This window comes from Eretmochelys imbricata, chromosome 7, assembly GCF_965152235.1.
Source record: "Eretmochelys imbricata isolate rEreImb1 chromosome 7, rEreImb1.hap1, whole genome shotgun sequence".
Lineage (NCBI taxonomy): Eukaryota > Metazoa > Chordata > Testudines > Cheloniidae > Eretmochelys > Eretmochelys imbricata.
The window spans coordinates 57,094,197-57,166,285 of NC_135578.1; the positions used below are offsets into that span (position 1 = coordinate 57,094,197).

Below are 72,089 nucleotides of genomic sequence, written 5' to 3' on the forward strand. Positions count from 1 at the left end.
TGATTGTTTAATAAGGTGTTCCAGTATCTTTCCAGGTATGGAAGTGAGGCTAGCTAGTATGTAAGTCCCAGGGTTCTCTTTGTTCCCCTTTTAAAGATAGGTCCTGTCTTGTTAATGGATGGGAAGGTGTTCTTTTTCGGGAATCTCAGACGAGAACTGGGGCACAGCACCTGGTTTCTTAAGGCCACAAAATGGAGGCAGGAACCTCTTCTCTCCTCCTGGCAAAGAACCCCAGGTACCTAAAAGAGTGGGACTCACATCCCTCAATGGGTTTTAAAAAAGACAATGGTTAAAATTTGGCCCCGACCATTTCTTGTTTCTGCAGACTAGACATTTTAGCAAAGTTTAGAATTCCTTCATGCTCAACACAGTGAAACTCCCCTTTCTCCTTCACAAAGGGCTTTAACACCCCTTATCTTACCCAGGCTCGCAACTGCCCAGAGTTTGAGAATTGTCCCTGTTCCCATTGGACAGATGGGGAGCCTGAGGTAGAGAACGGAAATGACCTACCCAAGGGCCTACACAGCAAGGCGGTGGCCGAGCCAGAAAGAGAAGCCACCGGTCCTGACTCCTGTTCTAACAGACAACAAACCCCCACAAAGGCAGGGATAGAGCCCAGGGATCGAGATGGTGGGGAAATTTCATTGAAACCGTTTCTGTCAGAAAATCCCATTCAGACTAAACCAGTTGGTTTCTTGAAATCATAACAAGTGGGATGAAAATTCTTTGCAAAAATATTTTGTTGCAAAACAAAAGCATCTTCTGTTTGTCACAGTGCGTTAAATTGTCTCATCACACACAAAGAGGAGACACTTAGATCTCAAAAATTATATAAGATGCTTCAGTCTGAGCTAAGTAGTTGCTGCTCTTAACAATTTCAAAATAATAAAATACAAATCAAATAGAATATTTCAGCTGTTCTATTATGTCATAATCTGATCTGAATAATCGTGATAGGACACCTCATATTATGCACTGCTCCTAGTGACACTCTCCAATGGATCCCCATCCTCCACCCACCGTGAGGTAGGTAGGAGCAGATTGTTATCCCTACTTGAAAGAGGAAGAAGCTAAGGCTGAGAAAGGAGAATTGACTTGTCTTAAGTCACACAGCCAGTAGGTGGCAGACTTGGAAATAGGACCCAAGAGCCCCGACTTTCAAACTAACCATAGGATCTTGAATTTCATACATAGAATGACCTGAATAAAGTACTCTCAAATGAGCTCCAGACCAACAGCAGTTCATAGTAATTATTCAGCAAGTATTTTAGGAGAACTGGAATGTTAGCGAGAACCATGAACTGCTCAGAGATAATTAATGCAGAGAAGCAGCAAAATTCATCAAACATATGACTGGTTATGACTTATTTACTTGGTCTTAAAAGAGAAAAACAAGGACCTGAGTCTCCTCCCTGTCAATAACCCCCTGCTCAGCCAATCAGAGTAGAGCCTGAGAGGAGAGAGGCTGAGGGTTCTCACCAGAGAGCCCAAAGGATGGCCCAGGTCATCAGTGGGGATCACTGTCTGAACACTATATCATCCCCACATTTTTGGGTGGACCTTCCACAATGGGAGCTGCAGAGCCCCCCACCCCCCCATGACACACACACCTCCTGGTGGTGGGAGGGGAACAGGGGAAAGGAGAAAAGAAGTAAGAGATGAAGAGAAAGGAGGGAAAGATGGAGGAAAAGGTGAAACAAAAAGGACAAACCCTAATGTCCCCAGTGATCCTAAGGGACAAAATCCTAGGCGGGGAATAAAATTCTGCCACTTTAAGCTAATATTTTCCATGCCTAGAATTCAGCTGGCACCAGATGGATCAGACCGGACAGGTTCCAAACCTCTCGGAGGCTCTTACCTTCCAAACAGGGATGTCTGTTTTCTAGTAAAATCAGTCAAAGGAAAGGAGAAAACTCGAAAGAGGTTCCTCCTCGTGCACACATATGTGAACACAAATACTCTCTCAGTCCTCAAAGAGAGACCTCGAGAAGGAGGCTTGCTGAAGCAAAAGCCACAGGGGTCTCCAAGGTTTCCCTGGCTTTGCGTCCCTGTCCTGCCCGGCTGAGGTCAGCATCTCTCTGTGAGGTCACTACCTCCCCACCACCTTTGACCAATAGGCTGAGGTCCTGCAAAAAGCCTTTGTGATGTCACTGCCACACCCACCCCTCCCCTGCAGTGCTAATGTCCTGCCGCTGGCCAGACACTTTGGAGGTTTGAGCTACTTCCTTTGAAGACGGCGCAATGGAGACTTTGCTCAGAGTGCAGCTGTGGTTTAGAAAGCAAAGAGGGAGCTAGGCATTTAGAGTCCAAGTGTACCACTGACAGACCCTGGTCGTCGGTGGGCGGGATTGAACCTGGGACCTCTGGAGCTAAATGCATGGGCCTCTACTGCATAAGTAAAAGGTGGTTGTAGAGCAAACTCATTAATCTCTCTCTCTAAGTGGTCTTCGTGCCACTAGATTGGGACAGAACACCACACCAAGGAGGTGTGTAGGTTACTCAAGCTCTTTGGAGGAGCCATGTCTTGAAGCCCTCTGTATACTTACGTACCAACACTGATCCAGTTTCAGGGCACTTTGATTTCAGCTCCTTGGGGCAGGGCTGGTTTTGGTGCTGTGTTTGTGCAGCTCATGGGGCCTTGGTCCTTGACTCGGGGCTCTGAGGCTGCATGATAATACAGGTTATTATAATAATATGAAGAAGAGCTCTGTGTAAGCTCAAAAGCTTGTCCAGGAAAAGATATTACCTCACCCACCTTGTCTCTCTAATAATAATAATGTCGGGAGATGGCACTAAGCTGGAAGAGGGAGAGGCCCCACTCTGCCCTCCTCTGCACGATCTGTGATGAGTGTGATGGATTTGTACCCACCAAGCCCTCGTCAGAGCCAATGACACTGGCCCGTCCATAGGGTTATGAGGAAAGATACCGGTCTCTCCACCATGCTGTTATGGGCAGATTTCTGCTGAGCCTTCGGAGGGAGTGGTCACTGCAAGCACATCCCTGCTATGCTCTTCGCTCCTCTGGCTGGTGCATTCCTCCAATGGGAAGTGTCACAGGCTGACAAGGCAGCAGCCTGCCTTGGGTGGCACTGAACTGGTCTTACAGCCCAGCTGAGGTGGCCAAGGGATCCGTTATCTAAGGCCCAGTTCAGTGCCATTACAATCGGGCAGCAAAAGCACTGTGGCTAAAGCAGAGATGAGCTTACTAACAGCTAAATGTCCTTAGTGCTCTAAAATCCACTCGCTGACACAGATTATCTAGAAAATTGCTGTGGCTCATCTCAGTTCAAGGCAGAGTTAATGGTGCAACATTGGGGTTATTTGGTCAAGGGATTCCAAAGAAGAGGACCGGAGCAAAGTTTCCAAGTTCTTATGACGTTATTTGGCACACTCCTGAGGCTCAAACTGTTGTACTGGTCCAGCCCAAACTGAAATCACCAGATTGCGTTTGAGCTCCACGAGTGTCCAGCACCCACTAACACTTCACAATATTTTACAGGCTACTTGGAATTAAGGTTAGCTCTACAAAGCGACTTAAGCTGGGGCAATATGCTACAGCCAGTGATCTGGGCATGCACTGCGGGGCTGCTGTTCTGTGAGGAGCTGGAGTGGGTACAGGGACCCGTGATGTTAGAGCTGCTGCATAGGTAGATGCAGTGTGTTGGGGTAAGTCCTTCACCTCCTCCTCAGCCCCCAGCTGCTGGAAGCCAGATAGGGCAAGAGAGAGGTTGTCCACTCAGCCCATGCACAGGAGGCTCCATTGCAACTCAAGTCCTCCTGCTTCCCACAGCCCAGAGGAATACAGGACACCCAGAATGGACTCTGTGACTGCATTAGTCACCAACAGGTGAGTGTGGCAGGAGAGAACATGTGACATGTCTGCAAACAGCTTCTTCTGGACTGCTGAGGTGAGGGGAGAGAGGCCAGATTCCATCTGGCTCCTTAGGACTCTGGGATCTACAGAGAGGACTCTGGATCCTTACGATGTGCAGGCTTGGAGATGTGTGTCTCCTGTCTAGTGCACAGTACCCTGCCGTGCTCCCCCACAAGAGTCGCATTAACAGGCAACTCTGCAAGTGACCCCTATGCCTCTGTATTTCCTTGGCCACATATATTGTACATGTATGTATTTCTGGTGGCTAGTCCAGAAAAAGAGGACCAGAGCTCACTACTGCTACCACCTCAGGGATTTGTTGGGTTGAGATCAGCTGGTAGAAGCATGCAATAGCAAAAGAATCTCAGATTTCAAGCTCCTAGAGTGACCTCTTACCTTTATAGACCTGCCCTTTCATCATACACAGCTATTTTAAAGTTTAGTATGACCGTAAAGAGACCCATTTTAAACCTGTTGGGGACACTGGGGCATGGCCACTAGGTAACTCGAGGGGATGGAAGACCATGAGTGTCGATGAAGCCCCCTCGCACTAGGCCCAGGTGTCCTTGGCCCCCCCTCCCGCCTGGAGGCACTCGCAGCAGCTCTGCGTACTAGGCCCAAGTGTCCTTGGCCCCCCTGCCTGGAGGCACCACACAGCAGTTATGCTGAGGATCTGCAACAATATGCTGCAGAGTCAGACTGCCTGAAACTAAGCAAGGCCAAACAGGGCAGATATGGAAGAACAATGTTGAATAAAGCAGCTTTATGTATAGTTTAACAAATGATACAGAGAATCAGGGAACTAGCTGGGAACTGGATTGGCTGGCTATATGGATACTTGGGGCAGCTTGCTATTGGATAAGTATGCTGGGAAAAAGGATGTATAAAAGCCTGTGTAACTTCCTGCTCTGGGTACAGGATTTGAGATTCAAATCTCCCTGTACCTTTTTGAAGCTTCAAATAAACTTTTCTGCTTCTCCACCCCGTTGTGATTATTGGGTGTAGCACACCGGGTAACGAACCAACTCAAGCTGTTGTTCAGCCTCTCGGCACTGGGTGCCGGCAACAGCTTTTGGCGTCCCTGGGTGGGCGACGAGGCTGCAATTTAGCCTTGCCCGGACCGCTCCTGGAGGTCGAGGATTGCGGCGAGAACCGACGCCCAGCGCGCACTGGTGAGTTCATCGGGGGCCTCGGAGGAGACGCGATTTGATCGACCCCAGAGGGCACAACGGTGCAACGCACTCATATAGTGGAGAAGCTGTTGTGGACGGTGGTGAAGAACCGGTCCTTTAGACATGGGGGAGGAGCATCTGCAGGCCACGGTGAAGAACCGGTCCCTTGGATAAGGTAGGAACCTTTTAAAATCGGATTATATGCTCTGTTGGAACCTGGGGACTCCCAGAGTTACCCTGTAGGTATGGGACAGGGACAGAGCTCAGAGGTTAGGGCACGGTGTACGCCCCTAGAGTGCATTCTAGCAAACTGGAAGGTATTTGGTGCAGATCCAATGACTAAGAGCAAATTAAAATGATTCTGTACAGTTGACTGGCCTCAATATCAACTAGAGGACCAGAAGTGGTGGCCACCAGGAGGGTCAATTAATTACAACACAATCCTTCAGTTACTCCTGTTCTGTCAGAGAACAAGGAAATGGAATGAACATATGTATGCGCATTTGTTTCTGACTTTATGTACTCGACCAGATATTTTACAGCACTGTAATCTGACTCCGACTGGTTCGGTAGCAGCTAATGTTAGTCCCCAGACCCCCAACCCCCACTGTAATGGCAGAGCCGGTGTCCCCTTCGGCCCCCACACTCCCACCATATAAGGGTAGGATGCCTCGGGTTACAGAGATTGCCCCCTCGGTGGGACTCTATCCTTTGCTTACCGAGACTGTTGTGGCTTGCCCAGGGGCAGACGGACGTCAGGCTACCACTATGCAAGTTTACACCCATGTGCCATTCAATCCAATAGACTTAGCAGCTTTTAAAACACAGGCTGGGGAATTCTCAACGAACGCAAGCAGGTTTATTTCAATCTTTGAGGGGTGCCTCAGTAGTCACAAGCCGATTGAGATAACTGTAATATCCTCCTGAGAACCCTGTTGTCTGAGGTGAAAAGGGATCAGGTTACAGCTAAGGCAAGGGGAGCGTCAGCGTTCAAGCGAAAAAAAAAAAAGGAATCTATCTGTCAAGTTCCTCTCCAAATAATTGTAAGCGGCTCAGGGCATTTCTGGGTATGGCAGGCTTTTGCAGGATATGGATCCCAGAGTTTGGACTGTGGGCTAAACCCCTGTACAACTGTGTAAAAGGAGCGAATCATGACCCCTTCTATTGGACTCCAGAGGCTGACAGGGCATTTAAAATCCTAAAAAAAAAATTAATGAACGCCCCGGCTCTGGGCCTGCCAAATCTCTCTAAGCCGTTTCAGTTGTATGTACATGAACAAAGGGGGGTGGCCCTAGGAGTGCTTACACAGCTGTTAGGAGCATGGAGACGTCCCGTGTCTTATTTTTCTAAGCAATTGGATCAGGTTGCAAAGGGTTGGCCGGCATGTTTACGGGCGGTCGCAGCTACTGCCCTATTGCTTAAGGAAGCAAAGAAGCTAACATTGGGAGGGGTTATGCAAATCTATACTCCCCATATGGTCCGAGCCTTATTGGATGCAAAGGGAGGGCTTTGGCTCACCCAGGCTCGGATTGCTCAGTACCAGGCTAAGCTGTTAGAGAACTCTGAAGTCACCCTACAGCCTTGCCCCTCCCTTAACCCAGCCACCCTCTTGCCAAAAACAGAAAAACAGAAACGTGACTGTTTAAAAATCATAGATGTCCAGTACTCCAGCTGTCCGGATTTAAAGAATATACCCCTCCCAAATGCAGATTATAAGTGGTACACTGATGGTAGCAGTACTGTAATAAATGGGCAAAGGAGGGCGGGTTATGCTGTTGTGACCCTCCATAACACTGTAAAAGCTAAAGGTTTGCCTGCTGGGACCTCTGCCCAGCTTGCCGAAGTAATAGCCCTGACCCGTGCACTTAAACTGTCAAAAGGAAAGCGGGTCAATATTTTTACTGATTCAAAGTATGCTTTTGTGCTGCATGCTGCATGCTCATGCTGGCCTATGGAAGCAAAGGGAAATGTTGACAGCCCAGGGCTCCCCAGTCAAGTACGGGCCCCAAATCCTCCGGCTCCTAAAAGCCATACAACTTCCCTCGGAAGTGGCGGTGGTACACTGTAAAGCCCATCAAAGGAAAGATCAAGATGTGGCCAGAGGTAACGCCCGGGCAGATAGAGAGACTAAGCATGCTGCCACCCTGCCATCCCCTCAGGCTAAAAACGCCCTTATGCATGCCCTTATCCCATCAGTAAGGGAAACTTCCAACCCCTCAGTACTCTGGGAAGGAGAGACAGCTAACTAACAAACTCGGTCTCCGGAAAAAGGAAAAATGGCTCCATTCCCCAAAAGGGAAGGTCCTCTTACCAAAGGGCCTAATCCGGCCAGTGCTGCAAAAACTACATCAAACCACTCATGCTGGCAAGGAAGCACTTATCCAACTAATGGAAAAATACTTTATCACTTCCGGACTCTAACCCCTGGCTGCCCAGGTACAAGCGGACTGCTTAATCTGCCAAAAGAATAACCCCTGACCGGGACATCCTGTACCACCAGCTGCCCTAAAACCCACTCCGGGCCCCGGACAAGTCTGGCAAATAGACTTTACTGAGTTTCCCCGGACCTAAGGGTTCAAATATCTCCTTGTTATAGTGGATCGGTTCAGCGGATGGCCAGACGCCTTCCCATGCCATAACTGCACTGCCAGAACAGCGGCCCTCAAGTTTGTTAAGAAGATCATTCCTTGCTTTGAACTCCCCCTGTGGATGAAATTTAACAACGGGACACACTTCACATCAAAAATCATTCAAAGCATCTCACATGCCTTACAGGTCCCCTGGAAACTCCATACGCCCTGGAAACCGCAAGCCAGTGGTGTAGTGGAGCGTACCAATCAGACCCTTAAACGGCATCTCTCAAAAGTGTGCCAAGAAGCCTCACTGCGGTGGCCTGATGCTTTGCCCCTCGTCCTACTCCGTATCCGCGTTCTCCCAAAGGGTAGATTAGGGCTCAGTCCCTTTAAAATTATGTTTGAAAGGGCATGGCCCATGAATGGCACCCCGGTTCTGTCAGGGGAATGAAAGTTGGGTAATGGTTTTTTGTCACAGTATATGTGTTCCCTGTCTGCTGTTCTCTTGTCTCTTCACAGGTATACCAAGGATTCCCAGCCTCTCCCCTTGGACTCTCCTGTCCACTCCTTACAGCTCGGTGACTCTGTGCTTGTTCGCACCTGAAAAGACGAGCCTCTCCCGGAAAAGTGGAAAGGACCCTATACTGTCCTGCTGATCTCCCATACAGCGGCAAAAATCGAGGGACACAAAAACTGGATCCATCACTCTCGTCTGAAGGCAGTAACCGCCCTCTCGTCAGCAGGACAGTGGACCGTCCAACCTGCTGACTCCTCATCTAGTGAGATCTCGGGCTAAAGCTACTGTTTAAAAGACACAAATAGCGGGCACCTTAATGCTAAAATGGGCCCACCCAGGTACTAAAGACCCTGGGTTGGGAAAACTCTGGTAATAATTAATTGGGTAACATTGTTATTCTCTGTATTGGTATTTCCAAACTGTGCATATCGGAAGCATAACTCCTTTGTTTTGCTTGCGCACCATGTTGCTAATTTAACAAACCAGACTAATTGCTGGGTATGTACTCCAACTCCACTATCCCCCAAAACGGGAATGCTCCTTGACATGCTGCTCTTGACCCTAGCAGAATTAGCCACCACCAAAAAGCAGAAAAGAACGAACTCACCGTTCTGAAATAAGACCTCTTTACAGCAGGCCACCTATCAGGACCAGAAGTATTCAGTTGCCGTACGCACTGAGAAAGTATTATGTTTTACCCAAAACCAATCTAATCACTATGGGCATCCTGTGAAAAAGAGCTCCTGTGTTATTACACAGTGGGCTAATTGGTATTAAATAAAGACCAACAGGGAAGGCCAACAGTGTGGGTGTAATGGTTCCTCCCCTTTTAGGAAAACACTTACAAATAATCTTACCACAAAAAAAGGGGTTTGAAAATGTAACTTGCTGTCCAGTTAATATCTCCAATGTAGCAAGCCCAAGTGAGAAAACTCAGAGCCAAGGCTGTTGAGTGTTCTCAAAGGGGGGAGTTGTTGGGGACACTGGGGCATGGCCACTAGGTAACTCGAGGGGATGGAAGACCACGAGTGTTGATGAAGCCCCCTCGCACTAGGCCCAGGTGTCCTTGGCCCCCCCTCCCGCCTGGAGGCACTCGCAGCAGCTCTGCGTACGAGGCCCAAGTGTCCTTGGCCCCCCCGCCTGGAGGCACACACAGCAGTTATGCTGAGGATCTGCAACAATATGCTGCAGAGTCAGACTGCCTGAAACTAAGCAAGGCCAAACAGGGCAGATATGAAAGAACAATGTTGAATAAAGCAGCTTTATGTATAGTTTAACAAATGATACAGAGAATCAGGGAACTAGCTGGGAACTGGATTGGCTGGCTATATGGATACTTGGGGCAGCTTGCTATTGGATAAGTATGCTGGGAAAAAGGATGTATAAAAGCCTGTGTAACTTCCTGCTCTGGGTACAGGATTTGAGATTCAAATCTCCCTGTACCTTTTTGAAGCTTCAAATAAACTTTTCTGCTTCTCCACCCCGTTGTGATTATTGGGTGTAGCACACCGGGTAACGAACTAACTCAAGCTGTTGTTCAGCCTCTCGGCACTGGGTGTCGGCAACAAACCCTTCACCACACTCACACGACAAAGCCTGCAGTATTCATCATTTAATATTTATTTCTACTTCCCTGGCTCCCAAACTGCTTTTCCTCCCTACTGCCACCAGCCATCTTTGAATTCTCCCTCTTCTCTCCCCAGCTCTGCTCACTTGATTGCAGCAGTTCAGCAGATGGTCCAACTTTGCTCTTTCACTTCCATTCTTCACTTCTTTGGATGGCTGCATTTGCCATTAAGCAGCCTGACAGAAATACCCGAGTCCTCTGTCTAGGCACGCAGACCCAGCAGCTAGAGCCAAAGCCCCCTGAGAACAGTAGGAGATTAGCTTGGACTGTCAGGAGTGGAGGCTTGGCCCTTGGGGACACCAGGCACTGCAGCTGCTGCCACCTACATGGTGAATCCTCCAACCCATCACCAAACAGCTCTTCCACATTCTGTAAACTCACCTCACTGGCTGACTATCTAGGAGAACAGAAACCCTTTGTTAGAGCAGGAGAGTCTCTTCAATGCTGCACTCTTTGCACGGCTCCCAGAGGGTCACAGTGAAATATGTAGGAACCTTTAGGAGTCTCTCAAGGAGTTCCCTGCTCAGTCACTTGGCACAAACTAGCAATGGTCTACACACAAATGCCCGGAGAACTTGGAATGAAAGGAAGAACTGGAAGTGTTAGTACAAAAACAAAGTAATGGCTTAACTGGCATCACTGAGACTTGATGGCATAAATCTCATGACAGGAACATTGATGCAGAGGGGTGTGGCTTGTCCAGGAAGGACAGGCATGGAACAAAGGAGGAGGGGTTGCATTACACATCCAGAACACACACACTTGTTCTGAGGTCCTGCAGGAGGTGAGAGGCAGCAGAAAATGCCAATTCATAGAAAGTAAAGCGTTTCACAGGAACATGTTGATTTCCATATATCTGCCTGGTGACCTTCCAGGAAACAGACTTCCGGGGATCTAGGTGTGAGGATCCCTGGGTCTGTAACCCAGATCTGCTGACTGCTGAGTGGCTTCTGTGTCCACACCGCCACCCACATCAGCCTGAAAGTCCTACGGGCTCAATCAACACTGGATGTTCTGCCCACAGAGACTCTTACTGCTGGTGCCTACCACAATCCCTGACTGTTATTTAAGGCCTACTCAACATGAGGAAGCCTATAAGAATCTGGCCCAGAGTAAACTGCATGAGTTACCCCTTTTTATATTGGATGTTCCCTGCTCCAAATACCACCCAGTGTCTCATCCATTCAAAGTGAAGCACTTCACAGGAACATGTTGATTTCAATGTATCTGCCTGGGGATCTGCTGCGGCTTCCTGGACTCCCAGATTCCTCTGTAGCCTGGGCCCCCAGTATCGCTGGCTCCTCAGCACCCCACCTGGCAGAAAGTTGGGCTGCTAGCTCATCAGCAATAATTCTGGCAGGCTGTTGCACAGTCGGAGTTCCCAGGGCTTCCAGACTCTTCTTTTGCTTTGGAAACAACCAAACATGCCTAATGCAGGAATGTTGTGGTGTTTCCGGAACAAAATATTGTGTCATTTCACTTCCAGCAACATTGCTGAGCTTTTGGCTTTTTGTCTTAATTCATGATGAAAAAGTTTCCCAAAACCTTGAACTTTTTCCAGGAAGTGAAATTCACTTTCCTGGCCAGCTCTAGCGACAGTGAATTTAATGCTGTGGTTCCACTATACCATAAACAAAGTTAATAATGCTACAGCAATGGATCTACAGCTCTCCTCTAATAAAATAAGCTTCATTACAGAGTTGTAGATATTAGAATGTTTATAACATTCAGCCAAGAACAGTCTCTTATTGTGGAAAAATGAAAGAACAAGAGCAATTAAGATTGTATTACAATCATACAATGCCACATGCCAATAGTCAATGAGGCTTGGCGACCCCTGCTTTCTTTTTTAAACTTCCTACTTATGTGTACACATGCACCCATGTGGGTGCACAACCCTATCCTTCTGGGAACCAGCAACCCCCTGGAGGAAATAAGAACACCCCAGACTCTCACTGACAGCAGGAATTAGCCAGAGTAGGGGAATGGGCAGACTCAGATTTTAAGGGAAGAAGGATCCTGGAAGTCCCACCTCCTAACTGTTGCTCCCACTGTCTGGGGGACCTTGTGTCATCAGTGTGACGTGTCACACAAGCAGCTGCACTAACCTTGGAGGAGGGGGAGGGGGATCATTGCTGACCCAAAGCAGAGAGGAGGGTTGGGTTTCAAGGTGGGATTTGCTGGAGCAGAGAGGGCACTTGGTGAATGAAGACAGTCCCTCCAGGCACAGGGGCAGCAGAGTGGCTGGCATGATGCCAAGAGATGGGAAGAGGAGAGGAAAAGAGGAGGTGGGCAGAGGACAAGGAAGCACATAGGAGGGGATGTTCTAACCTATCTCCTAAAGGTGATGTATATACCAGGCTCCTTGGTGTAAGGGTCACTAAGCACAGGGTAACTTAACAGGCTGATGATACATGATCAGACATTTTAGCTTGCTTTTTCAAAGACTCATAGACTCAAAGGTCAAAATGGACCATCATGATCACCTAGTCAGACTTCCTGCACATTGCAGGCCACAGAACTTCACCCACCCACTCCTGTAATAGACCCCCTAACCACTGGCTGAGTTACTGAAGTCCTCAAATCATGATCTAAAGACTTCGAATAACAGCAAATCTTCCATCTATACCAGTTTAAACCTGCAAGTGATCCATGTCACATGCTGCAGAGGAAAGCAAAAAAACCCCATGGTCTTTCCCAATCTGACCGGGGGGGGCGGGGATTTCTTCCCGAATCCAAATATGGCGATCAGTTAGACCCTGAGCATATGGGCAAGACCCAGCAGCCAGACACATGGGAAAGAATTCTCTGTAGTAACTCAGAGCCCTCCACATCACTATCTGTTGGAGATATTTGCTACTAGCAGTCACAAATTGGCTACGTGCCACTGTAGCAGTCCCATGGGACCATCCCCTCCAATAAATTTAGCAAGTTTGGTCTTGAAGCCAGTTAGATTTTTTGCCCCCACGGCTCCCCTTGGAAGACTTTTCCAGAACTTCACTCCTCTGAGGGTTAGAAACCTTTGTCTACTTTCAAGCCTAAATTTGGTGATGGCCAGTTTATAGCCATTTTTTCCAGTGTCCACACTGGTGCTTAACTTAAGTAACTCCTCTCCCTCCCTGGTATCTATGACTGTCAGGTATTTATAGAGAGTAATCATATCTCCCCTCAGCCTTCTTTTAGTTAGGCTAAACAAGTCAAGCTCTTTGAGTCTCCTCTCATAAAGTAGGTTTTCCATTCCTCTGATTGTCCTAGTAGCCCTTCTCTGCACCTGTTCCAGTTTGAATTCATCTTTCTTAAACATGGGAGACCAGAACTGCACACAGTATTCCAGAAGAGGTCCCACCAGTGCTTTGTATAATGGTACTAACACTTCCCTCCCTCTACTGGAAATACCTTGCCTGATGCATCCTAGGACTGCTTTCACTTTTTTCATGGCCACATCACACTGGAGGTTCATAGTCATCCTGCGATCAACCAATACACCCAGGTCCTTCTCCTCCTCTGTCACTTCCAACTGATAAATCCCCAGCTTATAGCAAAAACTCTTGTTGTTAGTCACTGAACTCATGACCTAGCACATTGCACCATTAAATTTCATCCCATTTTTTTACTTCAGTTTCCAAGTCATCCAGATCTTCTTGTATGGTATTTCGGTCCTCCTCTGTACTGGCAATACCTCCCAACTTTGTGTCATCTGCGGATTTTATTAGCACACTCCCATTTTTTGTGCCAAGGTCATTAATAAAAATGTTAACCAAGATTTGCCCCAAGATCGATCCCTGAGGAACTCCACTAGTAAGCTCCCTCCAGTCTAGGGTGACCAGATGTCCCGATTTTATAGGGATAATCCTGTTATTCAGGGATTTGTCAGCCCTTGATCATCTCATCCCTTGATCATCCTACTCCAGCCTGACATTTCATCTTTTGGTATGACCCATTGTCGTCTCCCTTTTAACCAGTTCCTTATCCACGTTCATGTCTCATATTAATCCCCATCTTTTCCAATTTAACTAAAAATTTCCCATGTGGAACTGTAGCAAATGCCTTACTGAAATCCAGGTTGATTAGATCTACAGTATTTCCTTTGTCTAAAAAAATAATTTATCTTCTCAAAGAAGGAGATCAGGTTTGTATGGCACCATCTACCTTTGGTAAAACCATGTTGTATTTTATCCCAATTACCATTTAGTCCTTAACTACTTTCTCTTTCAAAATTTGTTCCAAGACCTTGCATACAACTGAGATCAAAGTAATAGGCCTCTAGCTTCCCGAATCATTTTCTTCCCCCTTTCTTAAAAATAGGTACCATATTAGCAATTCTCCAGTCATAGGGTATGATCCCCAAGTTTACAGTTTCATTAAAAATCCTTGCTATTGGGCTTTCAATTTCATGTGCCATTTCTTTTAATATTCTTGGATGGAGATTATCTGGGCTGCCTGATTTAGTTTCAGTAAACTGTTTGAGTTTGACGTTCACCTTGGATGTGGTAATTTCTACTTCCATATCCTCGTTCCTATTATCCTCCCCATTACCTAAACTCTTCATTAACCTTATTAATACCCAAGGCAAAGTATTTGTTTAGGTGCTATGCCATGCCTAGATTATCTTCTGTCTCCACCCCATTCTCAATGTTCAGCGGTTCCCCCTCTTCTTTCCTTGTTTTCTAATTATTTATATTACTATAGAATCTTTTACAATTTTTCTTAATTTCCTTTGCAAGCTACAACTCTGCTCAGCTTTTGGCAGTTGTCACTTTATCTCTACACTTTCTGTCCTCCAAGAGGTAGCTTTCCTTGCCGACCGTTTTTATCTTCCATTCCTTGTAGGCTTTCTGATTTCTCTTAATCACTTGTTTGAGATGCTTGCTCATCCAGCTTGGTCTGGAGCCCTTCCCTATGAATGTTTTCCCCTTGCTTGGGATGCAGGCTTCAGATACTTTAAGTCAAAGTTTAACTCCAAGACTCCTCCAAATTCAGATCCTTGAGTTCTTCAGTCCAATCCACTTCCCTAACTAATTGCCTAATTTTTTAAGTAAGCTCTTTTGAAATAAAGGGCCCTAGTTACAATCTATTTTTGTTTTTCTGCCCATTTAGTTTAAACTGAATTACCTCATGATCACTCAAAACAAGGCTGTCTCCTATAACCAGTTCTTCTATGAGGTCCTCACTACTTACCAATACCAAACCTAAAATGGCATCATGTCTTGTTGGTTCAGTGACTACTTGGTGAAGCTCAGTCTCAGCCCTGGAAAAAATATATATATATATATATATACACACACACACATATAATAAAACTACATAAATATGTATTCTGTATTTATTAACACTGTGCTTAGTTTAAATTCCATGGACAAGCAGGGGAGGGAAAACTCTAGTTCAGTCTGAAGCCACAGAAACTCTGCCTATCAAAGTAGAATACCAAGCCAAAAGTATTACATCATCACAATTTATTCTCATTGGCTGGTCAGAGAACAAGGGCTGGACACTGTTACTAACTCGTTGTCAATAAAGTAGCCTTACAGCTGCCTAAAGAAGTTCCATAGTTGTCACCACAAATGAACCCAACACATACCCAGCTTCTTGTCACACCTGAGCCTGTCTGAGAACACTACACGATTATTGTACATGGCTTTTTGACCATCAATTGTATGGTTAATTTTTTATATTATACTTAATATTGTTAAATCCAAGTTACATAAAAAACTAGTAACTTATCTGTTTCAAGACAATGAGTTCATTTCTGTCACTGTGTAAATGAGTCCAGAATCAAAGACAATCAAATTCATGCACAGGTCTGGGGATATTGAGGTAACCTTTATCGAGGAAGAACACAGAGCTGGTATGATTTTGGTGCATTTGACACAAAAGTCGTTACTGGCGTTATATCAATGTCTTTGGGATCAACAACAGGTTTCAAGGTAAAGTTCTGCAAAATCGTTGTCAGTAGCAAAAATAGCTCCATCCGAGCCAGACTCTCTCCCACGCAAATCCGCTTCCCTGCAGTGAAAAAGGAATTTTGAATTGATGCTGGAGATCTTTCTTTGCAGCACATTTTAAATATGGTTATTATGGAAGCAAAATCTCGGTAATTAGATGCACAGAGTAATTCAGGGTAAGTGCATGGAGGATAATGGCTGTCTCTCAGAGTTCAGAGAGGGAAGAAAGTTTACGGGGGTTTAAAAAGCCACTCACAGATTATTTGAAGAATTGAGTTCTTTATATTGCCATTTTAAAGGCAGTTGGGGGTGAAGGGTAGGAAGATGTGGGGTTTGAGGAATAGATTATCCATTTCCCAAATGAGCTAAACAGTTTTCTGGGGGAGTGACATGGTGGTGACTGAGTAGAAGGGGAGAAGTAACAAATAGAGAGATGTGGGTGTCCTGAGTAGCAGGATGGAGGAAGAAGGCTGAAAGGCACTGTTAACAGAGTGGCAGGGAGGCTAAGTAGCTTAGATTCAAGTAGAGAGGTTAAGTAGGCCCTTGATGACATCAAGAAGGCTGAGGTATTTAATGCACCTTCTGCTTCAGTCTTAACTGGAAAGGTGAAAGGTGACCACATACCCAACACAATTAATATTAACAACAAGGGGAAAAAGAAAAGGAGTACTTGTGCCACCTTAGAGACTAACAAGTTTATTTGAGCATAAGCTTTCATGAGCTACATGCATTCCGATGAAGTGAGCTGTAGCTCACGAAAGCTTATGCTTAGTCTCTAAGGTGCCGCAAGTCTCTAAGGTGCCACAAGTACTCCTTTTCTTTTTGCGAATACAGACTAACACGGCTGCTACTCCGAAACCTGTCAACAAGGGGAAAGAAACACACTCCAAAATAGGGGGAGAACAAGTTAAAGAATATTCAGATAAGATAGATGTAGTCAAGTCAGCAAGACCCAATGAACTTAAGGAACTAGGTGAAGCAATCTCAGAACTGTTAGCTCATGGAGGATGGGTGAGGTCCCAGAAGACTGCAAATGGAAAAACATGGTACCCAGCTTTAACAAGGGGAACAAAGAGGACCTGGGGAATTGTTGACCAGTCAGCCTGGAAAGATACTGGAACAAATTTTTAAACAATCAATTGGTAAGTACCTAGAAGATAATAGGGTTATGAGGAATAGCCAGCATGGATTTGTCAAGAGTAAATCATGCCAAACCATCCTGATTTCCTCCTTTAACAGGATTACTGGCCTAGAAAACAGAGGGGGAGCAGTAGATGTGATATATTTTGGTTTTAATAAGACTTTTGGCACAGACCTGCATGACATTCTCATAAGCGAGCATGGGAAATGTGGTCTAGACAAATTACTGGTTCAGAACTGGTTGAAAAAACCATACTCAGAGAGTAGCTATCAATGATTTGCTTTCATACTGTGAGGGTGTATAAAATGGGGTCCCGGAAGGGCCTTTTCTGTGTCCTATACTAGTCAATATTTTGATTAATGACTTGGATAATGGAGTGGAGAGTATGCTTATGTTTGCACAATTATAATTCACAACTATAAAATAGGGAATAATTGGCTAAGCAGTAGAACTGATGAAAATGATCCAGGGAGGTTATAGGGGATCACAAATTCAATATAAATCAACCATGTGATGCAATTGCAAAAAAGGCTAATAGCATTCTGGGGTGTATTAACAAGAGTGTCATATATAAAAGACACGCAAGGTGATTATCCCATACTGCTCAGCACCAGTGAGGTCTCAGCTGGAGTACCCTCTCCAATTCTGGGATCCACAGTTTAGGAAACATGGATAAATTAGAGTGTGTCCTGAGGAGAGCAACAAAAATGATCAAAGGTTTAGAAAACCTGACCGCTGAGAAATGGTTAACAAAACTGGGCATGTTTAGTTTTGAGAAAGATGATTGAGGCGGGACCTGATAGTCTTCAAAAATGTTAAGGGCTGTTATAAAGAGGATAGGAATCAGTTGTTCTCCCTGTCCACTGAAGGTAGGACAAGTAATGGGCTTAATCTGCAGCAAGGGAGATTTAGGTTGCATATTAGCAAAAACTTTCTAACTCTAATGGTAGTTAAACTCTGGAACAGGCTTCCAAGGGAAGTTGTGAAATCCCCATTGTTGGAGGATTTTAAGAACAGGCTGGACAAACTCCTGTCAGGGATGGTCTAGATTTACGTGATCCTGCATCAGCGCAGGGGGCTGGACTTGATGACCTATCAAGGTCACTTCCAACCCTGCATTTCGAGGATATCTTTCCAGCGAAGAGAGGGAAGTGTGTATCTAGTTAAAAAAACTCACTTCAGACAACGAACAGGAAGTGACACTCTTTAAAGACTGATAGATGCTTTGCTAGCGTGAGAGACTCTGCTTCATGGGCCACCTGAAAACACTATGCACTAAACAGTCTGAGAGCCACTAGGAAGTTCAAGGCAAAGCCAGAAGACAGTCTGGGATCTGAAATAAAAATGGCTTAATTTACCTGCAGAAAAAGGCATGAAGAAGTCACTCTTCTTAAAGGCACCATTTTCGTCCAAGAAATGTCCCGGGTTAAATTGCTCTGGGTTTGGGAATTCCCTGCTGTCATACAGAACTGACTTCAGTGAAGGAAATATCGTGGTGCCCTGAATTAGCAAACGCAGAAGAAAAGAGTTAAAGTGGTGTCATAAATATAAAGGGAAGGGTAATCACCTTTCTGTATACAGTGCTATAAAATCCCTCCTGGCCAGAGGCAACATCCTGTTACCTGTAAAGGGTTACGAAGCTCAGTTAACCTGGCTGGCACCTGATCCAAAGGACCAATAAGGAGACAAGATACTTTCAAATCTTGGGGGGGGGGGGGCGCGCGGGGGAAGGGTTTTGTTTGTGCTCTTTTTTTACATCGTTGATCTCTCTTGGGACTGAGACAGGCCAGATAGATTCATAGATTCATAGATATTAAGGTCAGAAGGGACCATTTTGATCATCTAGTCTGACCTCCTGCACAATGCAGGCCACAGAATCTCACCCATCCACTCCTGCGATAAACCTCTCACCTATGTCTGAGCTATTGAAGTCCTCAAATCATGGTTTAAAGACTTCCTGGAGGATTCTCTGCTCTGTGAAGTGATCCGTGCCCCATGCTACAGAAGAAGGCGAAAAACCTCCAGGGCCTCTTCCAATCTGCCCTGGAGGAAAATTCCTTCCCGACCCCAAATATGGTGATCAGTTGAACCCTGAGCATATGGGCAAGATTCACCAGCCAGATACCCAGGAAAGAATCCATCTTCTCCAACCCATCCTAACCCAAGTCTCCAATATTTCAACCAGTATAGGTAAGCCAGGCAAGGCGGATTAGTTTATCTTTTGTTTTATGTGAATTTCCCCTGTGTTAAGAGGGAAAGAATTACCCATCGGAACAATTTACCCAGTGATGTGATGGATTCTCCATCACTGACAATTTTTTAAAATCAAGATTGGATGTTTTTCTAAAAGATCTGCTCTTGAACAAGTTCTATGACCCATGTTATATAGGAGATCAAACTAAACGATCACAATGATCCTTCCGGCCTTAGAACCTGTTACTTAATTACTTAATTACCTGTTACTTAGAACCTGTTATTTAATATAAATCCAAGTCTATTTTTCAACATTTAATATACAAAAACCAAGAATTAACTGTGTGAGCTTGACTCACTGTTAAAAATGCCTTAATCTTGAAGTATAGTTTTTGTTTTGTTTCATATTTGTACTGATTGACTTGCATTCAGATCAGAACTAAGCAAAGGTGAGGAGGGCTCCAATACTTTTTGAACTTATTCAGTCATTGCTCATTCGCATTTGCTATGTTGTTTTGTTTGTGACCTAACTGTGCCAAGAAATTTCCCCAGAAACAAAATCCCTTTGGCCTCAAAATAGAAGAATGTTTGCACACACTAGTTTGATATCAAAATCTTAGCTGAGTACCCTTGCTAAAAAGTTATTCCCTATTCCACATCTACGATCTGAAACCCTGTCCAGGAATGAAAGTCCAGCCTGCAGATTGCAAACTGCTGGTCTGCTTCATGCAGAGGCTTGGAGAGATTCAATAATAATTGGTATATAATTGGTAAATCAGCAAAAAAAAAAACCCCACCGCACAAAATCTAGTTGAAGCATTTCTATAGTGAATAACTCAACATTAAAAGGAGAAAAAGGTAAAAGAACTCAACCCTTCACAGACACATTGAGAACTGACCTTGGGAATAAGATACTGTTTGAGATGAACATCTCTAGTCACGGCATGTGGCAAACCTAATGGGACAAGATTGATGTATCTCTGGATTTCATGTACTACAGCATCTGTGTAGGGCATCTGGCTTCGATCCGCCATGCAGGGGCTTTGGCTTCGGCCAATCACGCGGTCAATCTCTTCATGAACTTTCTCTGTCATCAGATTAATGCGGTTTAACAATAATGATAAAGAACAGGATTCACAGAGATTTGCGCACCATTGTGTCACACTGTATACACATTGGGATTATAACAAAACTGGTCAATTTGGTGCTACAGAAGCTACTGACCATGGCAGCTATGACAAAGTGCAATAATATAATTCCAACGCAGTGATTTTACTTATGCCCAGTTATGAGAAAAACTAGACTTAATGGGATGTTACCACAAGTGCATATAACCAACTGCTCAGCAAGAGATTGGTCCTAAACCTTTCCCCACCAAAGGCAAATCATGGTTGTGCAGATGGAGGAAGCCCATGAGGTGGGAATTCACCTTGCACCTGTCTGCTCTGTGTGTAGTCTCTAGCACCGGCAGAGCGCTGATTTAGAACCTTACACAATCCGGACACCGACAAGCTGATTAAATCTGAAGACACAACGACTTTGCCATTTCACATGCCTGGAGTGTGAAAGTATCTGTGACTCACAAAACAGGCACCGCGCAGTCAGTGACAATGGAGGCTCCCACGGCATTAACTCCTTCCCCCTGCATGGGAGCCTCAACACTGATCTGGATTTGAGAGAGGAATTCAATCAGAACGGCCCATTCAGCCTTTGGACCCTTTGCTTAGACTATCAATACAGGGACAAGTAATGCCCATTGTAATGGTGTTACCTTCTATTTCTGGGTATTTCAGAAGAATCAGGAGTCCAAATTTCATGGTGACGCTGGTTGTCCCCGTTCCAGCAATAAATAACTCTACCGTGCTTCGTACCAGACTTCCCACATTAAACTCTGACTGGCCATTCTTTTGCTCCTACAAAAAGATTTGGTGAAGATCTTTGATTCTTGGCAGTAAAACCGTAGGATATGTTCAGATATATATTCTTCTACCCAACAGATGATCCACCTCTGATCATTATAAAAATCCCACACAAATGGCCGACAGCACTTGAGATTTCAGCATCATTACTGCGGTGCATTGGGCCTTTTCTGTCCAATAAGGTGATTTTTTTCTTTACTTGAAGGAAGAGAGCAGAGCTTGACCATTATAATGTATGTTCCTTGGGCAGAGACCATGTGTCCCCTTCAGGTCTTCTCCAAAGCCATGTACTATGTTACTGCTTCACAAATTAATCTCAATCATACATATAATCCACTCCACAGTAAAGAGGAAGGGCTACTTCCCTCACATACCTCTTCCACTTTGATGAAGAAAGCATCGATAAAGTCTCGAGGACAGTTGGGATCCAGAGACTCTTTGTGCATATTCACTCTCTCCAGAACAAATTTTCTGAACTCCAAACCATTTTTAAATAGCTTGTGGTGAGGCCCAGGCATGTAATCCATGAGAGTCGGGAAAAAATTGTACAGCTGTAAAGGATGAAAGAAAAACACAGCTGGATTTATCTGGACACAACAGATAATCATAGTGTTCATGCAAATGACTCACTACAGCTGTACAATTCAGTGTTTCTTTCGCACCTTCTTATCAAAATGGATTCAACAGAACGTTGCAAACTATACTAAGTGTGACAGACTCAGACAAGTGGAGTACAGGAGTCTGGTAGAAGGCAAATATACTGGCCACTGGATGAATAGTTTTCTGTTCCCTGAGTGACCAGAGCAGGGGCTGCCCTAGAACAATCAGGAACCTGCTAGAACCAATTAAGACAGGCAAGCTAATCAAGACACCTGGAGTCAATTAAGAACTTTCTAGAATCAATTATGACAGGCAGGCTAATCAGGACTATTAAATCAGGTTTAAAAAGGACCTCCCATCAGTTAAGAGGGGGGTGCATAAGGAGCTGGGAGTGAGAGGATATGTTGCTGGAGGACTGAGGAGTACAAGCATTATCAGACACCAGGAGGAAGATCTTGTGGTGAGGATAATGAAGGTGTTGGGAGGAGGCTATGGGGAGGTAGCCCAGGGAGTTGTAGCTGTCATGCAGCTATTACAGGAGGTACTCTAGACAGCTGCAATCCACAGAGCCCTGGGCTGGAACCTGGAGGAGAGGGCAGGCCCGGGTTCCCCCGAAACCTCCCAGCTCCTGATCAGACACAGGAGAAGTTGACCTGGACTGTGGGTTTCACCAGAGGGGAGGTCTCTGGGCTGTTCCCTGACCTACATGGTGGATCAGCAGAGACTGAGGGGGATTGTTCTTCTCTTTTTCCCCATGCTGGCCAGTGATGAGCTTACCTGAGTGAACGGCAGATTTGAGCCACGAAAGTGGCCAAACTGAGGGCTGCCGTGAATCTCTGAGGCAAGCTAATCCGCCAATAAGTGCAGGACCCACCAAGGTAGAGGAGGAACTTTGTCACATAAGTCAGAGTACCCAACATACATAAATTCCTCACAAATGCAGCAGTGACATTGTGGCACTCTGTACCTATAAGCAACACCCTGGAACCCTATATTCACCACTCTCATATAATTATGATATGTTTCATGCAAAGCATACCCTGCAAGATATATGAAAAGTCATGATCTGCTGAAACACATTGTTCTGTCCAAATATGTATATCATTAGTGTGGATCAAGTTATGAGATTTTGCTTTATGGTTGTTACTGAAATATATTGTAAATTTGCCAGTGGCATACAAAGAAAGCAAACCACTCACAGGAGGGTACTTGAGGACAGAGAACTTGAGGACTCAATGATCACTAATAAGCAGGGGACTTGTAATCAAAGGATTTACACTTCAAGGACAGTTGTGCAAGCACCACACAACAGGGACTACCGGACCCCGTGACTCCATTGGACAAGACCACTCCAGGGGGATTGCTCAACCAAAGGTCTCGGGGAAGCTCTCCAGGACAATCCGAGACAACTGGGGGGGTGGTCCTGGGATAGAGGAGAATTCCAGCCTGTGTATTGAAGTTCTGTATCCTGCTTGGACTATCTATCAGGGTGAGACCCTGCTTGAGTCAACTCCTGTTTAGTTTCTAGAACTTAGATTGTGCGCTTATTTTTATATTTTTGGTAACCATCTCTATCCTTTATGCCTACCACTTATCGCTTAAAATCTATCTTTCTGTCATTAATAAATCTGTTTTATATTTTACTTAAAATACCATGTTTGGTGGCTGGCTGTGAACTGGAAGTGAAAGGAAGTTTGCTTTGGAGATGAGGAATGTGATCACATTCACCTATCACGTTGCAAATCTGCTAGGGTATGTTTTGATGTTAATATTGATATAGTGTTTTTACTGGTGATTTCCTTGATTTTTACCAATTGTGTAGATAGAGAATGTCCTCAAGCAAACTTAATTCTGAGCTAACAAAGTCTTTTGTGGAGGAATTTAAACAATCCTTAGATAGAAGCTGTAGGGTCAGCGTGGTAGTAGCATAAGCCTAACAAGGAGAAGGAGACCATTATGGGAATCTGAAATAACAATTGTTTAAGGAAAATTAATAGTTAAAGAAAGAAATCTCTGTCCCCTCCCCCAGTACAAAGGAGAAGAATGGAATAAACCCCTGAACATACCGCTGTCCAGGGGGAGCGCTGGAGCTTGCCATTTTCCTCTATGAGATTTATTAAAGTCACAAACTTCTTATCTTCATAGTCAAACCGGTCCCCAAAGACGATGGCGCAGATGACGTTGGAGACGGTGTGGGTGAGGAAGAGGGTGGGGTCAAAGGGCCGCCCTGGAGCAAAACAAAACTAAAAAGAGTTAGTTTTAATTCAGTGTCTTGACCCTCAGTGCCAGAGTCACTAGCAACACTGGGACGTTGTGGATCTCCAACCATAGGGCAGGACTCAAGGTGGGGCTGACTGCAATATTCCCTGAGGAGGGTGGGTTAGGGCTGCCCCAATCCCCCCTCTTACCTCTCACATGCTAAATTAAACACGTGCCACTTTTTTTTCTTGGCAATCAGTTTTCACTCTGTCTGCTCTGCTGTTCTCTGCCTGGCACACTCTGGTCTGACCAGGGCCATCAGTGCCTCTCTGGGTGACACCTGCCTGTCTGTCTTGGGGCCCATTTCACAGAAAGGATCCCAACCTGTTCACAACAGGATCCTGCTCAGGGGGCTCTGCCTGAGCCATTGCTTGTGTTGTTGTAGCATCATCACTAACTCCCAGAGCACAGCAATCTCCCCTTGGCACTGCCAGGCCAGGCCGTGCAGCGTAAACGCACGATTGCTGTGCTAGGGAAGGAATAAAGGCTCCCAGCACAACAGCAGAGGAGATGGGGCTGCTTTCTGCCCTCTGTGTGCACTAAGCAGGCCCTACAGCTCAGCTAACATAGCTGGGGAGGCTGAATTTCCCACTGGCTCACCAGTGACATCTTAGCTTCCATTTCAGGTTCTTCCTTCCTCAAAAGCACAAGGAACACACGGGGCTGGTAACTGAGAGCTAACCTGGGGCTGCAGCATCAGAGGGACCAGCACAACATTCCTAAGAATTATGGGCAAGAGATCACCCCTCTGACTTGAGGCCACAGTGCTCATGGGGGACATCCAGAAGCAGCATTTTCTTCATGCACCAGACCCCTACTCGTGTCCCTCACCCATCGATTCTCTTTGACTCATTCCCAACAGCAATAGCTACCCTTGGCTCAGGTGCCCAAGTAGCAGCACTAATGTGGTACCAGGGGTGGGGAAGGGGCTCAGTGCATTCTCCTCTCCCACTCACAATTCACCAGATGGGCAGAGCCAACTTCAGTTTAGCCCTTAGTGTTGCATTAAATATTGCAAGAGGCAGGGTGACCTTGTGGTTAAGACACTGGCATGGGTCTGAGTTCTCCACCTCTAAAATAGCAGGGAAAATCATTCATTTCTTCCACTGTTTTCATTCACGTCTATTTAAGATGTACACTGCTTGGGACACGGATTGTCTCAAACCATTTGTTCCAAAAGTCCATATGCAAAGGAGCCCCAATATCAGCTGGGACCGCTAGACCTTACTGGAATATAAATAATAATTTCGGAGTGTCACTGGCACTGACGCAGAAGCGCTCTGATATTTCACATATCTCAGCAGAATCTCAAATACAACAGGTGGAACAGACAAAGACATTAAAGCCAGAATAGCAAAAGCCAGACATGCCCTTGTAACTCTAAATCCGATCTGGAGAAATACAAATCTTACCTTCCCAACTAAACTTCAAATATTTAGCACCATTGTAAAGTCAGTCTTACTATATCGTGCTGAAACTTGGAAACGTATTGAGACCTTATATCTATACTCCAAGTTCTTATAAACAGCTGCCATAGACAAATCCTCAATATCAGATGGGTAGAAAGAAAAATCACAAATGAAGAACTCTGGAGAAAGATGAAACAAAAACTGATGGGACAGGAAATTCTGGAATGCAGATGGCTAGAACATACATTGACAAAAGACTTGAATAATATAATAAGATAGGCATTGGACTGGAACTCCCATGGCAAGAGGCAATAAGTAGACCATGAATAACATGGAAATGCACAATATAAGCAGAATTGTTAGTTAGAAAATTGACATTGGAAAAAGCTAAGACTGTAGTAGGAGACTGGCAAAGATGGAAGGTGCTGGGGAAGGGCCTATGTTCCGCAAGGAATGAAGAGGAATAACATAAGAGACAATGAGTGTCCGTTATGAAGCACTGTAAAAGTACACCGTGATTTCAAACATTCTGATGGAGCCTATCACTATCGAATGTAGGTGCCAAATGTGTATCAGATATCTAGCCGAGAGAAAATGAGAAGAAGCAAACTGTAGGCCTGGGTGTCTTGTTAACCCAGCACACTGGAACTAACCCGCTCTAATATGGCTCACTGTGTTAGTGTCTATACACTCTAGACAAATATCTTCCATTTGCTCATTTATCACAGATCAGAGGGGAGAAAATGTGAGAAAGAAACAGCCAGAAATGGTCATCTCTGGAATGTTTCACACATCCTTTCCCATTACATTAAGACGGGTTGCTATATGTGCAGTTAATGGCTTGAGTTATAAGACGTTTGAACTAAACATCATGAAAAACAGAAAGACAAGAGTCTTTGATTCCCTCAGTTTCCAACAGACATGAAACAATGCCCACCATTTGTGTTTCTGAGCCTTTCCACTAGAAAACGCGTTTCTTCCTGGATACGCTCCTCAATGCTTTTCTTCCCCATCCCAAAATTTCTCAGGTTAGTGAGGGCAAATCGGCGGAGCTTCTTCCACCGCTCCCCGTTGCTGAAAACAATACCTGGAAATGGGAAGAAAACAGGAATGAAAGGAGGGAGGGCCAGACTCAGTTTGCCTCTTTGAAAAATACCCAAACATTGGTGAGTCAAAGGTTCCATTTCAACTTAACTGATATTGTGTCTGTGTTCTACTAGGGAGACGACATTACAGCTACATTGCAAATACTGATTGAAGTATTGCTATTGCCATGTGGAACCCCGGATATCAGAGAGACAAGGTAGGTGAGGTCATATCTTCTATTGGAGCAACCTGTGTTGGTGGAAGGATAAGCTTTTGAGCTGCACTGAGCTCTTCCTCAGGTCTGCAGCAGTTAGAGTGTCCAAGCTAAAAACAAGGTGGGACAGACTGCAAAAGAGGTTCACACTTAACAGACGCTGTTTTTATGGCCCATTGCAATGATTTATAAGACACCCTGCTGACTACTAACCCTCCATCATCCTACCACTGCAGAGGTGTTAATTGGCCATTATAGGTCACTTCATTTTCAGTGGTTTCCCAGAATGTGCCCAAATTACAAGCCTTTGAAAAAAATCACTTTTCACACAATAGAGTTTAGCAGCTAAAATCTCCAAAGGTTCTGTCCTCCGGAGACATGCACCAGTGCCGCACAGCACTTTATGCCTGTCCACATGTGAGATGAAAACCTACTACTGCTATCAGTTACTCCATTAACTCATGCAACTACACAGACATATCTTAATTTTAGCATTCCCTAATTTCGGAGAGCTTGACTTTACAACCTTAATAATGTTCCTTTCACATAGTTTTTTTCCTGTGTAGTCAAGTAACTATGCTGAAGGTTGTTTTCACAGTCACTGTGATAGTAATATAACTATTCTTCACTTAATGAATAAATGAGATAAGAGACTTCTTGAAAAGGACATCTTGGAATTTCCATATTTATTATTCCCTCACTTTTTATTATGAAAGGATAAAAATAATCCTTCTCCGCTCATGGAATCTACCTAGTTAGGGAGGACAGGTAAAGAAGGGGACAGGAATTCATGGTTTGTTCTGACCCTTTTTGCCAATCCAGCCCTGCTCTCCTGGCTGTATTCTGGGCCTTGGAAGGTAGATTGGCCTGGCTGTTTGTTACCTCTCATAAACCTTTAGTGAGATGCTAGGAATCATTCATGTCAGTGATCCAGTAGTGCAATGGGGAATGAGCTCTGGAACCAAGACTATTTATCCAATATTTACAACTGCATCATTGAAACTCCAGCTGTTTCCGCTTTTCAGTTCTCAATTGTGTTCTCCCCATACAGAGAACATCAGCTCTATATGCTGAAGTTATTTGAAATGTACCTGGTTCCTGTGCCATTTTTTCAAATAATGGCATACTTCCTCTTCCGCTGAACTCCTCCCCAAGACCGACGAGAGCTTCCTTCACAATCTCATATCCATACAACACCACAACCCGTTCTGAGCCTAAATATATTGTGAAAATCGAGCCGTACTTTTCACTGAGCTGTAAAAATTTAGCACAAAGACCAATAAGTTTTAAGTTAGACCCACTTATTTAGGATAAGAATTCGAGAAAATCAAATCATAAACTGATGAATTGCTCTCTTGCCACTGAACTAATACTAGGCAAGTTTTACTACTGATCATCGTCCAAAGTTGGCCATTTCAGCCCAGATCCTCCAAGGTATTTAGGAGCCTAACTCCAAGGATTTCAATGAGAGTTATGCACCTACATATCTTGGAGGATCTGGGACTTCCTGACTTTTCAGTGCTTCACTTTGTTATCCTCATATTTTAAACATTTTTCCTTATAGATGTGTGTGTCTGAGTGCTCCCAGGATAATTCTGTCCGTGTTATACAATTATCTCATTATAAGAGCAGACTGCATTAATATAGGGCCTTTCAATGGTGATCTTGAGTGCTATGTTAAAATGACAATTTTAACTCCACAGAAACGCTGCTTGCATTTATTCAGTCATGGCAGCTGATTTGACAATAGCAAGAGAGAGGTTTCCCTTCATTTTACTTCTGTCAGCCCTGCAGAACCAAAGACAGACAGAAGTGAGATTCTGTTTCCCCTTTTATATCATCAACAGAATTATTATCCAATTTCCAATTGATTACATCTGTGCAAATAAACAGACAAACACATCTGTATCTCAGGGCATGATGTGAAGACAATGAGGGTAAACGGCTGTAACTGGGGGCAGAATTTTTCTTGTACAATCCTCATTATTTGTGATGATTTGCCAGAAGGAAAGAATCAAACCTGTCTCTCCAATCCCAGGGTGTGTTTGCAGAGCTGGCTAAAATGTCAGAACATGCAGCACTACAATGTCATTTCTCCAAAGCTGACCTGCAGTTTCTGCCTTACCATCATTTTGTGATGCAGACAAGTATCATTAGAGCAATTTTACAGATGGGAAAATTAAGGCACAGAGGGGTTAAGTGACATGCCCAAGAGCACACCTGGAGTCTGTTGCAGAGGTAGGAACAATACCCAAGGCACCTGACTGCCAGTTCTTTATATAACCTACTAGACCACTTTCCACACCCTGTAATAACTTGTACTCACTGCAGTGCAGCTGCAGGGGGCACTCTGGATTAACTGTGAATAAGACCCCCTCTAAAACAAACAGTATATTATCACCAACCATTTACATCTAGCCTCCAAGACTGATTGTTTTGTGAAATAAGAAGTCAGAAATTTGAGCTAATGTGGAATTGCCGCCAGGCTAGGCTTGAGCCAGGCTCTGTTTAATGTCCACCTACAACCCAGCAACTGATACCATGAAAACACCCTTACCTCATCTACATGTTGGGGTAAATTCTTCGTATTTAGCTGCAGCGTGTTCCCTATGATGGGAAAAGCAACAGGGCCAGGAGGCAGCTTCCCGCTTCCAGACACCTTTCTCCATGCCGAAAGGAAAAGAAGGCAAGAGACACAAATCACCAGGAAAACACTTGTTGCTCCCAGAGGTTCCATTGCAGAGTGTAGCAATTATTCTGGGTTTGAACAGGGGTTTACTTTGTATTTCAGACTCCTCAGTTTTTATATTCTACACAGCAAAAAGGGGGTGCGAGCAATTAGCCAATAGGAGCTCTCAGTTCCTCTGAGTTAACAAGATAAGCTCTGAACTAACAATGGTGACTGGAACTGTCACACTAGGAATGAATTCCTTTGAACTTTTATTGGTATATAATCTCTGTTTGCCCTTGTGTACTCACTGACAGAGCATGAAAATTAATTATAAACTGAATCCCTGTCAAACTGCCCAAACTATCATGAAATCATCCTCTCTCTGCACCCATCGGGTTAAACGTTCCTCATCAACTTGGTGCCAGCTGGAACATTATAGACATACAATGATGATCCCTTTTCATGTTGCTCTCCAGGATTTAGCCTATGGATTGCTGAGCAGCAGACACTTAAGAAAAACACCAAGCTGAATGTTTGATAAAAATTCAAACTGAATCCTGAACCTTTCTGGAGATTTCACAACGTCTGGTTAACCATTAAAAAATGTGACCCTTCCCCTCCCCCTTATATTCAACCTGTACAACTCTCTATTTCAAACTGAAACATTAAACAAATCTAAACAAATACTTTGCCTCAGTCTTTAATGAGGCTAATGAGGAGCTTAGGGATAATGGTAGGACGACAAATGGGAAGGAGGATATGGAGGTAGATATTACCACATCCGAGGTAGGAGCCAAACTTGAACAGCTTAATGGGACTAAATCGGGGGGGGGGGGGGGGCAGATAATCTTCATCCAAGAATATTAAAGGAACTGGCACATGAAATTGCAAGCCCATTAGCAAAAAATTTTAATGAATCTGTAAACTCAGGGGTTGTACCGTATGACTGGAGAATTGCTAACATAATTCCTGTTTTTAAGAAAGGAAAAAAACATGATCCAAGTAACTACAGGCCTGTTAGTTTGACATCTGTAGTATGCAAGATCTTGGAAAAAATTTTGAAGGAGAAAGTAGTTAAGGACATTGAGGTCAATGGTAATTGGGGCAAAATACAACATGGTTTTACAAAAGGTAGATCGTGTCAAACCAACCTGATCTCCTTCTTTGAGAAGGTAACAGATTTTTTAGACAAAGGAAACGCAGTGGATCTAATTTGTCTCGATTTCAGTAAGGCATTTGATACGGTTCCACATGGGGAATTATTAGCTAAATTGGAAAAGATGGGGATCAATATGAAAATTGAAAGGTGGATAAGGAACTGGTTAAAGGGGAGACTACAACGGGTCACACTGAAAGGTGAACTGTCAGGCTGGAAGGAGGTTACTAGTGGAGTTCTCAGGGATCAGTTTTGGGACTGATCTTATTTAATCTTATTACTGACCTTGACACAAAAAGCAGGAATGTGCTAATAAAGTTTGTGGATGACACAAAGCTGGGAGGTATTGCCAATACAGAGAAGGACCGGGATATCATCCAGGAAGATCTGGATGACCTTGTAAACTGGAGTAATAGTAACAGGATGAAATTTAATAGTGAAAAGTGCAAGGCCATGCATTTAGGAATTAATAACAAGAATTTTTGTTATAAACTGGGGACGCACCACTTGGAAGTAACAGAGGAGGAGAAGGACCTCAGAGTATTGGTTGACCACAGGATGACTATGAGCTGTGAATGTGATATGGCCATGAAGAAAGCTAATGCAGTCTTGGGATGCATCAGGCAAGATATTTCCTGTCGAGATAAGGAGGTTTTAGTACCATTATACAAGGCACTGGTGAGACCTCATCTGGAATACCGTGTGCAGTTCTGGTCTCCCATGTTTAAGAAAGATGAATTCAAACTGGAACAGGTACAGAGAAGGGCTACTAGGATGATCCGAGGAATGGAAAACCAGTCTTATGAAAGGAGACTCAAAGAGCTTGGCTTGTTTAGCCTAACCAAAAGAAGGCTGAGGGGAGATATGATTGCTCTTTATAAATATGTCAGAGGAATAAATACCACAGAGGGAGAAGAACTATTTAAGCTCAGTACCAATGTGGACACAAGAGCAAATGGATATAAACTGGCCATCAGAAGTTTAGACTTGAAATTAGACAAAGGTTTCTAACCAGAAGAGTGAAGTTCTGGAACAGCCTTCCAAGGGAAGCAGTGGGGGCAAAAGACATATCTGGCTTCAAGACTAAGCTTGATAAGTTTATGGAAGGGATGATATGATGGGATAGCCTAATTTTGATAATTAACTGATCTTCAACTATTAGTGGTAGATATGCCCAATGGCCTGTGACGGGATGCTAGATGCGATGGGATCTGAGTTACTACAGAGAATTCTTTCCTGGGTGTCTGGCTGGTGAGTCTTGCCCACATGCTCAGGGTTTAGCTGATCGCCATATTTGGGGTCAGGAAGAAATTTTCCTCCAGGGCAGATTGGCAGAGGCCCGGGGGGAGGGTTTCACCTTCCTCTGCAGCTTGGGACACGGGTCACTTGCTGGAGGATTCTCTGCACCTCGAAGTCTTTAAACCATGGTTTGAGGACTTCAGTAGCTCAGACATAGCTTAGAGGTTTGTTACAGGAGTGGGTGGGTGAGATTCTGTGGCCTGCGTTGTGCAGGAGGTCAGACTAGACGATCATAATGGTCCCTTCTGACCTTAAAGTTTACGAGTCTATGATTAAGCCTCTGAGACGGAAGACTTGATGTGACCTGGAAGTCAGTGGAAATATTTCCATTTATTTCAGTGGGATTTGGATCAGGGTCCAGGAGAAGTTATTGAAACAGGATATGAAGGGACCAACTCTTCAGGTCAGAGTGGAGCTTAAAAGAAAACCAGTGGTTTCAAAGTTTTGAAATGCAGAGCTAACATCGAGTCAGAGATTTTCAGGCAGAAGAATCTAGATCCTCTATTCTGACATCCTGGGTATAACCAACAACCAGATCTTCCAGAAAGGCACCAAATCTCAATGTGAAGACCTCAATAGATGGACAGTTCACCACTTGGTAGTCTCTTCAGTGGTTAATCATCCTCCGTATTAAAAACATGCCTCATTCTAATTTGAGTTTGACTGGCTTCAGCTCCCTGTCACTGATCTTGTTCTGCCTTTCCCCTCTATATTAAACAGCCTTTTAATAGCCGCTATTTTCTCCCCTTGAAGGTGTTTATTCCGTATAATCAAGTCACCTCTGTCTTCATTTTGAGGAGCTAAACATCATGAGCTGTTCAAGGCGCTTGCTGTGAGTCATTTTCTTCAGCCTTTGAATCATTTTTGTGACTCTTTTCCCCAATTTTTCAACATCCTTTTAAAAATGTGGCTACCAGACCAGTACACGGTATCCCAGTGCCTTACACAGAGGCAAAATCATACCCCTATTCCTATTCACTGCTCCCCTGTTTATACACTGGAGGACCACACAAGACCTTTATGCCACAGTGTCACACTGGGAGCTTGTGTTGAGTGGTTTGGCCACTGTGACTCCTAAATCCTTTTCACGCTAAGTGCTTTCCAGGATACTGTCTCCCACTCTGGAGTGAATGTCTAATATCACCAAACAGCCTTAACTCTGCCTCCATTTCTAGGACTTATGTTTTCTTCTCTGTAGCACTCTTTTGCCACATCCTAGCCACAGACTGCTACGTCTGGTCTACACTTGACAATTAGATCGCCTTTGCTATGTTGCTCAGGGCTATGAAAAATTTCTCTCTGAGCACCATAGTTAGACAACCCTAACCTCCAGTGTAGATGCAGCTAGGTTGAGAGGAGAATTTTTCCATTAACCTAGCTACCATGTCTCGGACAGGTGGATGAACAACATTGATAGAGCAACCCCTTCCCTCAGTGTAGGAAACATCTACACTGCAGCTCTAGAGCGTCACAGCTGCAGAGCCATAGCACTTTTAGAGTAGACATAACTTAGGACAGTGATACTCAATTAGATCTACCCGTGGGCTGACTGGAGAATTTTATGATACGAGATGGGCCATTTGCGCAGAAGACTCACAAAATAAAAAAAAAATTAATTCAGCTGCCAATAAGTAAAGGCCTTGATTGCAACATGAGTAATAGTGTTTTTATCTTTTAACAAAATTTATAAATCATAATCATCACCTTTGCTTTTGTTTCCAAATGGGGCAAGAGACACAGGAGAAAGCGCTGCCCACCCCCAACTCACCCCCATCGCTGTCTCAATGCCAGGGGTAAGGGGGTAATTTTCCACCCCACATGATCCATTGCTCCCATACAAAGGGGCAGCTCTCCCCACCACCTGAACCCAGATTGCACCACTCTCAAATTGGATCAGGGTACGTGCCCAGCTGGAAGAGCATCCCACCCCTTGCCCAAGAGGGTCCAGGATTGGGCCCAGTTCTCATCTCCCGGTGCGGGTCCCCGGCAGGGGGCAGGCCAGGCAGTGCCCCCCGCCGAGATTAGCTGCTGCTGGGGTTGTGGCAGCTGGGATTGCAGCAGCTGGGATTGCAAGCACAATGGCAGGGTCAGCGGCCCCTGGCTGGAATGCAGAGCTGCCTCCCTGCCTGGTGCAACTTGCTTGCCCTACTCCGACTGCTACGTGTCCCTGCTCTGCCTCCTGCAGCAAGGCACTGCCTGTGGCACTGGGGCCACCTCCCGGAGCCTCCCTCCTTCCCTGGTGCCCAGCTCCCCCGTCCCAGCTGCATACTCACCTCCCCAGTCTCTGATACCTCCACACTGCCAACACTGGGGAGTCTCTGCCCACCTCAGGAAGCCAAGGGAGCAATGGCAGAAATGCTGCTGGGGGGGTGGCATCCCTGGCCCTGAAGGACTCATGGCCCAGGATGTGGGAGCTCAGCTTGCACCAATTTAGCCACTGCTGCATCTGATGGGTGTCAGGCAGGCTCAGCACCTGACGGCCTTGGGCAAGGCATGGGCAAGGTGGGGGCCCTAGAGCCTGTGGGCAAAGCAGCTCCAGCTCCCACGCAGAAAGGGCACTCTGCGGTCACATGAGACTCCTGCTGCCCACACCAGGATTGGTAACGGATGCGGCACGCCCAGAGGTGCTACAGGGGCTATGAACTGCCAAGCCCTGGCACAAATTAAGCACTGGCTGGCAGGCCCCACAGGAAGCCTTGGCAGGCCATCTATTGAGTGTCACTGCCCAAGGAGACTGTAAATGAGGTTTATTTGAATGATCTTGGAGAGATCCAGTGCATGACTTAACCTGAGATATTGAATAGATATTCATACCCCCATAAGGTTTTCAGAACAGGAGGTGACAAGCTGGGGACTCCATAGGGGTGATCATGACCTTTGAGGGCCCTTCTTATTCTTATTAATGATTTGTATTACAGTAGCCTGTAGAGGCCGCAAGTAAGACAGGGCACAGTTGCTCTAGGGGCTGTACATACACATGAAGTGGGAGGCAGTCCCTACCTCAAAGAGCTCACAGTCTAAACAGGCCAAACATAGGAAGGGTGGGAGAAAGGGGATGTTCTTATCCCTATTTTAGAATTGGGGAAGTGGGCTGGTGCCCCCCACCCACACACCGTCAGGCCCCTCCTGAGCTGGCCCCCATTGTGCCCCCCACCAACAGCTTTAGCCAACTAGAGCCATAGGTGTGAGGACTGAGAGAAGGGACTTGCTCTCAGCAGCCCCCCAGCATTCCCTGCAGCAGAGGAGCTGCAGCCCCACATGGGGAGAATCCAGCCTAGCCTTGGCATAGGGCAAGCAGTAGCCAAGGAGGGCAGAGTCCACCGTCAAGCTAGACCAGAAGCCCCAGTGGGGCATTCACTCCTGGCGGGGGAGGCGGACATGTTTCCACTATCATCATCCTTTCATTGTCTCCACCAAGAAGGGCCCCTTCAATTCCCAAGTAATCTGTAATGGGTAAAATTTACCCCTTCTGTCCCAGCTGGTGTTTAGACTGTCCATCATAGGCGGCACCTACCCCTCACCACTGTGTCTGAGATCCGAAGCAGGTGGATTGACTCCAGCGTGCATTTTAAAATAGAGCCAGGGCTGTTCCTCAATGTTTGGGTAGCAGAGCAGTCAGGTACATGTCCTTCCACGTGCACTAGGTGAGGTGAGTGTGCCGGGTTCACATGCAGGGACCTTGTTACACTGACCCATACCTTTGTTACTCAAGACCAGACTACCGTAATGTGCCAAGTGAAGCAAGGCTGACACTCATCTCAATGGCATTTCTGTATGTGACTGTCTGTCTGTAACATGATAGTTCTTGAACGCTACAGCCGATAGATTCCAACATTTCAGGGAACGTTCCAGGCCTCAATGCGCAGAAGTCAATTGATTTGGGTGAAAACTGGAAAAAAATGAAAGGGCTACATTGGGGACACACAAAACCCTTGGGCATCTGGTTTGCAAAGCAAACAGCTTCAGCCACCTATGTCATTGTCCACAGGGCAACGTACCCCGCATCTCATCTCTGATCCTTCCAATGCAGATTTCAGATGCTGACACCCTAAAAGAAAAGAATGGAACAAAGGTAAAGGGAAAAAAATGTAAGAATGATGGAGGGAAGGTGGAATGGGAATGCCTGGGTGGAAAGGGGCAGTAAGGGTGCACACAGAGACTGTGGCATGGGAGCCAGAATGGGGAGAATGGTCTGGGGAAATGCAGGGGCACAAGAGAGCCTGAGCCATGGCTGGGAATGGTAAAATGGTGGGTACACAGAACCTCTGGGGAGGGGGGAGAATGGGGGACCGTGGATGGGGGTGGGGAAGAATGTATGAGGAAAATAGGGGAGGGAGGAGAATGAGAGGGGCACACAAAGCCCCTGGCTTAGGGAGAGATTGACAGACCATGGTGGGAGGTAGGGGGCAACAGGGGATACAAAGAATCACTTGCATGAGGGAGGGGGTGGGGGTTTTTCGGAGCCCCTGAAATAGAGGGGGAAGGAAGAATGGCACGCAGGGAGTTGAGAGTATCAAAGAATTCAAGGAGCCCTCGGTGAGTGCGGTACACTCAGCCTATAGAAGGAACAAAATGCGTGACCCTATAGTGTAATGGGGCTACACCTTGAAATCACCCAGCGTCTGAAGCTGGTGTCAAATGCACTAGCCTGATAAATGGGAGGACCTTGATGCTGAGACCATATTGCACCAGTGCTCCAGGACCAGACCAGCTGTAGGACCTTACTGATGAGCAGACTGGTGTCAGGATAAACCCTTTATTATGGGCAGAACTAGGTACAGAAATGAGGTAGAGGGATTTCCCACTGTTCTGAGTAGCTGCATCCTGCCCTGCCCTGGGCTGCTCTGTTTCTGGCCCAGCAGGAGATGTCACAGGAAAGCAGAAACGACAGCTAGAGGGTAAAAGAAGTATGGCACCTGTACACTTCCTGGAGGAATTACTCTACAGCACAGCAGCTACCTGTGCGTGAGCTTCCAGGTGGAATTCAAGGGGCTGGTTTTGGCCTTTAAAGGCCTAGATGGTCTGAGCCCTGGTGACCAAGAGTCCTGCCTCCCTCCCTGACCATTCACCTGCAGCTTAGATCAATGGAGGCACTCAGCCTGAAGTGCCTGTGACATAACCAGGATGGCAGCGCTGAGAAGCTCCTTCTCTGTGCAGCTTTTACTGTTCCGGCATCTATAGAACTTGCTTTTCAGAATTGTTATGTGAGATTCAGCCAAAATGTCTAGGTATTACTGGGCTGCATCTCTTCTCATGGCTCCGAATTACACCCTGAGCTCTCAGGAGCTGCTCTCCCTCCCTGCTGTGTAAACCCCTCAGTTACTTGTCATGGCTTTCACAGCTGAGCTGTACTTATGTAGTGATTTTAATCTCTCCTTGTCTGTCAATGCCTACAGGCCTCTTCCCTGTTTAGTTTTCACCCCCTCTGAATTTCTGTCGGTTTGGGGATACCTTTCTGGTACCAAAATGCCTCTTCTGGTGGGCAATGACCTAACTGTGGTCTCACAGAGCCTTCTAGAATTCCCTCTACTGCTTTGATAACTCATATGATCTCTGCACACAGCCCAAAATTACTTTGCCTTTATTTCCTCCGCATTTGCATTGCGAACTCTTATCCATTTTGCTACTCTCTCTCTCACACACACACACACCCCCAAGTCTTTTTTAGTGCAATTGCTTTTCTAGTATTTCTTCTGCACAGACTACCTGCTCTGGACTCACTCTCTTGAACTGGTTAGCTTGTATAGGTGGCCTTGTCCTCCAATGGAGATGGGGAACCAAGGACAGATGGGGATGGAGCTATTTTATGAGCCAGGGGCTAAATTCTGCTTTCATTTACACTCATGAAAAGCTAGAATAACTCCACTGACTTTGGTGGGGTGATTCTAGATTTATAACATGCAATGAGAGCAGAATATTACCCTAGGCATCTAGTAGGAGGTGCTGTGATAAACAGGACTTTACAAAGTTTACCAGATGCTTGGTCAATTAGTGGCAGATCTCAGAACAATGCTTTAGGCACAAGATCATCCTTTTCCACAATCTCAACTGGCTTAATGGCTCAACCTTTCTTGTAATAAAGTGCTTGCCTGATATGCACATAAAACAAGCATCTCGTCTCACTCAGCCACTAGGGACATCACAACTGCCAAAGAAGAGATTGCCACAGACACTACATCCTGACTCTCCCTGAGCTGCTCTGGTCTGCAGCGAGGAAATTTCCTTCTTGAGGTCACATCAAACTCTGCAGGCCATGTCACCCCATAAAGAGCTGCTGCAGTAAAATGGGCACCTCTCACTTCATCCGTGTTGATTCTCCCTTTGAAGACATGACGACAGGAACAGACCCTGTATCTCTAGGTCTCTGACACTGCTGTGCTGGGAACTGCAGGGACACCTCAGCTACAGCACAGATTACTTCCCTCCTGACGAGCGAGGTGCTAAAGAAGCACTTAAGGAAGACAAGGGCGTTGTGGAGAAGCTAAAGGAATTCTTTGCATTGGTCTTCACTGCAGAGAATGTGAGGCAGATTCCTGCATCCGAGCCATTCCTTTTAGGTGACAAATCTGAGGAACTGTCCCAGACTGAGGTGTCATTAGAGGAGGTTTTGGAACAAACTGATAGATTAAACAGTAGTAAGTCACCAGGCCCATATGGTATTTACCCAAGAGTTTTGAACGAGCTCAGTTATGAAATTGCACAACTGCTAACTGTGGTATGTAACCTATCACTTAAATCAGTCTCTGTACCAGATGACTGGAGGACAGCTAATGTAACACCAATTTTTTAAAAAGGCTCCAGAGGCAATCTTGGCAATTACAGGCTGGTAAGCCTAACTTCAGCACCAGGCAAATTGGTTGAAACTATAGTAAAAAACAGAATGATCAGGCACATAGATGAACACAATATACGGGGGAAGAGTCAACATGGCTTTTGTAAAGGGAAATCATGCTTCACCAATCTATTAGGATTCTTATACGGGGTCAACAAAACTTGTGGACAAGAGTGATCTAGTGGATATAGTGTACTTGGACTTTCAGAACGCCTTTGACAAAGTCTCTCAACAAAGGGTCTTAAGCAAAGTAAGCTGTCATGGGACAAGAAGGAAGGTTCTCTCGTGGATCAGTAATTGGTTAAAAGATAGGAAATAAAGTGTAGGCTTAAATGGTCAGTTTTCGTGGTGCAGAGAGATAAATAGCAGAGTCCCCCAAGGATCTGTCCTGGGACCAGAGCTATTCAACATATTCATAAACAATCTTGAAAAGGGCAAAACAGAGGCAAAAATTTTAAAAAGTGGCAAAATTGCAGATGATACAAAATTACTCAAGATAGTTAACTCCACAGCAGACTGTGAAAAGTTACAAAACTGGGCAACAAAATGGGAGATGAAATTCAATGTTGATAAATGCAAAGCAATGCACATTGGAAAATATAATCTCAACTAAATATACAAAATGATGGGGGTCTAAATTACCTTTTTCCACTGAAGAAAGAGATCTTGGAGTCATTGCGGATAGTTCTCTGAAAACATCTGCTCAGTGTACAGTGGCAGTCAAAAAATCTAATAATGTTAGGAACCATTAAGATATGGCTAGATAATAAGACAGTAAATATCATAATGATGCTACATATATCCATGGTATACTGGCATGGATACCACATGGAATTCTGGTGGTCCCATCTCAAAAAAGATATATTAGAATTGGAAAATGTAGAGAAAGGCAACAAAAATGATATGGGGTATGGAACAGCTTCCATGTCAGAGGAGATTAAAAAGAGTGGGACTGTTCAACTTAGAAAAGAGACGACTAAGAGCGGATATGACAGACATTTATAAAATTGTGACTGGTGTGGAGAAAGTGAAGAAGGAAGTGTTATGTACCCCTTCACAAAACACAAGGATATGGGTTCACCTAATGAACAGGGGTGCTGGAACAATTTTTATCATGGGGGTGCTGAGAGCCATTGAACCAAACTGTAAACCCTGCAGATAATGGAAACCACTTCAAGCCAGGGGGTGCAGTAGCACCCCCCACACCTGTAGTTCCAGCACCTATGCCAATTTAATTAATAAGCAGCAGGTTTCAAACAAACAAAAGAAAGAATTTCTTCACATAATGGACAGTCAAACTGTGGAACTTTGTTGCCAAGGAATTTTGTGAAGGCCAAAAGTATAATTGGGTTCAAAAAAAGAATTAGATACATTCCTAATGGATAAGTCCATCTATGACTATTAGCCAAGATGGTCAGGGACACAATCCCATGCTCTTGGTGCCCTTAACCTCTGATTGCCAGATGCTGCAAATGAGTGACAGGGGATGGATCACTCAATAATTGCCCTGTTCTGTTCACTCCCTCTGAAGTACCTGGCACTGGCCACAGTCGGCAGACAGGATACCGCGCTAGATGGACCATTGGTCTGACCCAACATGGCCGTTCTTATGTTCTTTTGCTTGCCCTGATTTCAGAAACCTGCAAAGCCTGCTGCAGGGAGGAGAGGGGTGATGGAAACAACTTCCATGTTGCAGCAGTTTCAGAAGACTGATGAGGCAGGGAATCCTGCTGAGCTACTTAACCCCGGATGAGTCTACCAAGGACTCCCAAAGGACGGGTGAACTAGGGAGGAGCACTGCATTTAGGGTGTTTTTTAAATCACCTCTACTCTCTGTCTACTCCTCACATGAGTAAGCAAAAGACAGTTGTGTGAGACTTCTGAGTAAAGTCCCCATGTGTGACATGCTTCACTGGTACCACGTGCCTCTGAAGAGAGTTAAACTGTCACACAGAAAGCTCATACGCTCTCCCAGAATTGCACTGAAGGTGTGTTTAAGCTACATGGTATTGCACAGCACTGGACTTAGGGGCCTAGGCAGGTGGGCTGAGGGGCTCCCCTTCTGTGAAGAGGAAGCAAAATGAGAAGTCAGAGCCTGGGAAATGTGCCAGAGAGGCCAAGAATGGTGCAGCTGACAGGGTTACTCTGTAGTGTCCCCTTCAGGCCATGCATAATACTCCTCTCCTTAGTCTGCAAAGTTTGGCCACCTCTTTTGAGTCAGGGTAGCCTGTGCCATAAGCTTGACGTCAGTCACTAACCAATCAAGTAGAAAAACAGCAACTCAGGACTCAGCTGTCTTCCCCTTTCAACACAGAGGGAGTGTTGTGGGGTTGATGCACATCTCCACAGGCATCAGACTGAGAAAGATGAAAAACCAGAGTTATGGCTCAAATGGCCAGAGTCTTTGTGGCTGCCCTTGCCTTCAAGGCAGTGTGGCCCAATGGTCAGTCTATGTGACTACACTTGAGCAGTAGAGCATGCTCCTTGGAATGGTGACCGCACCCCATGGTGGGTGAAGTGTGGATTAGAGGGACCCGGGCCCACCGTACTCAAGTCCCAACCCAGGGCCCGGAAGAACCAATTTTCCTATGTTCAGGCTCGGTCACTCTTTGGAACAGTTCCATTCCCTGGGTCGCTTCCTACCCTCACTTCCAGCATTGCTAATCTCCTGGGGTCAACAAACTCTTGTGTGTCATCCTCAGCAGTCACCTGGGTGTCTGCAAGAGCCTCAGCACAGTCGGCCTCTGCAGCTGGGTGCTCCTGCAGCTTCCTGGGAGGAGCCTGTAAACACACGCCTACTCTCCTCCTCAGTCAGTCCAGACTGAGATGAACGTCTCCAGTCCAAGCATGCCCAGCAGGGGTGAGGGGGTGTGGCCTGTGTGGGTGAGGACTGTCTTGCTGGTTGCCCAGTCTGAGTGGATTTTTTCTGCAAGGGTCTGTTCTAGCTCCAGCTCTTTTCAACCTGAGAGAGCAGGTTTCCTGCATCCCAAACTTATATTTCTTTGGATTAGCACTGACTCTTGCCTTTTTCAGTGATTGCAACACAGAATCCATGTGACTGCCCAATTGTACTAAAAATAACTACATCATCCAAATAGGGTGCTGCAAACCGGCTGTGGTGGGGTAGGACTTGGTCCCTAAGCCTCTGGAATGTGGTCAGGGACCAGTGCAGCCCAATAGGCATAGTCATATATTGAAAAAGTCCAAGAGGGGGGGCACATGCTGTCTTTTCTTTGGAACTGGGAGCTAGGGGTATCTGCCAGTAACATTTCATTAAGTCAAGTGTGGTAATGCATTTAGTCTTTTCAAGTTGTGCAAGGAGTTTGTTGATGCATGGCATGAGGTAGCCATCAAATTGTGATTCTGAGTTAAGCTTCGTGAAGTCCATGCAAACCTGAGTGGTCCCATTGGGTTTGGATTGGGACCCTGAATCCCTGGACTACACCACGTGGTTGTTGACTCCCCAGTGTTGCCAAGGTCTAACAAGACCTGTATCTACTAATTCATGGAGCTGCTAAGGAATGCAAGAATCACATGTTCTAGTTTTACCTCTGGGCTGGTTTGAATTGGGTGTTCCATAAAATGTGTTTGCCCTAGCTGTTTGGAGAATATCATGTTATAGTGAATTAATTAATTAATTGCTGGGAGTGCTCAAGCAACCCCTTTACTCAGCTCAGAAAGTCAAGAAGAATCATTCCTTCAAAAATGTGTATGAAGAATCCACAACTTCTCAAAACAATATAGGCTAAAGACTTTCTAATAATTATTTAATTTTAAAAGTGTTTTGAGAAATCTAAACTTTAATTGTAAAGAACAGCATGCACTTTTGAAAACAGAATTTCATTTCTGGTAGAATTCTAATAAAATTGAAGGAACAGCACAGAAAACAGGTTGAATAAAACGAAGAGTGTAAAACTACTAAGTGTAAGTCTAAACTTACAGATGTTCTGAGCATCTCCCACCACAATGACAAAGGAAATATAATTGTAGAGAAAGAATTACAACTCTAATGCACATATGCCTTAACAAACTATGTATGTCATAAGATGAAGAGACTCCTAAGGTACTGGGAAGGTACTGAGCCAATGAAAGCGTGACAGCAACCAACTTTGAATCTAAACGAGCTTGAAAGAGGTGCGTTTTCCTGTAATTGAATGGAAATAGGAAGAAGAGCATGAGAACTCTAAGCAACTCCCAACCCCCCATGCACATCCTCTCTGCTCCCCCGCTTAACCAGCAAGCACCTCACAACTCATTTGAAAGACTTACCTCTAATTCCATGCCAGTGATTCAGGTCTCTATGAAAGGAGAGTCCATGAGGCCTTCTCAACTGTCTCAGTGTGGATGTTGCCTAGCTGCTGACCAGAAGTTGGCTCTGCTTCAGCCTGCTCCACTGTCTCGGTGTGGACCTTGCTCACAAGCTGGCTGGAAGCTGAGTTTCTGTGGCCTGCTGCCTGAGTCTGCCATGTCTGAGGGCGGTGGGGAGCAGAGGTGCTGTCCTTCAGACTCGCCTCAGAAAGCCAAAATAGGTGGGTTTTTAAGCAGTGTTGAGGAGAAAAATCTTCCAAGCCAATGAGATAACTGAAGGAAATTTAGTTAAAAATCCTGTGAAAGCTCTGGAGTCTATTGCATGTCTGGCTTGGAGGCAGAGAAGTCTGCGGAACTCTTCTTAGGGGATGACCCTAAGCTAAGGCACACAGCAAATATCTGTCTGGCCACTGTTTGCAAGAAATCAGGGAACACCCCATGGTGAAGACTCGCTGACCTGGGGAATCTCAAGTAGGAGCAGAGAGTGTATGTTACCTCTGCATTTGGCACTAGTGTAACTGCTGCAAGAATATTGTGTCCAGTTCTCATGCTCTAAACAATCTGCTCTTGGAATTATTTTGGGGAAAGTTGTGTGGTGTGTGTTATGCAGGAGGTCAGACTAGAATCTATGACATGGGTGGGTGAGGGAGGGGAAATGAGAAAAGATGAATCATTCAGGAACAACAGATGGAATGGGAATAAAGGCACTGCAGCTACAGGTCCCCAAGAAACCTCTGGAGGTCAGCCACACCAAGGAGTACAAGGATGTTCAGAAAAGAGGGAGGAAAAAAACAGCAGGACAGACATGAAAGCAGATGGAATGGTCCAGAGACAGAAGAACACGATTGGAGTATGCATTAAAGTATTTTTCTAAATAATGGATATCATATTCTGATATTGCTATGATGATGATATTTGTAGTAGAGAGAGAGAGAGCCTGGAGCACTGGGCCTGGTGCAAGACATAAGGCCTTAACAAAAGGCTGTGAACCAGAGCAGGCCTGGCCTTGGCAAAATAACACCATACTTGATATTTATGTAAATACTTTTCAAAAGGCTAGTACAGATACACCTCAATCTAGTAGAAGATCAGATGGTTTGACAGAACAATGAAGATGGATGATTTGTCCAAAATATCAGGAACAAACAGATGTCATGAAATACGTAAGGTGGTACATAAGTTGTGTATCCCAGTTGTTTGTCTCAGTCTATAAATGTTGGGGTACCTCACCTTGACCCTGTATGTGACCTCGGGGACAGCAGAAAGTCCCACTGCTGACTGAGCCACTCCTTGCCTCTGGACACTCATGTGTTTGTGAACCTGTAACCAGGGTGCTAGGACTGTGCTTTCAGGGCAATAAACCTGGCCAAGGGCCTTTGTCACCAAACAGTGCCTGAGGTCTTTCTTTATGAGTAACGTTGAGGTCGGCTAAATTAACTTGCTGCACTATCTGCTAATACTAGTAACATTGATGCCTCCTGAACAGAAGCGTGGAGCAGCCTGAACAGCGATACCAAGGCAATGACATTCCGGCCTTCAGGACTTAACAACAACAGGATATAGTTAAACAGATACTGGGGCCATGCAGCACCTACAACAATTCACATGGAAACAGTATATTTTATGGCTAAAAAGCCATATAAAGGAGTCCACTCAATGAAGTGCACCTCCTTGTGGCTGTCTAAGAATTAGTCAGTACTTACTTTGTGCCAGGGCTTGCCAGGGCCAGTCTACACTAGGCAGTTCATAGCCCCGACACCTTTGGCCTTGGTGTGTCAGTTATGAAAGTAAAAAAATTGCTTGAGCCTCAGCACCCAATTGCTTGAGCCCTGGCACCTCTTTCATTACCTATTAAGCACTGGAATTAGTTCTCACCCTATCTGGCACTGCCTTTTGTCAGTTGCTTATGCTCTGGACCTCTCCCCCTTTTCTCTGACTCAGGATGCTCCCTCTTCATGACTCAGCCCTCCAGATAGGTCGCTACATTGTCCTCCTCTTCCAGTGTGACAAAGTCCCCCCAGACAAGCTGTCCCTATGCCATCTCAGGCAGTCTTCTGTTCCAACTCCAGGTCCTGCACCACTTTGCCAGTGGCTGGTAGGGGAAACTGGGCCTGCCTGCTACGCCAAGTTCCAGCCCCCGGACCCTATGACTAGCAAGCTTGGTCTGCTCAGTGTCACCTCCAGTTATTGTTTCCTTGAACTCCTTCTTATCCCGTTGCTTATTTCTGAGTTTACTACCAGAGCTTCCTCCATGTTCCTCCATGAGGCTACTTCACCTCTCTAGGCCTCTTGCCAGACTCCCCAGTCCAGGGCAGGATTACTGTCCCCCTGGATTTCCTCCTTGATCCTGGCCAATGCCCTTTCCCTCTAGGGAGTGACTTCAGCCCTCCTCACTGCAGCCCCTTCGTGCTCTCACTGGCTTCACCTGCTATTAGGCCTTATGACTTCCTGGTTCCCCTCCAGGTGCAGCATTTTACGTTAATATGCCCTTCCTAGTCCACAGATCCCCACTCAGAATTTCTATGGGGTGGCCACCCCATGACACCATAGTTAGAGCTAGTTGCAAATTTTCTAACAGAAGGTTATTCTATCAGAAAATGCCAATTAATCAACAGTGAAACATTTCAGAAACGTGTCAATTGTGGCATCTCTGCCAAGTTCCCTGCCAGCTCACCCGCCCACCTGGCTCCTAAACAATCTGTCTGGCAAGCTGCCAGAGCTCCTGGGCTCCCAGACCCCTTAGTAGCCTGGGCTCCCAGTATCCCTGGCTCCTCAGCAGCCTCCCTGGCAAGGAGCTTGGCAGCCAGGGTTTCCAGATCCTTGTCAGTCCACTTGGAGGATTGCTGCAGCAGCAGGGCTCCTATGGTTATGGCTCCATGGAAACCAGGCTCCCAAATTCCCTTGCTCTCCAGCTTCTCCTGAGACAGGGACATGCGTCCTGGAGATGAATACATGGCTGAGCAGATGGTGTTGACAGGAGAGCTTTGACTTCCTCCACTACAGGATTCTGGCTAGGAAGAAGGTCTGCTGAAAAGAGATGGGCTCCAGCTAACCAAGAAGAGGAAAGGCATCTCTGCCCACTAACTCACTAACCTAGTGAGGAGGGCTTTAAATTATGTTCAAAGGGGGCAGGTGACAAAGCGTACAGGTAAGTATAAAAAAGGCGACATTAGCGGAGGGCTAGATGCTGGAGGAAGGGGATTACAATAGGGTGACAAGAGCAACAAGTGGGGAAATAGTGGGGGGAATCTGCTCAATACTTAGGTATCTACACATAAATGTCCGGAGAACTGGGAATGAAAGGAAGAACTGGAAGTGTTAATATAAAAACTAAGTAATGACTTAACTGGCATCACTGAGACTTGGTGGGACAAATCTCATGACAGGAACACTGGTGTAGAGGGGTGTGGCTTGTCCAGGAAGGACAGGCAGGGAACAAAGGAGGAGAGGTTGCATTACACACCCAGAATATACACACTTGTTCTGAGGTCCTGCAGGAGGTGAGAGGCAGCAGAAAATGCCAATTCATGAAAGGTGAAGTGCTTCACAGGAACATGTTGATTTCCACATATCTGCCTGGTGAGCTGCCAGGAAACAGGCTTCCTGGAATTCAAGTGCAAGGGTCCCTGGGTCTGTAACCCAGATCTGCTGACTGCTGGGTGGCTTCTGTGTCCACACTGCCATGCACAGCAGCCTCAATCAACATTAGGTGTCCCGCTCACAGATTCTCTTACTGGTGGTGCCTACCACAATCCCTGACTGGCCCAGCCATGTTATTTAAGGCCTACTCAACATGCGTAAGCCTATAAGAACTTGGCCCTGAGTAAGCTGCATCATTTAGCCCTTTTTGTATTGGGTGCTCCCCCCTCCAAACACCATCCAATGTCTCATCCATGCATATTCACAAAAAGTGAAGCACTTCATAGGAACATGTGGATTTCAGCATATCTGCCTGGTGATCTGCTGGGGATACGGGGCTTCCTGGGCTCCAAGACTCATCTGTAGCCTGGGCCCCCTGTATCGCTGGCTGCTCAGCAGCCCACCTGGCAGATAGCACCACTGATGCAGCTCCGCCACAGTAGCGCTTCTGGTGAAGATACTCTAAGCTGACGGGAGAGAGCTCTTGCATTGGCTTAATAACTCCACCTCTGTGGGAGGCAGAAGCTATGTAGCGCTGCCTACACAAGGGGTTAAGGTCGGTATAACTACGTTGCACCAGGATGTGGATTTTTCACACCCCTGAGCGACATAGATATACCAAAGTAAGTGTGTAGTGTAGACCTGCATTTTATTAAAGGAAGAAAGATCCATAAAGTCCTGCCTCCTAACTGTTTCTCCAACTGTCTGGGGGACCTTGTGTCACCAGTGTGACATGTCACACTGCCAAACCTGGGAACTAGGAGGAGGTGGGGGATCACTGATGACCCAAAGCAGAGAGAAGGGTTGGGTTTCAAGGCAGGATTTGCTGGAGCAGAGAGAGCACTTGATGAATGAAGACAGTCCCTTCAGGTACAGGGGCAGCAGAGCGGCTGGCGTGATGCCAAGAGATGGGAAGAGGAGAAGAAAAGAGAAGAGGAGGAAGACAGAGAACAAAGAAGCACATGGGGATGTTCTAACCTATCTTCTCAGGGTGATGTATATACCATGCTCCTTGGTGTAAAGGCAATTTAACAGTTTGATGATACATGATGTGATAGGGTCGGGCCAGATGGCTACAGGAGAGTAATAGAAGGCAGATATATTAGCCCCAGGTTAAGTAGGTTCCTTTTCCCTGGGTAAGGTAACAGGGAAGGTTCCAGAACAATCAGGAACTTTCTGGAAACAATTAAGGCAGACAGGCTGATTAGAATACCTGCAGCCAATCAAGAAGCTGCTAGAATCAATTAAGGCAGGCTAATCAGGGCACCTGGGTTTAAAAGGAACTCACTTCAGTTTGTGGTGCGTGTGCAAGGAGCTGGGAGCAAGAGGTGCAAGAAGCTGAGAGTGAGAAGGCGTACTACTGGTAGACTGAGAAGTATAAGCATCATAAGACATCAGGAGGAAAGGCCTGTGGTGAGAATAAAGAAGGTGCTGGGAGGAGGCCATGGGGAAGTAGCCCAGGGAGTTGTAGCTGTCACACAGCTGTTACAGGAGCCACTGTAAACAGCTGCAATCCACAGGACCCTGGGCTGGAACTTGGAGTAGAGGGCTGGCCCACATTCCCCCCATCCCTCCAACTCCCTACTTGATACCGGAGGAGTTGAACTGGACTGTGGGTTCCACCAGAGGGAAAGGTCTCTGGCCTGTTCCCCGATCCACTAGGTGGATCAGCAGAGACTGCGGGGATTGTTCTTCTTCCTTTCCCCATGCTGGCCAGTGATGAGGCTAACTGAGTGAATGGCAGATTTGAGCTATGAAAGTGGCCAGACTGAGGGCTGCCATGAACCTCTGAGGTGAGAAAATCCGCCAATAAGGACAGGACCCACCAAGGCAGAGGAGGAACTTTGTCACAATGATCATACATCTTCTCTTGCTTTCTCTACCTCCCAGCTTGGTCCCAAGCCTGGAATATGTATCATAAAGCTACATACATATGTCAATATATAGAAGTCTTGAGGTGAGTTAGAAAATTGATGAGAAGCAACTTTATTAACACTGTGCTTAGTTTAACTTGCATGAACGAGTAGGGGAGGGAGAACTCTAGTTCAGTCTGAAGCTACAGACACGCTGCCTATCAATGCAAGATGCCAAGCCAAAAGCATTACATCATCACAATTTATTCTCATTGGCTGGTCAGAGCTCAAGGGCTGGACACAGTTACTAACTCCTTGTCAATTAAGAAGCCTTACGGCTGCCTAAAGAAGTTTCCATAGTTGTCAGCTACATCACAAATGAAGTGAAAACATACCCAGCTTCTCTTCACACCTGAGCCTGTCTGAGAACACTACACGATTATTGTACATGGCTTTTTGAGTCAATTGTAGGGTTAATTTTTGATATTATACTTAATTTTGTTAAATCCGAGTTACATAAAAAACTAGTAACTTATCTGTTTCAAGACAATAAGTTCATTTCTCTCACTGTGTATGTGAGTCCAAAAAAAAAAAAAAATCAAATTCATGCACAGGTTTGGGGTATTGGGATAACCTTTATTAAGGAAGAACACAGAACTGGTATGATTTTGGTGCAATTGACGCAAAACTCATCACTGGCATTATATCAATGTCTTTGGGGTCAACGAGAGGTTTCAAGGTAAAGTTCTGCAAAATCATTGTCAGTACCAAAAATAGCTCCATCTGAGCCAGACCCACTCCCATGCAAATTCCTTTCCCTACAATGAAAAAGTAATTTTGAGTTGATCCTGGAGATCTTTCTCTGTAGCACATTTTAAATACTTATTATGGAAGCAAAATCTCAGGATTAAAATTAGATGCACAGAGTAATTCAGGGCAAGTACATGGAGGATAATGGCTATCTCTGAGTTCAGGAAGGTATGAAAGCAATCTCAGAACTGTTAGCAATTATCTTCAAGAGCTCACGAAGGATGGGTGAGGTCCCAGAAGACTGCAGATGGAAAAACATGGTACCCAGCTTTAACAAGAGGAACAAATAGGACCAGGGGAATTGTAGACCAGTCAGCCTGGAAAGATACTGGAACAAATTAGGAAACAATCAATTTGTAAGCACCTTGAAGATAATAGGGTTATGAGGAAGAGCCAGCATGGATTTGTCAAGAGCAAATCAAGCCAAACCATCCCGATTTCCTTCTTTAACAGGGTTACTGGCCTAGAGAAGCGAGATCATTAGCAAACAAGGGAAATGTGGTCTAGATCAGTGGTTCTCAAAGCCGGACCTTCGCTTGTTCAGGGAAAGCCCCTGGTGGGCCGGACCGGTTTGTTTACCTGCCACGTCCGCAGGTTCAGCTGATCGCGGCTCCCACTGGCCGCAGTTCACCGCTCCAGGCCAATGGGGGCTCCGGGAAGGGTGGCCAGCAAGTCCCTTGGCCTGTGCCGCTTCCCACAGCCCCCATTGGCCTGGAGCGGCAAACCGTGGCCAGTGGGAGCTGCGATCAGCCGAACCTGCAGATGCGGCAGGTAAACAAACTGGTCCGGCCTGCCAGGGGCTTTCCCTGAACAAGCGGCGGACTGGATTTGAGAACCACTGGTCTAGATGAAATTACTATAAGGTGGGTGCACAACTGGTTGAAAAAACTTACTCAAAGAGTAGCGATCAATAGTTTTCTTTCAGACTGGGAAGATGTATCTAATGGGGTCCTACAAGGTCTTTCCTGAGACCAGTACTAGTCAATATTTTCATTAATGACTTGGATAATGGAGTGGAGAGTATGCTTATAATATTTGCACAACTATAATGCAAAACTATAAAATGGCTAAGCAGTAATTCTACTGAAAAGGATTGGGGGGTTATAGTGGATATAACCGTTAAATATACGTCAACCATGTGATGCAGTTGCAAAAAAAGCTAACCACAGCGTGAAGTGTATTAATTGGAGTGTTGTATATAAGACACAGGAGGTAATTGTCTTGCTCTGCTCAGCACTGGTAAGGTCTCAGCTGGAGTACCCTGTCCAGTTCTGGGCATCACACTTTAGGAAAGATGTGGATAAATTTGAGAGAGTCTTGAGGAGAGCAACAAAAATGATCAAAGATGTAGAAAACCTGACCTATGGGCATGTCTAGTCTTGAGAAAAGATGACTGAGGGGGGACCTAATTACAGTCTTCAAATATGTGAAGGGCTGTTATAAAGAGGACAGGAATCAGTTGTTCTCCTTGTCCCCTGAAGGTAGGACAATTAGTGATGGGCTTAATCTACAGCAAGGGAGATGTAGGTTATATATTAGTGTTACGAATTACACCTGAGAGGACACGCACACAACTGCTGCGAATTATACCTTGTAGGACACGCACACAAATGCTACGAATTACACCTGGTAGGACACGCACACAAATGCTGAGAATTATACCTGATAGGACACGCACACCAGTGCTGCGAATTATACCTGATAGGTCACGCACAGTTCGAATCTAGGCTGAGGCACAGAAACAAAGTCCACAACTGCAGAGTTCCCAAAAGACACTAAGTTTATTACGCTCGAGCGTGGTGCCCCCCTGCTAGCCAGGAGGGGACCCTGAATACAGATTATACAAAGGTTATATACTTTTTAGCAAAGCATGTTGCCCTCGTGCATCGAAAACCTTAGCCAATAAACAAACCCTTGTCTTATTTACCACCTATCCCTGCTTAGAAAGTTTAGTGTCCTTTTTCTTTTGTAGAGAAGCAAAGTATGCATTGTAAATGGCTTGTCTAGTTTTAGTAAAATCCAGCCACGAGGAAGTTTGTGTGGAAGGTTGTTTTTTTATGAGAGTATCCATTTTTGAGAGCTCATTCTTAATCTTTCCCTGTTTGCTGTAGAGGATGTTGATCAGGTGATTCCGCAGTTTCTTTGAGAGCGTGTGGCACAAGCTGTCAGCATAGTCTGTGTGGTATGTAGATTGTAATGGATTTTTTACCTTCAGTCCTTTTGGTACGATGTCCATCTGTTTGCATTTGGAAAGGAAGATGATGTCTGTCTGTATCTGTGCAAGTTTTTTCATGCAGTTGATAGATTTCCACTCCATAAGGCTAAATGCAGTGCCTTGCATAATGACAGGTTTCAGAGTAACAGCCGTGTTAGTCTGTATTCGCAAAAAGAAAAGGAGTACTTGTGGCACCTTAGAGACTAACCAATTTATTTGAGCATGAGCTTTCGTGAGCTACAGCTCACTTCATCGGATGCATACCGTGGAAACTGCAGCAGACTTTATATATACACAGAGAATATGAAACAATACCTCCTCCCACCCCACTGTCCTGCTGGTAATAGCTTATCTAAAGTGATCATCAGGTTAGGCCATTTCCAGCACAAATCCACGTTTTCTCACCCTCCACCCCCGCACACAAATTCACTCTCCTGCTGGTGATAGCCCATCCAAAGTGACAACTCTTTACACAATGTGCATGATAATCAAGTTAGGCCATTTCCTGCACAAATCCAGGTTCTCTCACTCCCTCACCCCCCTCCAAAAACCCACCCCCATACACACACAAACTCACTCTCCTGCTGGTAATAGCTCATCCAAACTGACCACTCTCCAAGTTTAAATCCAAGTTAAACCAGAACATCGAGGGGGGGGGTAGGAAAAAACAAGAGGAAATAGGCTACCTTGCATAATGACTTAGCCACTCCCAGTCTCTATTTAAGCCTAAATTAATAGTATCCAATTTGCAAATGAATTCCAATTCAGCAGTTTCTCGCTGGAGTCTGGATTTGAAGTTTTTTTGTTTTAAGATAGCGACCTTCATGTCTGTGATTGCGTGACCAGAGAGATTGAAGTGTTCTCCGACTGGTTTATGAATGTTATAATTCTTGACATCTGATTTGTGTCCATTTATTCTTTTACATAGAGACTGTCCAGTTTGACCAATGTACATGGCAGAGGGGCATTGCTGGCACATGATGGCATATATCACATTGGTGGATGTGCAGGTGAACGAGCCTCTGATAGTGTGGCTGATGTTATTAGGCCCTGTGATGGTGTCCCCTGAATAGATATGTGGGCACAATTGGCAACGGGCTTTGTTGCAAGGATAAGTTCCTGGGTTAGTGGTTCTGTTGTGTGGTATGTGGTTGTTGGTGAGTATTTGCTTCAGGTTGCGGGGCTGTCTGTAGGCAAGGACTGGCCTGTCTCCCAAGATTTGTGAGAGTGTTGGGTCATCCTTTAGGATAGGTTGTAGATCCTTAATAATGCATTGGAGGGGTTTTAGTTGGGGGCTGAAGGTGACGGCTAGTGGCGTTCTGTTATTTTCTTTGTTAGGCCTGTCCTGTAGTAGGTAACTTCTGGGAACTCTTCTGGCTCTATCAATCTGTTTTTTTACTTCTGCAGGTGGGTATTGTAGTTGTAAGAAAGCTTGACAGAGATCTTGTAGGTGTTTGTCTCTGTCTGAGGGGTTGGAGCAAATGCGGTTGTATCGCAGAGCTTGGCTGTAGACGATGGATCGTGTGGTGTGGTCAGGGTGAAAGCTGGAGGCATGCAGGTAGGAATAGCGGTCAGTAGGTTTCCGGTATAGGGTGGTGTTTATGTGACCATTGTTTATTAGCACTGTAGTGTCCAGGAAGTGGATCTCTTGTGTGGACTGGACCAGGCTGAGGTTTGTACCCTTTGTACACCCTTTGTACCTCCGTGCCAGTGATACACTGAGTGCCTTTGGGCAAGGCACTTTGGGCAAGGCACTTTTCGTCTCAGAGCCCTTGTTAGAGTAGCAAGTTTATTTTACCTCTGTATTTGGTACTGGTGAGACCGCTGCTGGAATACTGTGTCCAGTTCTGGTGCCACAACTCAAATGAATAAAAGATTAGAAAACATATTTTATAGTGTGTGATGGGTTCGGTCACAGAGACCCCCCCTTGATGCTGTCACCTGACATGCTGGAATTACCTCTGAGCCCGTTTTCCACTGCCAGCTTGGGACTCCAGAACCCTGCCTTGTTGAGGAAGACATGCTAGCCTGCTGCAACAAAGGCCCAGGTCTGGTCTACACCCCCAAAGCTGCAGACTTTAACCAAAAACGGCTCAGCAAGTCACCTGTCTCCAGCACCCAGACAGGCAGCTCCCAATAGGATCCAAACCCCAAATAAATCCGTTTTACTCTGCATAAAGCTTATACCGGGTAAACTCATAAATTGTCCACCCACTGTAACACTGATAGATAGATATGCACAGCTGTGCATCTTCAGTCTTTCCAGAAAATATCTTCTGAATGCCCCAACATTTTTAAATATTCCCCAGGGAGGCCCAGGCATGTAATCCACGAGAGTTGGGAAAAAATTGTACAACTATAAAGGTTGAAAGAAAAACACAGGTTGATTTATCTGGACACAACAGATAATCATAGTGTGCACTCAAATGACTCAACTACAGCAGTACAATACAATACTTCTGAGGCACCTTCTATCAAAATGGATTCAACAGAACGTTGCAAACTCCACTAAGTCAGACTATCGAACATATACAAATTCATCACAAAAATCCCAGTGCCATTCAGTTATAGCAACTAAGATACATGCCATTTTTTCCAACATAACACACATCCTTTTCTTGAAAAAACAAACAACTCCCCAAACTTAGCTCTAACCACAGATTTTCTTAGGCAGTTATAAACCATTATAGATTTTAAAAGGACACTACACTTTAGACTTCCTGAGGTAGCAGTTAAAGGGCCAAATTACCTGCTGGTGTAACTCTATTTCTTTTGACTGAACTATGCCAGCAGAGAGTCTGGCCCTTCATTGTGCATTTCGTGAGGTTTGCAGGGATGGGGTGAGTGCGTGGTGGCTGGCTGGCTGTGAACTGGAAGTGAAAGGAAGTTTGCTTTGGAGGTGAGGAATGTGATCACATTAACCTAGCACATTGCAGAAGTCCTAGGGAATGTTTTGATGTTGATGTTGATATCAGTGTTTTTATTGGTGATTTCCTTGATTTTTTACCAATTGTGTAGATAGAGAATGTCGTCGAGCAAACTTAATTCTGACCTAACAAAGTGTTTTGTGTGGGAATTTAAACAATACATAGAAACAAGTTTGAGGCTGGGTTTGGTAGCAGCAGCAGCTTAACAAGGAGAAGGAGACCATTATGGGAATCTGAAATAACAATTATTTAGTGAAAATTAATAGTTAAAGAAAGAAATCTCTGTCCCCTCTCCCAGTACAAAGGAGAAGAATAGAATAAACACTTGAACATACCGCTGTCCAGGGAGAGCACTGGAGCTTGCCATTTTCCTCTATAAGATTTATTAATGTCACAAACTTCTTATCTTCATAGTCAAACCGGTCCCCAGAGATGATGGAGCAGATGACGTTGGAGACAGCGTGGGTGAGGAAGAGGGTGGGGTCAAAGGGCCGCCCTGGAGCAAAACAAAACTCAAAAAGAGTCAGTTTTAATTCTGTGTTTTCACCCTCAGCATCAGAGTCACTGACAGCACAGGGATGAGGTGGATTTTCTACCCCAGGGCAAGGTGGGGCTCATTGTAATATTCCCTGAGGAGGGTGGGTTAGGGCTGCCCCAATCCCCCCTCTTACCTCTCACATGCTAAATTAAACACGTGCCACTTTTTTTTCTTGGCAATCAGTTTTCACTGTCTGCTCTGCTGCTCTCTGCCTTGCACACTCTGGTCTGACCAGGGGCCAACAGTGCCTCTCTGAGTGACACCTGCCTGTCTGACTTGAGGCCCATTTAACAGAAAGAATCCCAACCCTTTCACAAGAAGATCCTGCTCAGAGGGCTCTGCCTGAGTCATCACTTGTGTTTTTTAGCATCATTACTATTTAGCACCATTGTAAAGGCAGTCTTACTATATCGTGCTGAAACTTAGAGTCATACTGAAACCTCATTATCTATACTCCAAGTTCTCATAAACAACTGCCTTTTGACAAATTCTCAATATCAGATGGGTTAAAAAAAAATCACAAATGAAGAACTCTGGAGGAAGATGAAACAAAAACTGATGGGACAGGAATGAAACTGGAGATGACTACAACATATATGGACAAAAGACCTGAATATCATCATAAGACAGGCATTGGACTGGAACCCTCTTGGCAAGAGGCAATAGGTAGACCATGAGTAAGTTGAAAATGCACAATTGTTAGTTATCAAATTGACATTGGAAGACGCTAAGACTGCAGTAGGAGATTGGCAAAGATGGAAGGCACTGGGGAAGGCCCTATGTTCCACAAGGAATGGAGAGGAATACGGTAAGAGAGAATGAGTGTCAGTTATGAAGCACTGTAAATGTACACAGTGATTACAAACATTCCGATGGAGCCCATCGCTATCAAAGGTAGGTGCCAAATATGTATCAGACATCTAGCCAAGAGCAAATGAGAAGCAGCAAACTGTAGGCATGGGTGTCTTCTTAACCCAGCACACTGGAACTAACCCGCTCTAATATGGTTCACTGTGTTAGGGTCTACAAACTCTAGACAAACATTTTCAATTTGCTCATTGGTCACAGATCAGAGGGGAGAAAATGTGAGAAAGAAACAGCCAGAAATGGTCATCTCTGGAACTTTTCACACATCCTTTCCCATTACATTAACACAGGTTGTTATATATGCAGTTAATGGCTTGAGTTATTAGACGTTTGAACCAAATAATTAATATAATGAAAAACAGAAAGAAAGATAAGAGTCTTTGACTCCTCAATTTCCAGCAGACATGAAACAATCCCCACCGTGTGTGTTTCTGAGTCTTTCCACCAGAAAACGGGTTTCTTCCTGGATACGCTCCTCAATGCTTTTCTTCCCCATCCCAAAATTTCTCAGATTAGCCAGGGCAAATCAGTGGAGCTGCTTCCATCGTTCCCCACTGCTGAAAACAATACCTGGAAACAGGAAGAGAACAGGAATGAAAGGAGGGAGGGCCAGACTCAGTTTGCCTCTTTGAAAAATACCCAAACATTGGTGAGTCAAAGGTTCCATTTCAACTTAACTGATATTGTGTCTGTGTTCTAGTAGGGAGACGACATTACAGCTACATTGCAAATACTGATGGCAGTATTGCTATTGCCATGTGGGACCCCGGATATCAGAGAGACAAGGTAGGTGAGGTCATATCTTCTATTGGAGCAACCTGTGTTGGTGGAAGGATAAGCTTTTGAGCTGCACAGAACTCTTCCTCAGGTCTGCAGCAGGTAATTAGAGTGTCCAAGCTAAAAACAAGGTGGGACAGACTGCAAAAGAGTTTCACATTTAACAGAGACACTGGTTTTTTGGCCCATTGCAACTATTTATAAGACACCCTGCTGACTAACCCTCCATCATCCCACCACTGCAGAGGTGTTAATTGTCCATTTCATGTTTATAGGACACTTCATTTTCAGTCGTTTCCCAGAATGTGCCCAAGTTACAAGCCTTTGAAAAAAATCACATTTCACACATGCTCAATAGAGACTTCTTAGAGTTTAGCAGCTAAAATCGCCAAAGGTTCTGTCCTCCCGAGGCGTGAACCAGCACCTCACAGATCCTGGTGCCTATCCATATGTGAGATGAAAACCCACTACTGCTATCAGTTACTCCATTAACTCAGTGCCTATGCACCTACACAGACATATCTTAATTCTAGCATTCCCTAAATTCTGAGTGCTTGACTTTACAACCTTAATAATGTTGCTTTCAAGTAACTACACTGAAGGTTGTTTTCACAGTCACTGTGATTCTAATATAACTATAGTTCACTTAATGCATAAATCAGATAAAAGACTTCCTGAAAAGGACATCTTGGTTCCATATTTATTACTCCCTCATAACTAAAGAACCTTAAAAAACAAGGGTCCCAAATAAAACAATAATAAAAATAATCCTTCTCCAGCCAAGGGATCTGCCTAGTTAGTGAGGACAGGTGAGGAAGGGGATAGGAATTTGTGGTTTGTTCTGACTCTCTTTGCCTCTCCAGCCCTGCTCTTCTGGCTGTATTCTGTGCCTTGTAGGGTAGGTTGGCCTGACCGTTTTCTCTCATAAACCTTTAGTGAGATGTTAGGAAACATTCATGTCAGTGAACCAGTGATGAAATGGGGATTGAGGTCTTTCCTGGAACCAACAGTATTTATCCAATTTTTACTACCATATTAATGAAACTCCAGCTGTTTCCCTTTTCTCTTCTCAGTTGCATTCTCCCCATACAGAAAACATCAGCTCTATGTGCTGACGTTACTTGAAATGTACCTGTTTCTTTGGCACGTTTTTCAAATAATGGCATACTTCCTCTTCCACTGAACTCCTCCCCGAGACTGATCAGAGCTTCCTTCAGAATCTCATGTCCATACAGCACCACAACCTGTTCTGAACCTAAGTATATTGTGAAAATCGAGCCGTACTTTTCACTGAGCTGTAAACATTTAGCACAAAGACCAATAAGTTTTAACTTAGATCCACTTACAGAAGGATAAGAATGTGAGTTTGGTTAACCTTTAAAAAAATGTTGTGACCCTCCCCTCCCCCTTATACTGAATCTGTACAACTCTTGATTTCATACTGAAACATTAAGACTCTGAGATGCATGACATGATGTGACCAGGAAATCAGTGGAAATATTCCCATTTATTTCAGTGGGATTTGGATCAGGTTCTGTGAGAAATTATTGAAACAGGATGTGAAGGGACAGTGCAGCTTAAAAGAAAACCAATGATTTCAAAGTTTGGAAATGCAGAGCTAACATCGAGTCATAGGTTGTAAGGCAGAAGATTCTAGATCTTCTCATCTGACGTCCTGTCTAGAACAGGCCATTCACCCAGTTAACCATGTATTGAGCCCAATAACTTGTTTGACAACCAAATCTCCCAGAAAGGCACCAAATCTCGATGTGAAGACCTCAAGAGATGGACAATTCACCACTTGGTAGTCTGGTCCAGTGGTTAATCACCCTCACTGTTAAAAACATACCTCATTCTGATTTGGGTTTGTCTGGCTTCAACTCCCAGCCATTGGTTCTTGTTCTGCCCTTCTCCTCTACATTAAACAGCCTTTTAATAGCCGCTATTTTCTCCCTTTGAAGGTACAGCAGAACCCTGTTTATCTGATCTAACAGGGACCGGGCCCCGATCAGATAATCAAAAATTCGGATAATCAGGAGAATGGGACAGTGCACGGTTGCAGTTCCATCTAGTAGCCACAGGATAAAGCACCCACCTGTGTGTGCTGGTTGTTCGGTTAATATGGAGAGCCGGATAATGGAGGGTTGGATAAACAGGGTTCTACTGTACTTATTGCTTGTAATCTAGTCTACTCTCAGCCTTCATTTTGAGACGTTAAACAGAATAAGCTGTTTAAAGCTCTCACTGTAAGGCATTTTCTTCAGCCATTGAATCATTTTTGTGACTCTTCTCCAATTGTTCAAAAGGTGGTGACCAGACCTGTAAACAGTATTCCAGTGCCAATCTCACCAATGCCTTACACAGAGGCAAAATCATACCTCTACTCCTATTCACTGCTTCCCTGTTTCTACACTGGAGGACCACACAAGACCTTTACGTCACAGTGTCATATTGGGAGCTTGTGTTCAGTGTTTGTGGTTTGTTCACTGCGACTCCTAAATGCTTTTCACAAGAACTGCTTTCCAGGATACTGTCTCCCACTCTGAAGCTAACATCACCCAAACAATCTTAACTCTGTCCCTCCATTTCTTTCAGGGCTGACCTTTTGTTATCTCAAGACCAGACTAACATAATGTGCCAAGAGAAGCAAGGGCTAACGCTCATCTTAATTATCAGAGGGGTAGCTGTGTTAATCTGGATTTGTAAAAGCGGCAAAGAGTTCTGTGGTACCTTATAGACTAACAGACGTATTGGAGCATGAGCTTTCGTGGGTGAATACCCACTTCGTCAGATACATGCATTCGACGAAGTAGGTATTCACCCATGAAAGCTCATGCTCCAATACATCTGTTAATCTATAAGGTGCCACAAGACTCTTTGCCGCTCACCTTAATGGCATTTCTGTATGTGTGTCTGTCTGTCTGTAACATGCTAGTTCTTGAACACTGCATCCCATAGATTCCAATGGTTCAGGGAATGTTCTAGGCCTCAGTGACCAGAAGTCTATTGATTTTGGTGAAAACTGGAAAAAACAAAAGGGCTAAACTGTGGACACACAAACCGTTGGGCATTTGGTTGGCAAAGCCAACAGCTTCAGCCACCTCTATGACTGTCCACAGAGTAAAGTACCAGTGGACGGCAGCTATTAAAACCTTCCAGCATAACATCCCTCATCTCAGTTCTGCCGATCTTTCCAATGCAGATTTCAGATGCTGGCACCCTGAAAGACAAAGAAATGAACAAAGAGAAGGAGAAAGAAAAAACAAAAATGGTGGAGGGAAGGGGAATGGGAAGGCCTTGGTGGAAGGGGGCAATAGGGGTCCACACAGAGACCCTGGCATGGGAGCCAGGATGGGGGACAATGGTTTGGGTAAATGGGGGCACAGAGAGCCCCAGCCATGGTTGGGGAGAGGAACTGGGGACCCTGGATGGGGGGTGGGGGAGAGTGCTACAGAGAAAATTGGGGAGGGAGGAGACTGAAGGGGGCACATAAAGTCCCTGGCTTGGGGAGAAACTGAAAGACCATGGTGGGGGGATTGGGCAATGGGGGATACAAAGAGCCACTTGCACAAGGGAGAGGTGGGAGTATTTAGGGAGTCCCTGAAATAGAGGGGGAAGGAAAAATGGCACACAGGGAGTTGGGAGTATCGAAGAATTCAAGGAGCCCTTGATGAGTGCCATACACTCAGCCTATACAAGGCGACCCTGTAGTGTAGTAGGGTTACACCTTGAAATTATCCAGAGTCTGAAGCTGGTGTCAAATGCACTAGCCTGATAAGTGAGAGAACCTTGATGCTGAGACCATATTGCACCAGTGCTCCAGGACCAGATCAGTTGTAGAATCTTACTGATGGGCAGACTGGTGTCAGGATAAACCCTTTATTTTCGGCAGAACTAGGTACAGAAATGAAGTAGTGGGATTTCCCACTGTTGTGAGTAGCTGCATCCTGCCCTGCCCTGGGCTGCTCTGTTTCTGGCCCAGCAGGAGATGTCACAGGAAAACAGAGACTGTAGCTAGAGGGTAAAGAAGGTGTGGCACCTGTACACTTCCTGGAGGAATTACTCTACAGCACAGCAGCTACCTGTGCGTGAGCTTCCAGGTGGAATTCAAGGGGCTGGTTTTGGCCTTTAAAGGCCTAGATGGTCTGAGACCTGGTGACCAAGAGTCCTGCCTCCCTCCTTGACCATTCACCTGAGGCTTAGATCAATGGAGGCGCTCAGCCTGAAGTGCCCTTGCTATGAACAGGATGGCAGTGCTGACAAGGGCTTTCTCTGTGCAATTTTTACTGTCCCAAATAAAGGGGCTTCCATCACTTCCCTCGGGAGATGATTCCGCCATCTGTAGAACTCGCTTTTCAGAATTGTTGTAGGAGATTCAGCCAAAATGTCTACGTTTTACTGTGCTGTATCTCTTCTCAAGGCTCCTAGTTACACCCTGACCACTCAGGAGCCACTCTCCCTCCTTGCTGTGCAAACCCTTCAGTTACTTGTCATGGCTTTCACAGCTGAGCTGTACTTATTTTAATCTATCCTCTTCTGTCAAACCTTCCAGGCCTCTTCACTGTTTAGTCTTCTCCCCTCCGAATTTCTGTTGGTTTGGTGATATCTTTCTGGCACCTAAATGCCTCTGCTGGTGGGCAATGACCTAATTGTGGTCTCACAGAGCCTTCTAGAATTCCTCCTAGTGCTTTGCTAACTCATAAGATCTCTGTGCACACAGCCCAAAATTACATTGGCTTTATCACCTCCACAACGGATTTGTTTCACATGGAAGGTGCTCTGACACTACAGCGATACATGGCAGTGCAAAATCCTGAAATAAAGATTGCCATATAGCCAGTTACCAAACCTGTTATTGATGACTAGAGCCCAAAGCACCATCGTTAATTTCTGCAGGTGGAGAGCTGCCTGTTCACACCAGGCTCACAAAGAGTGGGGGCTACAACCTGACTCTCCCTGAGCTGCTCTGGTCTGCAGGGATGGGTGTTTCCTTCTTGAGCTTCATCAGTGGTCATTCTCCCTTTGAAAACAGGATGACAGGAACAGACCCTGTATCTCTACATCTCCGAAACTGCTGTGCTGGGAACTACAAGGACACCTCAGCTACAGCACAGATTACATCCTTCCTGGATGAATGAGATACTAAAGGAGCACTCAAGGAAGACAAGGCTGTCGTGGAGAAGCTAAAGGAATTCTTTGTATCAGTCGTCACTGCAGAGGACCTGAGAGAGATTCCCGCACCCCAGCCATTCTTTGTAGGTGACAAATCTGAGGAACTATCCCCAATTGAGGTGTCAATAAAGGAAGTTTAGGAACAAATGGATAGATTACACAGTAAGAAGTCACCCATATCAGATGGTATTCACCCAAGAGTTTTGAAGGAACCCAAATATGAAATTGCAGAACTGCTAACTGTGGTATGTAACTGATCGCTTAAATCAGTCTCTGTAGCACAGAGGTGGGCAAACTATGGCCCACGGGCCACATTCACCCTGCGGGATCGTCTTGCCTGGCCCTTGAGCTCTGGGCAGCATGGCTGCGAGCTCCTGCCGGGCAGTGCGGGTGGCATGGCTGGCTCCGCCCAGGTGGCGTGGCTGCCAGACATGCTGCTCTGAGCAGCATGGTAAGGGGGTGGGGAGGTTGGATAAGAGGCAGGAGGTCCTGTGGGGCAGTCAGGAGACAGGGAGCAGGGGGCGGTTGTATGGGGCAGAGGGGCAGTCAGGGGACGGGGAACAGTGGAGGTTGGATAGGCATGGGAGGCCTGAGGAGCCTGTCAGGGGGCGGGGGTGTGGATAGGGGTTGGGGCAGTCAGGGGACAGGAAGCAGGGGGGTTGGATGTGGGTGGGGTCCCAGGAGGGCGCGGTCAGAGGACAAGGAGCAGGAGGGGTTGGATGGGTCGGGAGTTCTGAGGGGGGCAGTCAGGGGGTGGAAAGTGGGAGGGGGCAGATAGGGGGCAGGGGCCAGGCTGTTTGGGGTGGCACAGCCTTCCCTACCCGGCCCTCCATACAGTTTTGGAACCCCAGTGTGGCCCTCAGGCTAAAAAGTTTGCCCACCCCTGCTGTAGCAAATGATTGGCAGACAGCTAATGTCACACCAATTTTTTTAAAAGGCTCTAGATGTGAATCTGGAAATTACAGGCCAGTAAGCCTAACTTCAACACCAGGCACATTGGCTGAAACTATAGCAAAAAACAGAACTGTCAAGCACATAGATGAACATGATATATTAGGGCTTTTGTAAAGGGAAATCAATGCCTTACCAATCTATTAGAATGTGGACAAGGGTGATCCAGTGGATATAGTACAATTGGACTTTCAGAAACACTTTAACAGGGTCCCTCACCAAAGGCTCTTAAGCAAAGTAGGCAGTCCTGGGATAAGAGTGAAGGTCCTCTCCTAGATCAGTAACTGGTTATACGATAGGGTAGGAATAAATGGTCAGTTTTCATGGTGCAGAGAAGTAAATGGCAGGCTCCCTCAAGAATCTGTACTGCGACCAGTGCTATTCAACATATTCATAAATGATCTGGAAAAGGGGGTAAACAGCGAGGTGGCAAAATTTCCAGACAATACAAAGATACTGAAGATAGTTAAGTCACAGCAGACTTTGAAGAGTTCCAAAGGGATCTCACAAAACGGGGTAACTGGGCAACAAAATGCCAGATGAAATTCAATGTTGATAACTGCAAACCGGAAAACTTAATCCCAATTATACATACCATTAGCTGTTACCACTCAAGAAAGAAATCTTGGAGTCACTGTGGATAGGTCTCTGAAAACATACGCTCAGTGTTATGTGGTACTCAAAAAAGGTAACAATATTAGAAACCATTAGGAAAAGGGCTAGATAATAAGACAGAAAATATCATAATAGCACTATATACATCCATGGCATGCCCACACCTTGAATACTGCCTGCAGTTCTGGTCACTGTCTCTGAAAAAATACATTAGATTTGGAAAAAGTACAGAGAAAGGGCAACAAAAAATGATTAGGTATGAGGAAAGACTAGGACTGTTCAGCTTAGAAAAGAGATGACTGAGGACAGATATGACAGAGATCTATGAAATCATGAATGGTGTGGAGAAAGCGAATAAAGAAGATTTATTTACCCCTTCCCATAACAGCAGTGTGATGGGTTGGGTCACAGAGACCCCCTTGGGACTGTCACCTGATGTGGTGAAACTACCTCCGAGCCCGTTTTCTTTGTCAGCTTGGGACTCCAGAACCCTGCCTTGTTGAGGCAGACACGCTAGCCTGCTGCAACACAGACCCAGAGTCTGAACCATACCCCCAAAGCTGCAAACTTAACTGAAAACAGCTCAGCAAGTATTCCTGTCTTCAGCACCCAGACACTCAGTTCCCAATGGGATATAAACCCCAAATAAATCTGTTTCATTCTGTATAAAGCGTATACAGGGTAAATTCAGAAATTGTCCCCCCTCTATAACACTGATAGAGAGATATGCACAGCTGTTTGCTCCCCCAGATATTAATCACTTACTCTGGGTTTGTTAATAAACAAAAGTAATTTTATTAAGTATAAAAAGTAGGATTTGAGTGGTTTCAAGTAATAACAGACAGAACAAAGTAAATTACCAAGCAAAATAAAACAAAATACGCAAGTCTAAGCCTAATACATTAAGAAACTGAATACAGTTAAATCTCACCCTCAGAGATGTTCCAATTAGCTTCTTTCACAGACTAGACTCCTTCTTAGTCTGGGCCCAATCCTTTCCCCTGGTACAGTCCTTGTTAGTTCCAGCTCAGGTGGTAACTACGGATTTCTCATGACTGGCAGCCCCTTTGTTCTGTTCCACCCCCTTGTATATCTTTGGCACAAGATGGGAATCTTTTGTCTCTCTGGGTTCCCACCCCTCCTCCTAAATGGAAAAGCACCAGATTTAAGATGGATTCCAGTACCAGGTGACATGTTAACATGTCCTGTGAGACCCCAAACCTCCATTCTTCCTGGGCTGACTCACAGGAACAGAAAGACTTGCAAGTAAATAGAGCCATGTTACAATCAATTGTCCTAGTCAATGGGAGCCATCAAGATTCCAAGCCACCATTAATGGCCCACACTTTGCACAAATATCATAGAACATCAGAGTAATACTTCATATTCCTAGCTTCAGATACAAGAATGATACATTCATACAAATAGGATGAACACACTCAGTAGATTATAAGCTTTGTAATACCTTACAAGAGACCTTTTGCATAAAGCATATTCTAGTTACATTATATTCACACTCATAAGCATATTTCCATAAACATATGGAGTGCAACATCACAACAAGGCCAAAAGTGTAACTGGGTTCAAAAAAGAATTAGATATGTTCATGGAGGATAGGTCCATCAATGGCTATTAGCCAAGATGATCAGGGATGCAACCCCATCCTCTTGATGTCCTTAAACCCATGACTGCAAGAACTTGGGAGTGGATGGCAGGGGATGGATCACTAGATAAATTGCCCTGTTCTGTTCATTCTCTCTGAAGCATTTGGCACTGACCACTGTTGGCAGGGCACTGGGCTAGATGGACCTTTGGTCTGACCCGGCATGGCCATTCTTATGTTCCTTTGTTTGCCCTGGTTTCAGAAACCCGCACCAGCCTGCTGGGGGTGGGGGCTGCTGGGAGAAGCTCCTCTGCTGCAGCAGTTGCACAAGCCTGATGAGGCAGAGAAACCTGCTGAGATACTTAACCCCTACCAAGGACTCACTCAAGGGACGGGTGAACTAGGGAGGAGCACTGCATTTAGGGTGTTTTTTAAATCACCTCTACTCTCTGTCTATTCCTCACATGAATAAGCAAAAACAGTCATGTGAGACTTCTAAGTAAAGTCTCCATGTGTGACACGCTTCACTGCTACCACGTGCCTCTGAAGACAGTTAAACTGTCACCCAGAAGACTCGTATCTTCAGTGCAATTCTGGGAGAGGATATATTTATGCTGCGCAGTATTGCACTGGACCTAGGGGCCTAGGCAGGTGGGCTGAGGGGCTCCACTTCCCTGAAGGGGAAGTAAAATGAGAAGTTGGAGCACAAGAAATGTGCCAGAGAGGCCAAGGGTGGTGTGGCTGAGAGGACTACTCTGCAGTGCCCCCTTCAGGCCATGCACAGTACTGCAGCCATTCCCCTCCTTAGTCTGTCCACCTGTTTGGGGCAGGGTAGCCCGTGCTGTAAGCTTGGCATCTGTCACTAACCTGTCAAGTTGCAAAAACAGCAACTCAGGCCTCAGATGTCTGCAGCTTTCCAAAAAAAGGGGTGGGGAAAGCCTTCAAAATATATAAACACTTAGTTGCAGTGCTTAGGGCAAGGCCTTAACCTGGCTCCAGGTTCTGGGTTAGTCCTGTAGAGTTCCTCTGTCCTAGTCTCACCCAGCTCTGCCTCTGAGCAAAAGCAGGTAAGCTTTCTTAACTGGCCTGCTGCTTTCCAATTTGTCAGTATTTCCTCCTGGCCCTTCTAGGCCTCTGGAGGACTGTCTTGCTGGTTGCCCGGTCTGAGTGGATTTTCCTGCAAGAGAGTCTGTTCTAGCTCCAGCTCTTTTTTAACCTCAGAGAGCAGGTTTCCTGCATCCCAGTTTTTTTTTGACTTAGCAGTGAGCCTTGCCTTTTTCAGTGATTGCAGCGCAGAACCCATGTGACTGCCCAGTTGTACTAAAAATAACCACATCATGCAAATAGGCTACTGCAAACTCACTATGGTGGTGTAGGACCTGGTCCCTAAGCCTCTAGAATGTGGCAAGGGACCAGTGCAGTCCAAAGGGCATCGTCATAAATTGAAAAAGTCCAAGATGTGCACAGGGCTGTCCTCAGGCAGCTGCAAAATACACAGCTGTGTAGGGCACCTGAAAATTTGGGGCACCACTGGGTCTTAGTGTCCACCCTTCCGGCCTTTCTATCCCTGTTCTGACCCTTCCTGCAGGCTCCCACAGCTAGCTGCTGCAGCCTGGTGACTCTTACTCTGGAGGGGATCTAGTAAATTAGAAATGAAAAAGCCTCTAGCCTGCCAGACCTATTAGCACAACACTGAAACTGTTAAAGACCCATTCAAGGGGTAATGAAGCCATTTAACAGGCATTTGCCAACCCATAGGTATATGCTATCAGTTTCTGAATTTACTGACAAAAACAGTTGTGCATTACTGTTTTTAACTGAATACTGTCATTACCCGCATTCTCCAGGCTTCTGCTCCTTCTTTACTCACAACATGTTAGTCTACAGGACCTTAGTTTAAAATTTGCTTTAAAAATATGTCATTAGTAAGCTGGTGAAGATTATAAAATCCCATCTCTAAAAAAATCCTTCCATAAATTTTTAGATGCACAATCATCTTTAGCCTTAAATGCTTGGGTCTTCAGACATGGTTTTTTAAATAAATCCTTCAAAAGATCAGCTTTATCTAAAATACACATTTTAATTGTAATTACTATAATAAAAAGAAATTGCTTCAAAAATCTTCCCGTCCTTTCTGTCCATCCCTTTCTCCCTTCACACACACTCCACCCCACCTGTTGAAGAGAGCCCCTTTCCTTCCAGATAGCTGAACAAAGAATTTCCCTTTCTTTACTTCTGACTAGCTGATGAACTACTTTTAAGAGAACCCTCCAGCAAAATCAATACCTTAGTAAGATATAAAATCCTTTGTTATGCCTAAAATCTTTGGAAACATATTTTTTAAAGTTGGTGAAATTTCATAAACATGTCTATTGTTATGGAGATCACACAAAGTAAATTAGTGTTCCCTGTTTCTAAAAGCAATGAACACACTAAATCTCTGTGACTGATTAATTTAAAATAATGTCTTTGTTTCAGTGAGTTAAATATGTAGTAATCTGGAACGATTACTTTATGAAGGCTTAAGAGTACATTTAAAATATAAAATCAGTTTAGAAATACTGATTAAGAAAATGTAAAACAGAAGAGCTGCATCATGTATTCCATAATATTTTATGATGTGTTCAGCAAGACAGCTGACTCACCCTTACTACAAAGTTTTTGCAAATAAATGTTTGACAAACTTCAGGGCATATCAAAAAAAACTATGACTGACGTTTTTTATTCCCAAGTTCAGTGTTTTTAATTAGGTACCTTCTGCATGTCCATTCTGCATGAAGGAGAGGGTATGGGGATCTCACTATCCTTTGCTCCCTTGTCTTCTCCCTCCCCGCCCTGCCCCAACTGCGAGTCTGGGCTGCTGTCGGTCATAGGGGCACCAGTTTAATAATACTGAGTAGGGTCCCATAAATCCTAAGGACGGCCCTGGATGTGCAGCAAATGCTGTCTTTTCTTTGGAATCAGAAGCCAGGAGTATCTGCCAGTAACCTTTCATTAAGTCAAGCATGGTTACGTATTTAGCCTTTTCAAGGTGTGCAAGGAATTTGTTGACACATGGCATGAGGTAGCCATCAAATTGTGATACTGAGTTAAACTTTGTGAAGTCCATGCAAACCTGAGTGATCCCACTGGATTTGGGAACCTGAACTCCTGGGCTACACCACGGGGTTGTGAACTCCCCTATGATGCAAAGGAATAACAAGACGTGTATCTCCTGCTTCATGGGTTTCGTGGAGCTGCTCAGGAATGCAAGAAGTCACATGTTTCAGTTTTACCTTTGAGCTGGTTTGGATTGGATATATGTAAGCTAAAGACTTTATAATAATTTAATTTTAAAAGACCATTTTGAGAATTCTAAATTTTAACTGTAAAGAACAGGATGGACTTTTTGAAAATAGAATTTCATTTCTGGTAGAATTCTAATAAAATTGAACGGCACAGAATAGCACAGAAAACAGGCTGAATAAAAACAAAAGTTAAAACTCTAAACTTAAACATGTTCTGAGCATCTCCCACCACAATGACAAAGGAAATATAATTGTAGAGAAAGAATTACAACTCTAATGCACATATGCCTTCAAACTATATAGTCATAAGTTGAAGAGACTTCTGAGGGAAACCCGGGAAGGTACTGATGAAGGGTTAATGTCTAGCTATTCCACTTGGAAGCAGGCGGGGCACACCCTGACTGTTCGTAGAAGCAATGCATACATTGCTCTATCCAAGGACAAGGGCTAGATATTAACCATGAGAACTTGATTGTTTGGACAGCAACTGTGGGAGGCTTTCTTAGCCTGGGCTCAAGGCCTGAGAACCAGGATTGTAGTAGATAGAGGATGGTAACTAAGCATATGTATTAACGTCATACATTCCTTTGTGTAGCAGTGTGTAATGCTTAGGGGGAGAAATATAATAAAAGGAGAAGGTGGAAGGCGGGGGCAGAACAGCCCATCTCCGCTGACCAGCCTGCTTGCTTGCATAAAGCTGTGTGCTGTCTCATCACTGAACCGCAACAACTGGCGCCCAACGTGGGGCCCTCAGCACTCACCTCGCCTGGCAAGGGTTTCAGACGCGTCACTCATCCACTTCGTGGATCCCGGTGAGTATTTTTCATTGTGGTAAGTATGGGAAGCTCCCTCTCTGCTTTGCAAGTGCAACACCGCAATGAGCTGCAGTATTTGCTGTGTAAGGCTCAGCATGACTGCCCGGCTCGAGAACTCACTCTCCTGCTACAGGAGGTGCGTGCCAAGTGCCCGTGGTATCCTGAAGCTGGAAGCCTTAAGCTAGCGGACTGGGAGCGATTGGGCCAGACATTGCACAAAGAGCCTCGGGCACCCGTGCAGGCTTTACATGCCTGGCACCTCTGCCGCGACGTGGTACAGCGTGTCGCCTCGGACAGACCCTCCCTCGCGAGGCTGGTGCTCTCGCCGCCCCCATCCGCCCCTGCAGCCATCCCCCCTCCTGGCGATGCGACACAGCGTGTCGCCTCGGAAAGGCCCTCTTCAGCACCAACAGAGGAGCTGCCGATCCTGCCACCCCCGTCCGCTCCTGCAGCCATCCCCGTTGCAGCTCTCCCCCCTTCTACTGATGCAACCCAGCGTGTTGCTTCGGAAAGACCCTCTCCCGTACCCACAGCCCCCCCTCCCCCTGCTTCGCCCCCAGTGCCTCTATTACCGCCGCCTCCCTGGCCTTCCCCACTGGAGCCGGTGTGTGATCACCCTCCCCGCGTGGGGCCCCCCGGAGAGTCATCTGCATCTGCTCGGAAGCTTTCGCTGGTGCAACAAATGGTTCACGCAGCGAAAGCTCGATCAGATCTTACAGCAGAGGAGCTGGCTGATCTGGTCTCCGTTTGCCCGGTGACCTGGCAGAATGATGACCAGGGCAACCCCGTGGGCACCTGGACCACTCTGCCATACTCGGTGGTTAGAGAGGTAAAGAAAGCAATTCGTGAATTTGGCCTGACTAGCACCTTTGTGCGTGGTCTCATTGAAGGGATGGGTACTGGGTACTCCCTAATCCCTGAGGATTGGAAAACGCTGCTGCGCATGATGTTGTCACCCAGTCAGTATGTTATTTGGCTTAGTGAGTATCGGCAGATGGCAGAACGCCAAGCCCACAAGGCTGGAGTTCTGGCTGCCGCCCTCAGAAAAACTGGGAAGGAGGGGAAGCGCTGTTACCGCTGTGGAAAGGAGGGTCATTTTCAGCGGGAGTGCCGCTCATCTAAGGCACCAGCCCGACCCTCAAAGAAGTGCCCCAAGTGTGAGAAAGGTTATCACTGGGCTAATCAGTGTCGTAGCGGGTCGGGAAACCGCGCGACGGGTCCCCCCCGAACCCAGGGCCAAACGGGGGTGTTTCCTACTCAGACAATCGCTCCTCTGCCTTGGAATCCGTAGACTCTATGAGGGCAGCGACTGCTGGAAGTGTAGGGCTTGATTTGATCATGCAGGAGGACACTGACTTTCGGCTTCCAGGGAAGGTCTGTGCCATACCTACACAGGTGACGGGACCTCTCCCTGCCGGCTTTGTGGGTCTTGTTCTCCCTCGCTCACATGCTGGGAAACGGGGCTTTTTTGTCATTCCAGAGGTCATTGATGCTGATTACACTGGCATTATTAAGGTTCAGGTGTGGACTCATCTTCCACAGTCGCTCCCGCGTGGACGGTCAATTGCACAATTGATTTTAGTCGCCTATCAGGTGCCAGCTGCCGAGGATCGAACTCGGGGCGGAGGAGGCTTTGGATCTACGTTGTCTCACTCGCCGTCTCACAGCGCGTCTTCTCCACTTGTTGCTCTGACAATGTCAGTCCGCCCCTCGAAACCTCAGTTAACACTTCTCTTGAATGATGTTCCTTTTACAGGGCTGGTGGACACTGGAGCTGACGTTACAGTGATTCGTGATCTGGAGTGGCCGGTTAGTTGGCCTACAGTTCCTTCTAAAGAGTTGTGGGGGATTGGGAGTAGCAAACCCGGACGCCAAAGTTTGTCTTGGGTCACGGTCTCTAAACCAGGAGGCCGTGCCCTTGCTACAATCCGCCCTTTTGTACTCCCTGTCCACCTCAATATTTGGGGCCGTGATTTACTTACAAAGTTAGACACCACCCTCGATATTAACATCTGATGGCCCAAAACCCTCCCTCACCCACCGTGCCCTCCGCCTTACCCTTGGTATGGCAATCCTTAGAGCCCGTATGGATTGACCAGCGGCCCCTCCCTCTAGAAAAGCTAAAAGCACTTCATTCACTTGTGCAGCAGCATTTGCAAGCACAGCGATTGGAGAGCTCCACCAGTCCCTGGAACACCCCGGTGTTCGTTATTAAGAAAAAATCAGGTGCTTGGCGGCTGTTACATGATTTAAGGGAAATAAATAAACGCATTCAACCTATGGGCCCCTTGCAATTTGGCTTGCCAAATCCAAATTTAATTCCTCAAACCGATCAATTTTGTGTGTTAGATTTAAAAGATTGTTTTTTTTTACCATCCCCCTTGCCCTCAGAATTAGCTGCTGTTATTTTGGCCTTTCAACTTTTTGCTGATTGTCCCTTTAATTTAATTGTGGATACCCATTATGTTTATCAGGTAATTGATCATTTACCCCTTGCCCTCATTACCCCTCAGGTTGATGCAGACCTCCTTCACCTGTTTTTGTCTTTACAGCATTTTCTTGCCACTCGTCATTTCCCTTACTTTGTTGCTCATATTCGCAGTCATACCCCTCTGCCTGGGCCACTCACTGAGGGCAATGCACGCGCCGATCGCGCATTGCGTTGTCAGGTAAATTCCCTTTTTTCTGACCCCATTGAAAGCCATGCCTTTTTTCATCAGTCTGCCTCTGTTTTGGCCCGGCAGTTTCACATTCCTGCTGATCATGCACGTTCCATTGTTCGTTCCTGCCCCCACTGTGCTGCTGCTGCTCCTACTTTCTCTTATGCTGTTAACCCCCGAGGTACTGCAGCAAATCAGCTGTGGCAAATGGATGTTACTCATGTGCCACAATTCCGCCCCTATTCATTTTTACATGTTTCCGTTGATACTTATTCAGGCTTCCTTTGGGCAACCCCACAACGTGGGGAAGCCACTAACAAAGTTATTCACCATTTGCTGGCCTGCTTTTCTGTTATGGGTCGCCCTTGCCAAATTAAAACAGATAATGCCCCAGCCTACTGCTCTGCAGCCCTCTCCACCTTTTGTGCCCGCTGGGACGTCCGTCTTACACACGGAATCCCTTATAATTCCACGGGCCAAGCCATTGTTGAACATGCCAATCGCACACTTAAAACCTTGCTAGATAAACAATTAAAACAAGGGGAGCTGCGTCTCCGAACCTTAGGAG

At 45.5% G+C, this 72,089-nt stretch overlaps 1 protein-coding gene and 1 pseudogene across 3 annotated transcripts; both read right to left on the bottom strand.

Annotated features, from left to right (window-relative positions):
• Positions 1–15,584: 15,584 nt before the first annotated feature.
• On the bottom strand, positions 15,585–29,263 carry LOC144267262 (cytochrome P450 2H2-like). Of its 3 annotated transcripts, none has more exons than XM_077821055.1 (9): positions 29,084–29,263; positions 27,618–27,780; positions 26,164–26,313; positions 23,625–23,785; positions 21,333–21,509; positions 20,811–20,952; positions 19,939–20,126; positions 18,205–18,346; positions 15,585–15,766 (listed from the first exon to the last, which is right to left on the bottom strand). In XM_077821055.1, the coding sequence occupies exons 1-9, from the start codon at positions 29,261–29,263 to the stop codon at positions 15,585–15,587; spliced, it is 1,485 nt and encodes a 494-aa protein (XP_077677181.1). The 3 variants fall into 3 exon arrangements, with proteins under 3 accessions (XP_077677181.1, XP_077677180.1, XP_077677182.1); XM_077821054.1 differs by having other exon boundaries at positions 23,613–23,785; XM_077821056.1 differs by lacking the exon at positions 21,333–21,509.
• A 13,519-nt stretch (positions 29,264–42,782) lies between these two features.
• Positions 42,783–59,219, bottom strand: LOC144268171 (cytochrome P450 2H2-like; annotated as a pseudogene).
• Positions 59,220–72,089: the final 12,870 nt, after the last annotated feature.

Excerpts from the sequence above, each read along its gene's own strand:
- LOC144267262 (XM_077821054.1), bottom strand. The coding sequence starts at position 29,263 with ATGGAACCTCTGGGAGCAACAAGTGTTTTCCTGGTGATTTGTGTCTCT. Across the intron at positions 27,781-29,083 it reads TACCCCAACATGTAGATGAG|CTCAGTGAAAAGTACGGCTC; the intron begins GTAAGGGTGTTT and ends AAATTTTTACAG. Across the intron at positions 18,347-19,938 it reads AACAGTATCTTATTCCCAAG|GGCACCACGATATTTCCTTC; the intron begins GTCAGTTCTCAA and ends TTGCTAATTCAG.